Source organism: Mercurialis annua, linkage group LG7 (genome assembly GCF_937616625.2).
Source record: "Mercurialis annua linkage group LG7, ddMerAnnu1.2, whole genome shotgun sequence".
NCBI lineage: Eukaryota > Viridiplantae > Streptophyta > Magnoliopsida > Malpighiales > Euphorbiaceae > Mercurialis > Mercurialis annua.
In genome coordinates, this window is record NC_065576.1 from 39401363 (window position 1) to 39473451 (window position 72089).

The 72089-nt window shown below is 35.4% G+C and overlaps 4 protein-coding genes and 1 non-coding gene across 5 annotated transcripts; 1 reads left to right on the plus strand and 4 right to left on the minus strand.

The window, feature by feature from the left end:
- Window positions 1-7839: 7839 nt before the first annotated feature.
- On the minus strand, window positions 7840-10201 carry LOC126657373 (uncharacterized). Its single transcript, XM_050352046.2, has 3 exons — window positions 9630-10201; window positions 8444-9289; window positions 7840-8345 (listed from the first exon to the last, which is right to left on the minus strand). Exons 1-3 carry the CDS (start codon window positions 9882-9884, stop codon window positions 7998-8000), a joined length of 1449 nt encoding a protein of 482 aa, XP_050208003.1. The 5' UTR covers window positions 9885-10201; the 3' UTR covers window positions 7840-7997.
- A 5084-nt stretch (window positions 10202-15285) lies between these two features.
- On the minus strand, window positions 15286-15392 carry LOC126658901 (small nucleolar RNA R71). The gene has a single exon (XR_007634468.1). It is a non-coding gene; the product is annotated as a small nucleolar RNA R71 (small nucleolar RNA).
- A 6262-nt stretch (window positions 15393-21654) lies between these two features.
- LOC126657163 (uncharacterized) lies at window positions 21655-23212 on the minus strand. Its single transcript, XM_050351808.1, has 5 exons — window positions 23179-23212; window positions 22756-23086; window positions 22286-22632; window positions 21777-22213; window positions 21655-21699 (listed from the first exon to the last, which is right to left on the minus strand). The coding sequence occupies exons 1-5, from the start codon at window positions 23210-23212 to the stop codon at window positions 21655-21657; spliced, it is 1194 nt and encodes a 397-aa protein (XP_050207765.1).
- Window positions 23213-48758: 25546 nt separating this feature from the next.
- Window positions 48759-49388, plus strand: LOC126657164 (uncharacterized). Its single transcript, XM_050351810.1, has one exon. It carries the CDS (start codon window positions 48759-48761, stop codon window positions 49386-49388), a length of 630 nt encoding a protein of 209 aa, XP_050207767.1.
- An 839-nt stretch (window positions 49389-50227) lies between these two features.
- Window positions 50228-52035, minus strand: LOC126654669 (uncharacterized). The gene is made up of 4 exons (XM_050348605.1): window positions 51893-52035; window positions 51411-51456; window positions 50633-51327; window positions 50228-50497 (listed from the first exon to the last, which is right to left on the minus strand). The coding sequence occupies exons 2-4, from the start codon at window positions 51420-51422 to the stop codon at window positions 50446-50448; spliced, it is 759 nt and encodes a 252-aa protein (XP_050204562.1). The 5' UTR covers window positions 51423-51456; window positions 51893-52035; the 3' UTR covers window positions 50228-50445.
- Window positions 52036-72089: the final 20054 nt, after the last annotated feature.

Genomic DNA, 72089 nt, shown 5'->3' on the forward strand with positions numbered 1-72089 from the left:
TGATAGAAAAGTTTGAGATCACTGGACTTCTTCTTTCGTTGTATGCTCGGTGCGAAATGAGTTCGGAAAGCTCTTGCTAGCTCGTCGAAACTTCGGATAGAGCCTTCTTTTAGGCTTTGGTACGAGATTGCTAATGGTCCTTTCAGGGTTGTTGGGAATAGTTTGCAGACAGCGGCTTCGGACAAGCTTTGTACCATCATGACCACCTGGAAACAACTCAATTGTGTGATCGGATCTCCTATGCCATTGTAATTGTCCAGCTGTGGTGTCTTATTTTAATGGGAAAGGCTCATCCCGTATCTCGGCTGAAAGTGGGTTTCGATCTCAACTCGTTTCAGTGTCTTTTTCTGTCTCTCCGGTGTTTTGTGCCCGGTTTGTATCCCCTGCCCTTTCTTTGGGTTTTGTTCTTGTGGATTTTTCTCGTGGTTTGCTTCCTCGGGTGTTGTTCGGCCTTGTAGAATTCTTGTGGATGAGGTGGTGCGGCCAGCATGTATGGCGGGGTGGTAATATTGCCTTGAGATGTAGTGGCGGAGGTTGGCCGAGCATGGGCTTGTTGCACTTGTTGGAGGAAAGCTAATTGCCGAGCGTGGAACTCAATGTATTCTTGTATTTGTGCTGGTGTAGGGTTTTGAATTTTTGCTGTTGTGGCCGGCCTGGGAGTGGGGGTGGCGCTTGGAGTGAATGTGAGATCGATGGGGGCTACACCCGGTCTTAAGGAAAAGTTTTGGGTAGTTTGCTGCATAGGTGTGAAGTATGATGATGGGGGAATGTTCCCCGGCAGTGGCATTCCCTACGGGTATTGAGTGGGGACTCCAGATGTGGTGCCTAAGTGTGTGCATCCTCTTGACGTTGTGGCCGGGCAGAACGAGCTCTCTCTCGTGGCCCTTCTTGGTGGTGCATTGAGTCCCTCTCCTGTCATATTATCGTGTGTATCATATTCTCTGGTAGGGGGATCGTCTCCTTCTACTCTGTTCATCCTATCACGCTCTGGTGAGATAGAAAGGGGGAAACTTTCTTACTCTCTTTCCCACAGACGGCGCCAAATGATAACTTGCGAAATGGCGGTGGATCTTTGATCTGGCAGTAACTTCACGATTGCACCTGAAATGCACAATATAACCGTTAGAAGGGTGCCGGAAGGTGATTCCGGCAAACCGCTCCGACAGTCTAGTCAGTTGATATTTTAGTGAGAGAAAAAATAAGAAGTGAAATAGTTGTTGAGAGAGAAAGAGAATTAACCTTTTCCACCTACTTTTTCTTAGTCTTTTATACTATGTCTTTGTTCCTCTTTGTGTGGGCCGATATGTCTGATTTCATTCTCTTTGTCTGTGCAGATATTGTCTGGAATGTCAGGGTACGTTCTGACATATTTGTCGTTGTAATGATTGAGGGGTAAACTCGGATAAAGCCGAGATGGTGTTGTGACATATGGTGCGCGGTGTAACCGAGATGGTGTTTGCTATGTATTTTACTCGGTTGAGCCGAGGTGACGATGTAGTGTGCTCTACTCGGTTGAGCCGAGATGGTGCTGATATGCGTCTTACTCGGTTTGTGTTATGTTTTTGAGATTGTTCATCTGTGTTGTTATCAAGTTAGATTAAACTGAAGTCTGTAAAATCATATCAATTCAAAAAATCTTCACTGCATTCAGACTCTCCTAAGGTTAGATAAACTCGATTTCATTAGGACCCATAAACATGTATGCAAGCATAATAAACATGAGAGAAAACATATCAAAAGAAAGAGATAAAAAAAGGAGAAAATGGTGGAAGCTAGAACTTCAGTAACAAAAGAGAGCAAAAATATAACAGGCATACAGTAGTAACATAGCAGGAATTATTACCTCTTAGCTTTTTTTTGTTCGAGCGGGTTGTCTCCGATTTGATTAAACCTGATAGCTGCGTTGTTCGCTTTCTTGGCCTCAACCCATACCCGTGCTAACTGAGCGAAACATTTTGATTCAACCCAGTTGATACGTCATCAAGTGCCCATTTTATAGTTTTCATTTAATCACATACCTATGATATCAAAAACAGAAAATACAGTGAGCAACGCTACCATCGCTTCAATTCAACTAAAATTCATGACCCCGTCTCTTTGATTCTATTGACTAAGATAAACACACAAAAGTAAACAAATAAAACCAAAATAGGAAGAATAAATTTTTTATTTAAAAATGAAAACATCCACCAACTCGTTTCAGTTTTCGATTCAATCAAATCAAAACACAATATACTCACCTATGATTTCATAAAGGCAAGTCAGAATCAAAAATTCCCAAATATTCGAGAACCCTAATTTTTTTACAAAATTAAACCATGTAGCACTTTAATTGTACAAGTATAACATAAATCCAAAATCGATTAGCGACAATCAGAAAAATCGAAAAGATTGAAAAAGATTTTCTTGAAATATGGGTGGGTCGAAGAAGCAAAGTGGAGAAGAATATGAAAGGGTATCTCGGCACTAGTTGGGAAAAAATAAAGAGAACAGTTAAGTGAAAAGAAAATTATGTGTATAACAAATTATAATTCCTTCTTTAATTAGTATTATGGGCTTTGGATGGACACTTTCCACCAAAAAAGATGAGAAAATTACACCAAATCACTCAAAAATTCAAATCTTTGTGTTTATAACTCAACTTTTTATTTTTTGCAAAAATCTCTCTTTTTTTAAATTATCTTTCCACGCATACCTTTTTATTTTCAGTTTCCTATTCTATCCTTATGCTATACAGCTTTACTCTGTGCCTATTACACCTTATTATTTCCTTTACTTCCTCCTTCTTCTTCGTTTTTCATTTTTCTTAACTGCTTCCCATTACTTCCATTACTCTTTCAAATTTACTCCATGATCTCTCTAAATAATTTATCCCACTTTCTTCCTCACTTCCCACGACATAACAGTAAAAGAATCACCTCCTTTATCAAACTCTCCTCCTTCATCTTCACAGCTGCCGCCATCATAGTCCGATCCTACTGTTGCGCTTGCTTGGTTGGTTGATTGGGTTGTTGTAGAGATGACCAAGTTTAACTTTTGTTTTTAATTTGCTTAATGTTGATTTTGAATTTCTATTTAAACATTGTTATCTAAGAACTGAATTGGTACAATTGATGGGTAGAGCTCTATTTAATTTTTGAGTTTTGACTATATTGAAGCAAATATTGCAATGATTGAGCATAACAAGGCTGATGCTTCGTTAAATTGAAATTTCCAAAGGATAACTATGTGAAGGTGAAGTGGGTGCTGATAAGAGTCAAGAATTGTTGTTTCACTGTTTTAGCATCTCCAAAAGCTTTAACAGAGATTTAATCTGTTGTTGGTTAACTTTTAAATTCATAATAAGAATCATATTCATATTTTATGCTGGAAATAAATAGTGTACCTGCTTTCTACATTATTAGAGACTTGAAGTGGTAAATTTGAGTGACTAATGTACCTCCTTTATAAAGAAATGATTAATGTCTATTGTTCTGCATTAATAATTATTCAAATGCTAAATTGGAGGTATTAGACTTTCACTTTATGATTACATCTATACGGTTGCATTATTTCTATTGTAATACAATATTTGAAAAAGGAGAGAGTGGCTTGAGGTTATTGGATGACAAAAATATATGTTGAAAGTGAAAAATACAATTACACGAACATTGGAAGAGGTCAAAAAATGGTTTCAGTGTATATTAAAATAAATCATTAAATTAATTACAAATTGAATATCTCTTTTAAGTGAAATATATTTGACAGTCTATAAAACCGAAAATATACCTGATGTGAACCGGTTTATGTGAACCGGATGTAAACCTATATCAATTGAACTAAATTAATTCAATTTTTAATAAAATTTATGTTGCTGCTCTTTACAATATTAAATATATTATATAGAGAGAATTCTAATATTTAGTGTAATGAATATCTTTTTTAAGTGAAATATATTTGACAGTCTATAAAACCAAAAATAAACCTAATGTGAATCAGATGTGAACCTATATCAACTGAACTATCTTAATTCAATTTTTAATAAATTTTGTCTTATTGTTCCTTACAATCTTATCTGATATTTTATATAGAGAGTATTTGAGATATAGTCTATTATAAATATTGAATAACAGTTTTTAAGTGAAATGTAATTGACAGTCTATAAACTGAAAAGCAACCTAATATGAACCGGATGTAAACTTATGTCAACCGAACTAGTTTAATTCAATTTTTAATTAAAATTTATCTTGCTACTCTTTACAATCTTAAATGAGATTTTACATAGAGAGAATTTTGAAATTTAAAGCAATAAACAGAATGAATATCTCTTTTAAGTGAAATGTATTTGATAGTTTATAAAACCAAAAATCAACCTGATGTGAACCTAATATGAATCTATGTCAACTGAACTATCTTAATTTATTTATTTTTATAAAATTAGTCTTTGTGCTCTTTACAATCTTATCTGATATTTTATATAAACAGAATATTGAAATATAGTCTATTATAAGAATTGAATAACTATTTTTAAGTGAAATGTAATTGACAATCTATTAAATTAAAAATTAACTTCATGTGAACCGGATGTAAACTTATAAGAACTGAACTAGTTTCACTCAATTTTTAATAAAATTTATCTTAATGCTCTTTACAATCTTAAATTTTATTTTATATAAAGAAAATTTTAAAATTTAGTGTAATATACAAATTGAATTAAGTGTACTGTATTTAAAAGTTCAAAAAACCAAAAATCAACCTGATATTAACCTGATATAAACCTTTATCAATTGAACCAAAAATAAATTTAATTTAATCGTGGAATAATAGAAAATAAAAATAAATGGGAAGTTATAGAAATTAGAAAGGAAAATAAAACTGAAACAAATTTAATGACACGAAAAATCTTTACTGCTTGCAATTAGAACATTTTCACAAGTATGAACATACTAAATAAGAGGATAAAGAACATATATGATTATAATTAAGCAGTAAAAAGATTAAAACTTTCATAATTATAAAATAAGTATTTTTGTCTCTTTAGAAAAAAGCTTTTATTTCTCTAATGCATCATTAACTTCACTTATAGCAGCTCTGCCTTCTTCATTAGCAGATGGACCTCCAAACACAAGACATGGCAATGGAGGTAAAACAAAATTCCCTCCGATTCAAATTCCAGCAAATTTTCAATTATCAATTTCAAAAGCTGGCCTTTGAAACCACTCAATTTCAGCACTACAAGTAATTTTATTCTGTTGCGAATAAATTGTTCAAACGAAATTGACGATGAGAATCCACCCAGCATTCCACTGTTCATCACTCCCACTCCGGCGACCACCTCTGATTCCACTATTCTTCCCAATCCAATGGCTTTTGTCGCCGATCTCGTGGCTGTTCCTCCTCCCATTCTGATTGTTTAAAATTCAAATCCCTTCTTTTATTCTTAAGATTATTTTGATTTATTGACTTGAATTACAGGACCTTGCGTCGATCGTACACCATAATATCAACACCACCATATTTTTTTCTTATCTTTTTTTCTGGATCACGTGTTTTAACAGGGAAGGGTATTATAGTCTAACTTCTTATATTAAGTAGTACATTTTGGGTTATGGGAGATTTTTGAAATTTTTTCTTTTCTTTTGAGAGATTTTTGCCAAAATCAAAATGTTGAGGGAAAAATACAACACTATAGCATTTTTAGGGGATTTGTGCAAAAAACCCAAAAAAGATTGGGTTTTTTACACAAATAACTCAAAAGAGGGTTTCATTAATGTTTTTACCTCAGGAAAATTTAATGTGCAACAATCTCCCAAAATAAAAAATTTCTTTTCACAAATCTCCCATAAACTGATTTTAATATGAAACTGGACATTTATGCCCCTTATGCTTAAAGTAACATAGACGAAGCAATTTGGCAGCCGTTGGCGGAGAAGCAGTCTGACAACGGTCGGACGGAGAAGCAGATCAACGGAGAAGTAGTTTGACAGCGGTCCGACGGAGAAGCAGATCGGCAGCGGTTGGCGGAGGTCTAGCAGCGGTTCGGCGGAGAAGAAATTTGGCGGAGGTCTGACAGTGGTCGCGCCGAATTTAGCGTAAGAAGAGAGTTTAACGTCGAGATCTCTTTCAAAGAAATTTGCCCACATTTTTCAGTATTATATTCTATAGAAATGGCTGCAGCTGCTACACCGGCTATGTTGACGGCGGGTTCAGTTTTTCAGAGAATGAATATTGTTCTATTTTAATTGTTTTTGTTTTAATTGATATGTTCTTAAGTCTTTCAAATTGTTTTATATTTTGTGTTTTTATTTATGCTCTTTATATGTTTGATAAAAGTCCTGAATGAAAAAGTGTTAAAACATACAAAATTCCATCTCAGGTTTGCAATTTTTTGAAGTTTGTGTCTGTAAAGAGTTTTCTGGTACATATATCCCATTTGAAGCTCTACTAAATTAATTATTGATCCAATTATATGCAAACAAATCACATTATTCATTCAATCAATTGATTATTGTTATGCAATAGAATGATGACCAAAATGCTTCTGCATATTTGCTTATTTGTGTTGCTGGTTTATATAGTTTCCATTATTGGTCTTGTAGTAATGGCTACATTTGCATGAACTCACTTGTTATATCTCTACTCATACATTTCATTAGGTCAGATTAATTTCATTTACATTTCACGTCACTACCAATTCATTTTTGCTCTTTGTTGCGTAGATGTATGTAGACTTGAAATGTGGAAAAACTCTTCCAAAGGCAAATTATGTAATCAGAAGTCAGAATCAAACTAAATATGTTCATAAGAACTGTACCAAAAAATTCAGTATGTGGTATTATTTCAGGTTCACATACAGTTCACATCAGGTTGCTTTTCAGTTTTATAGACTATCAATTACATTTCACTTAAAAACATATGTTCAATTTTTATAATAGAATATATCTCAAAATTCTTTTTATATAAAATATCAGATAAGATTGTAAAGAGCAGTAAAACAAATTTAATAAAAAAAATGAATTAAAATAGTTCAGTTGATATAGGTTCATATCAGGTTCACATAAGGTTGATTTTTGGTTTTATAAATTATCAAATACATTTTACTTAAAGAGATATTCAATTTGTATATAACATTAAATTTTAAAATGTTATCTATATAAAATGTCAGTTAAGATTGTAAAGAGCACTAAAATAAATTTTATAAAAAAAATGAATTAAGATAATTTAGTTGATATAGATTCATATCAGGTTCACCTCAGATTGATTTTCGGTTTTATAGACTATCAAATACAATACACTTAAAAGAGATATTTAATTTATATATTATACTAAACTTTAAATTTTCTTTATATATAATGTCATTTAAAATTGTAAAGAAAAGTAGATAAATCTTATCAAAAATTGAATTAAACTAATTAGTTGACATAAGTTCACATCGGATTGATTTTCAGTTTTATAGAATGTTAATTACATTTCACTTAAAAATAGTTATTTATTTTTTATAATAGACTATATCTCAAGATCTCTCTATATAATATATCAAATAAAATCGTAAAGAGTAGTAAAATAAATTTTATAAAAAAATGAATTAAGATGGTTCAGTTGATATAGGTTCATATGAGGTTCATATGAAGTTGATTTTTGGTTATAGACAATCAAATACTTTTTTTACTTAAAAGAGATATTTAATTTGTATATTACACTAAATTTCAAAATTTTATCTATATAAAATGTTAGTTACGATTGTAAAGAGTAATAAGACAAATTTTATAAAAAAAAATGAATTAAAATAGTTTAGTTAATATAGGTCCACATCAGGTTAATATTAGGTCAATTTTTGATTTTATAGACTATTCACCGACGACCAACATTTTTCACAAATCTGAACTATAAGCACCACTACTAAAACTAAAAACAGAAGACCAACATATACATGAGTATCCAGATGCATTTCATCAGATAAAAATGAAATCATCAATCTCTTATTACCTTCATCATTTTTAATTTTTCATAACTTTTAATTAAAAGTTGGTGATCATTAAACACAACCGTTTCACAACGCTTAACACTTCGGAAACTTGACTACTAATAAGGCGTTTAAATTCAGAAATTTCAGACTGGATTTTCTTCTGACCAGTAAAAATGAGTTGGAACTTCTCTTCTATAGCGCCTAAATCATTAGATTTATTCCTTTCATCCAAATCATCCGTAACAAGTAATGCCGGACAATAGCCATCTTTAGCACCAACCTCTTTGCTAGATCCAGAACCATCACTAGACTTCCCCTTCCCTTTGAAACTTTTGAAAAAGTCACCTAAAGGAAGGGTTTCCCATTCAGCAAATGTTGGAACAATGGACCGCAGATTCACCTGAAGCATTAAAACCAAATATGAACCTAATATTAACCATTTATGACCACAGATTAATAAAAAAGTTAAACAGAAAATTAATGAAAATAGAGACAAACCTGCTCAGAATAAACTTCATCAAAAAGATCTCTATCAACTGGGATGTAAAAAGGAAAAAAGAAAGCTTGCCACTTCAAAATGCGAGGAATGGCAGCTTCATTGACCAACTGAACAAAGGAATTTTGCACCTTCGGACAACATTCATAAAACCAACAAAGAAACACAAGAGGACAACCTTGAAGACAGTATTTGTAGATGTGTTTAGATTCCCTAAGACTACCCGGACCAAAAACAGCTTTAGTGGACAAAGAATCAAAAGTATATTTAAAAACATCAACACCCCACGGGTAGTCATTCAAGTCATCGGAATCAACAACATCAAAATCTTTTTGAGGAATACTAGCAGTTTTAGGGGAAGCTAACAAAAAGCTATGCAAAAAATGCATAAAAGCAAGTTTGAAACCATCTTCCGGACAATCCCAACGCTTAGACCTAAAAATATCTCGAAGAGTTTGCTTAGAAATAGACTGCGAACCGCCAAAATACTTGTCCAAAATTCCATTAGACACCGTCGGGTAACCATATTTACTGACATTCCCATGACATTTTAAACCCGACACTAAGGCAAACTCCTCAATACCGAATTTCAGCCTATGACCCTCGACCTCAAACCACATCTCAGACTTGTTATATTGCTCGATTTCCCTCAACAACAAACAATGAATAATCTGGTTTTGAACCATAATCTTAGGAATATCGAGAAAATAACCGAAACAAGACTTCCTAAACAACTCTAACTCAAAAGGACTCAAAGTTGATTGTATTTCAGAAATAGTATCGTAGGACATACAAGTATCAATTTTCGAATGAAGTCGATCTTCACGTAAGAGCTTTAACTGCCACAGCTATAAAAATAAATAATAAAACTGTCAGACACCATAAAAACCAAAAATGAACAAAATATGACCTAAAAGTGGACTACATATTGAAATCTAAAATACAACACAAACAATCCTAATGACAATAACAAAGAATTAAAACATAGAATGAAGCAATTTAACAAAACAAACTAAGTATTAGAACCTAAATTGAACCAGATCAGGGGAAAATCAATGAATGACAAAATGAAACAAATAATGATCAAACAGAATCACACATACAAACATATAATCAGTAAATAAACAAACATCATAAAATTAACAAAATCGAAAACCTAAAAATTGAAAATAAAATCAAGAACAGTACCTTAGGACTTCGCCGTTTTGGTTCAGAGATTGAAATCACTTTTTGCTTCTTCTTTGGCTTAGTAATTTCGGTTGCATGTCTCTTTTTGAGAGAAGGAGGAGATTGTCGGATTACTCCTTCACCAGAGACAGATTCTTGTTGAACTTTAGCCTTGACATTGCTTGATTCACCCTTCTTCTTCTTAGAAACCGCTTTCTTCGGTTTCATATTCAGAGCTTTTTTAGGAATCGGTTTTGAAGGACGTGTATGAGCCATTGATAATGATTTAATAACAAAAACAGAGGTTTGTGCTGAGTGATTTTCGCAGATAATGGGAAAGAGAAGATAGTGAGAAAATGGAGTAATGGAGGAAGTGAGGGAAAAAACGTAGAGGAGAAGAGAAAGTGGGGGGGGAAAATTGAGTGTATGAAGTACACTATAGCAATTGTAAAGCAGCTACTATAGACAGGGTTATTTAAGTAACTTGCCTAAGAAAGGGGTAGAGCTGAAAATGGAAAATTAAAAAAGAGGGATTTTTGCTAAAAATATTATGTTGGGTCACTAACATAAACTTTTCAGATTTTGGGGTATATGGTGACATTTTCTCAAAAAGATTTCATGCCCGTTATGCATAATAATAGGTCTAATGGCCATCTTGGATAAAAAAACATAATGGGTCTATACATTTATTAAAAGAGAAACTGTCACTATATACCCCAAAAATTTAAAAAGTTTATGTTAGTGACCCAACATAATATTTTTAGCAAAAATCCCTCTTTTTTAATTTTGCATTTTCAGCTCTACCCCTTTTATTAGCAAGTTACTTAAATAACTCGGCTCTATAGTTGCTGCTCTACGGTTGCTATAGTGTAGTTCATATCCCCCCCCCCCCCCCCCCACTTTCTCTTCTCCTCTATGATTTTTCCTTCACTTCCTCCATTTCTCCACTTTTCTTACTCACACACTCTATTCTCTTCCCTGTAATCTCCGAAAATCACTCACCACAAAATCTCTGTTTTTGTTATTAAATCATTATCAATGGCTCATACACGTAGTTCTTTTGCAAAACCGGTTCCTAAAAGAGCTCTTAATATGAAAACGAAGAAAGCGGTTTCTAAGAAGAAGAAGGGTGAATCAAGCAATATCAACACTGCGTACTGATCCCAACACCACCTACGGCTGCACCACCAACCTGTGGTACCTGCTGCTTCACAATCTATCCCAACACTGCGTACTGATCTTGCATAGCGTCCTGCCCCGCTTTCAATTGAACCTGATTATTCTGCAAAGTAGCAATCCCTGTTAGAAACATCGTGAAGTCAATAGCGTCCAGTTGTGGTTGTGCCGCACATGGTGCCTGAACAGCCACTGCACCACCACACCTTCTGCCTCTACCTCTACCAACTTGGCGTCTTCCAACCAGTCCTCTGCCCGCCCGTCCTCTGCTAGCTTGAACCTCTTGTTCTTGCTGATCAACATAGCGTCATCAACCTCAGCATTCGGCTAAGCTGCAGCACGCGCACAAGTATTCATTTCTAAGAATGTAACAACAAACCTTAATATAGCCACACGGAACACCTAAAGTACAAACATTTAAGGCAACAAAAGCCAACATAACACCCAAAGTAATTCTTAAATAAGGCACAACAGCCAACAATTCACCAAAGTATTAACAGTTTATATTCCAAGGTAAAGCATCAATAAACACATAAGACCAACACTTACACTCCTATAGGTGAAGGTAGAAAGTTTTGAAAACAAAAGATGGCGTTTCAAAAGACAAAACTGAAATCCTAATTCCACAGTAGACCCTATGATAAAACAAAAAACTTACATGCTTAAAGTATTAAACACATAACATGCAAAATTGGCCTTAGTTCGAAACTAAAGCTCTAATACCAACTTTGTCACGACCCGATTTCACAGATCGCGAACGGCGCTAGGGTATGGGTATGGTTGTACCAAAACCTGTAGCTAGCCTCGTGGATAACCTTATATAAAATAAAACTGCAAGAAAAACACTGCTCGGGGGCAACCGAGACTCCAACTTAAGTCTAGCAGTTTATACAACAGTTATGATATCATACATTGATATTGACACGAAACTATGAATCATGCCTCAAATATCATAATCTAAAATAACATGCCAAAGTAATAATAAAACAATCGGACCACTTCGACAAATTCCAAGTATTATAATATAAAGACAACTAGTTCTACTGTGGTCTAAGAGTTTAAAACAATATACTAGTTTTATTAACATAAAAACCTCCGAGGAAATCAAAGAATCGGAGTCGACCAGCTTTCAAATCATGAACCTGGAAAATTGGGAAAACAACAGGGTCAGTTATACTGAGATGTTTTCATAATGCTATTTACAGATTTTTAGATCAATACAAAAAAGAAAAATATAATCAGACCACCCAACGTATCGAATCAAACAAATTGCTAACAATATCTACAAACCAAAACAAGGAAATAGAGCCACTAACCTTGAGATAGATTAAACACTATCCAAAAGGATAACCCCAAAATAAAACAGATCCAAATCAGCCTATGAATCAAGGAAACGATAGCAAATGAATACACAATCCAAACGAAGGCTAAACCAATGATTAAACCTTAATAGAATGATAAAAATACTTACTAATGATCACCAAAGGCTTAGGAATCAATAGGAGATGATAATCTGAGTGTAGTGGCCGATTTAGGGTTTTAGAGAAGTGTAAAATCAGTTTAGGTCAAATAAGGGGTCCATTTATAGAAAATCAGTAAATTGAAAAGTGCACGCATCGTGCCCGGTACACGCTTATCGCGCCCGCGATACATGAATCGCGCCCCCGATCTAGGTATGTCGCGCCCGCATAACTTTTCCGCCTCCGATGATAAATTTGAATTTTGAAAATGAAATCGAGGTCGCTCCAAACTCCGAGACTAAACCCAAGACATCTTCAAACACATATAAAAAGGTTTGGAACCTTCAAACCAGAAATCTAAGTGATCGAATCACTCGAACGAACCCCAAGGTATATGATAGGTTAAACGAAACTAGTCGAAAAAAATACGGGGTGTTACAGCCTTAGTGTCGGGTTCAAATTGTCACGGGAATGTCAATAAATATGGTTACCCGACAGTGTCTAATGGAATTTTGGACAAGTATTTTCGCGGTTTGCAGTCTATTTCTAAGCAAACTCTTCGAGATATTTTTAGGTCTAAGCGTTGGGATTGTCCGGAAGATGGTTTCAAGCTTGCTTTTATGCGTTTTTTGCATAATGATAGGAGTAAAATACTCCTATGTTTCTAGGTGTTTTCCGTATTGCTTCCACTTGTTTTGCCACGCTTTTCGGTTATTTCGGTACCTTATTGCGTGTGTGTGTGTGTGTGTGTATTGTAGGTGAAATGAAGAAAACGGAGTCTTTTGGGCCTAAATGAAGTTAGACTCAACAAATCCGAGAAGGCTAAGTAGTGGATCAAAAAGATGGCAAGAACGCATGTGAAAATCTGACCTGCACTAATTGATGAATTTGAACCAGCTAGAAGCTTTAAATGAATTTGTGTAGACATCCGGAGCTTTCCAACGGTTCAAGAATCAGCCCATTTGGAGGTGTCTACGAGGAGTTATGAAGATTTAAAGTCAGCGATTCTGCGGAGATTTTTCCATCGAGCTCCTAGAGCTCGATCGAGCTGCCTTGCTCGAATCAAGCCTAAACCCTTCGCACCTTGAGCTCGATCGAGCTCTGAGATGGTTAATGAAGGAGCCCGATCGAGCTCCACCTGAAGACACATGGGATTTGGATCTTTTTCATGCTAAAAGACAAGGTGGACCCATTCCGGATTTGGCCCAACACACCTAGGTACTAGGAACTTTATTTCCTCTTTTGTGAGCCATATATAAGGCCTTTTATCTCTATTTTAGGTTATGAATCATTCTAGACAAATTATTCTATTTGGCACTTTTGAATATTCTTCTAGTTTTAGAAATCCTAGGGCTTTTGAGCCATCTTCTACATTTTTTCAATTACTCCATTGTTGAATGCTTGAGTTTTTCTATTATTCTCATTTATTATTGAAGTATTATCTTATTGAATGTTATTGGCTTGGGTTTCTACAAAGGTAATTAGATATATCTCTCAATGACTTATTGTTCTTATTGCTTGATGTTTGTTGATTTAGCCATGGTTGGCTAAATCCCCTTGTTTGGGGGTTGAAATGAAGTTCAGAGATGTATGATTTGGGTTAGGGTTTGGGCTTTTTGTTGTTGTTCTAATTGATTTCCCTAATGCTTGTTTTAGATTAGCTACCTAAAGCATGATTCTAGGTTGTTTAACACTTTGAGAGAAGGTTAATTAATTGGATAGATCAATTAGGATCCTAATTAATGACACCATGAGAGTGGGTTAGAAATTAGGAAACCTTAGAGTGGATTGTTAATCGCCAATTGGCTTGTTAATCGTGCTTAGTGCCACGAGAGTGGATTAGGCTTGGTTAGTTGGCTTGTTTGTGATTTTATAACTCCTTGAGGCTCGAGAGAGCGGGAGTTATGTTTTAGGAACGCTCGGTTCACTTGTTGAAGCCCTAGACCTGAACAATTGATTGCATGACCTAAGCGTAGTTTCGACCTCCAAACCCCTTTATTAATTGAGTTATCCGTAATTGTTTAAGCGCTTTAGTCTTCTAGAATTGTTGATTAATTGTTAATTGAAAGTTTTGTTTTAGTTAATTGTTATTGTTAAATTGATACTTGAATTCAAATACGATTGTTTATTGTGCTAAACGAATTGAATCGCAACTAAATTTCATTCTCATCAATCGCTATAGATTCACTCCTCGTGGGATCGATTCCGACTTCCGGATTATTACAAGTTGCGCTTTTAGCCAAAAAGTTTTTGGCGCCGTTGCCGGGGTGTGACGAGTGTTTATTGATTGATTGAAATTAGTTATTATTCGGTCGAGTTAGCTCTATTTTCTGTTTTTATCACTTTTGTTATTTTTGCTTCTTTCCGGATTTACGCGTGGTTTGTTTGTTGTTGTTTGTGTAGGAAATCGACTATAGTGTATGCACAATACACGAAGGGCCAATCTTCCGCTAGAACCGTTTCAAGACAACCTCGGGAGATTTGAAAGAAGTGTGAGAAGGGAGAATCGTATACCCGTTATCATGGAACATGGTGATGATAACTATGAGGAAGAGCATTATCACCCTCAAGACGATGGAGTGAGGCAACATCCGCCTCCTCCACTCGATGAGAGAAATCGGCAAGAGAAACAAGGGGACAATCACCCTCAAGTTCAAGGCCATCAAGCACAAAGACAAACTTTGGGGGATTTCTTCCTCCCGGATGTGGATAATGCTACCTATGGGTGCTTTGCAAGACCGGTCACCGCGGCTACTTTTGAAATCAAGCCTAGCACGATTCAACTCCTAGAGAATCGGTGCCAATTCTTTGGGTTACCAAGTGAGGATCCGAATGAACACATAGCCAAGTTCTTGGGAGTGTTGGACACGTTCAAGCTCCATAATGTCACCGCCGATCAAATCAAGCTTCGGATGTTTCCATTCTCACTAAGAGATAAGGCTAGCTTGTGGCTTTGATCATTACCTAATGCATCAATCCACAATTGGCGGGATCTTGCTCAAGCTTTCCTTCACAGGTACTTTCCGATGGGGAGAACCGCAAAGTTGACAAAGGACATCATTGATTATTACCAATATGAGGGGGAATCTCTCTATGAAACTTGGGAGAGGTTCAAGGATCTCCAAAGGCACATACCTCATCATCAACTTGTAAGGGAGCATGTGTTTCAAATTTTCTATAATGGTTTTGGTGAGATTACAAGATCTACCATTGATTCGGCCGCGGGAGGTTCTTTGATGCAAAAGACGCTTGATGAGGCTAATGAGTTGATTGAAAAATTGGCTATGGTGAGTAGCACTTGGTCCTCGGAAAGGAGAAGACCACCGGCTCAAAAGGCATTAATGACGCTTGATCAATCCAAGGAGTTTGAAGCAATGAAAGCTATGAATGCCTCTTTGCAAAGTCAAGTTGATGCCTTGAAGAAGCAAGTGGCTCCACGGAATGCTCCGGTTGCGTATGTCCAAGTAGGTTGTGAGCATTGTGGTGTGAACTGTCGGAAACAAAAAAAAATCAGAGTTGTTTAGGTGAATTAGAGAAAAAGATGTGAACTTTGGAACAGAAAGATTCGATATTTTTGTTGTAAGAAAATTAAATGAGTTTGGTGTGGGAGAAACTTACAATTATTTTGTGCGGTGGAGAGAGGCTTTGAATGATGTAGTTTGTCAGTGTGAGAAAAATCAGTTTTGTACTAATTTAGTGGACACATGCAAAAGGGCACATGGTTCAGGTTAGGTGGGTGGAACAATTATTTCTGAATAAAGGATACATAAATAGGAATAAAGTAACAAAAGATCAATTCATAAGTAATTTTAAATGTTATTAGGTCAAATTAACCACAATTTGCGTTTTTACAGAAACATCCGTAATTTGGATTTTTTTTATTATCAAAAAGGCCCATCTGATATAGAAAATATTAATTAAATATAAATTTTAAACCTAATTAATTTTAATTTAATAATTAAACATAATTTAAATTCTATTTAACACTAATCAAATGCAATTAAAATTAATTAAACCTAGACTTAATTTCCATCGGAAACCAATGCTGCCGCTCTATGATCGAAATCTGCCACACGAGCTATGCTCCTCGTCTCAAACTTCGAACAATAGTGGGGCTGGAGGTGTACGACGGTAGGCGGATGGTGGATGAAAGGACGAACGGTGGACGGCGAAAGAAGAAGAAGAAGAAGAAGAAGAAGAAACAAGAAACAAGATCATTAAGTTTTTATTAAAAACTAAAATGATTGATAAATTTTAAAAATTATGAAGATGTTTAAAAATAATCAAGGATAAATTTAAGAGATAAATAAAATATTAATGATGCTTTTGAATTAGTTTCATTTTTATATGGAGAGTGTAACTCACTCGCGGTGTTGAGATTACTGGGGTGATTTGATGCAATTTAACATAATTGGAGATCTGTTTGACCCAAAAGCTTCAAAAAATATATATTAATATTTTGTGCCAAATTCAAGGGGTGAATTAATCTTTTATTCAAAAATACAGATCCTATTCTATTAGAGTTTTCTTCTCCCAAACAAAACCGTTTGTATTTTTTTCCAAGTGATGTTAATGATTTATTTTTATCATTGATCTTTTTTTTATCATAGAATTACTATAAATTATGTGTTAGCGGGGATTAATTAAAATCAATTTTTTATTCATTTAAATCAGCCAAACATCAGGTTGCAGAGAGTCCGGGTCAAACCCCCAACCTCACGCACATAGAGTCTTACCAACTAGACTAAGTGCTCAAGTGCTATATTGGCGGTAATTCATAAATATATAATAAACTGTCAAATTTATCCTCAACTTATTTGTTTTTAATTGATTAAAATTCACCGATGAACAATGTATTTAATTCAATTTTATATATTTCTTTTACTGCAAATGACGTGTCTTATTGATATAAAATCGACTAGTAAGAGTCTCAAATCTAATCACGATCAGATTAGATAATTATAGTAAAAAAGGACATTCTAGCTACATAAAGTGTCATAAAAAATGACCTACTACATCAAATAGTGGCGGATCCAGAAATGTTTTATAAAATGAGTTAGATTATTTCGAAAATTTGTAAGATGAATAACATGGAAAAAATATAAATCTTAAGGTGGACAGTGATATAAATTTCAAGACGGAAAAATTATAATATTAATTTATAAATTTATATTTTTTTCAAAGATTCAAAATAATAAGGTAATCAACTGCCCACCATAAACTCTTTGTAGGTCCGCTCCTGACATCAACCGAAAAGAACTAGATTCATACACATATCAAGTTAAATGGATATACAACAAAAAATCATAGATCTATTACAAATCAAGCTGTATAAATTCTAAATTAATAAATTAATTCTATAAGAAAATGCAAAAGTATATCCGGCTTGAACGATCTATTTATTGTGGGCACTATCAAGCGATATACAACTCGACATATCTTATAAAATTTATTTATTTAGAGAAGAACAAAATTCATGTAGGGTACATAGATTAAACATTAGAAAGAAAGAAAAAAACACTAAAACTACTGATATAAGGTAAAAACCATTTATTTGTTGTTGGAATAGAAAAATGTAGAGGTGAGAAGGTGATTTTTAGTAAAAAAGAAAGAAGGAAAAAAAAACCTACCTCCCACCATAAAAGAGTTAATAATATGGTTATGGTTTGTTGAGAGAAAGAAGGTGAGAAAGAGAAGTGATGAGAGAAGCAATTTTTTTAAAAATTTTATGTATGAGCCAATAATTAAAAATAGACTAAATTTTTTAAAAATTAAAGATGAAATCAGCTAAAAGATATGTCAATTTTATTTTATAGTCAGTTGGGTTAATATATTTTATGTCTTTTATTAAAAGTTTGGTTTGTCTTTGTATATGAGGAGTTTATGGGTTAATGACAATTGTATGTCTCTTTTACTAATTATTTCTCAAATTGCCCTTTAAAATAAAAAAATTATTATTTAGTGTCTTTCAGACCGCGGAACTGTTTAGCGGTTTGTGTAAACCGCGGAACATTTCCGCGGTCTAGCTTACGTGGCTCCTCGCTGACCAGTTAGGGAGGAGCCATATGGGCAAAGCAAACCGCGGAACACTTCCGCGGTTTGCTTTGTCCAACGTGGCAATCCGCTCCCTGGCTGCACTGATTGGGAGAAAATTCTCCCAATTATTTGATTTATTTTTAATGATTGGGAGAAAAACCGCCCAATCATTTAAAAAAAATTAAATTAATATTTTTATTTATTTAAAAATAAAAAAAATTCATTGGTTGAAAAATTTTACGTTTTAATTGTTGAATTTTTTAAATTTAAAACGTTTGAATTAGTTAATTTTTTTAATATTCTACAAAAATAAATTTATAAAATACTACAAGATAATTATATTAACAAGTATTCAAATGTAATTTATACTTCATAACAATAACATATTTAATAAACAAAAAACTACAAATAAAAAAAATATTACTACATTAGATAATAATGTTCAAAGTATAAAAAAATCACTGAGGAGTCCTATCGTCATATCTGCTAGTGACTGGGAGGTTCGAGCGCAAGTTGTTTCTGTTACGGTTCGCCCGACGGCCTGTACTGATGGTGAGGTAATGTCGACCTGGGCGACCATCACCATCTCCCCCTCCTGCATCGGCGTCCTCGTCGTCGTCTCCGTCGTCACCCTGCTGGTCCTCGGGAATGGCCGTACTCGTCGTGGCTGGTGGCGGGGTAACAAATTCTTCTTGTTGGCGGAACATCATAGCCTCCATGCTGTCTAGACCTAACCAACTGCTACCATGTGACAGAAAGTCTATAGTCCCAGGTGTCTTTGGAAGTCCCTGTGAAGCTGGAAAGTCCTGTGTACCCTGTGTAGGCTGATCCCACTGCACCTGAAAAGGAGGCACCGTAGGTGGTACATAAGCAGGCGGCGGTGGAACAAAAGGTGAAGAAGGTCCTGGTGGCACTGGATATGAACATGATCCCTGAAAATAGTGATGTGCCGAATCCCCGTAAAACTGGCCAGATGAAGAAGGAGGACCCGATGAAAAGGGTGGCGGTGCAGAGCTGGACCCCGCGTAATAGTAATGTCCTCTGAAAGGATGTAAAACCATTGGGGGAGGCATAGGATCGGTCGGACGCTGAGGTGCTGCAGGGGGATGACGCCGCTCTCGCCGTCGATGTCGTAGTGTAGTCGGATCTATCGGCGCGTCAGGTATGACTGGTAGTCGATGCGGTGGTTTAGAAGGCTCGATAGGGGGCGATGTAACATCACGTCGGTCCTCTCTAGTGCCTCTCTGTGTGCTGGCTGCGAACCGCCGAAGCTCAGTGTCAACAGGAGCATCCCTACGTACACGCTCCAGAAAATAGGCCTGTAAATAAAGATATAATACGTTAAAAAAAGTAGGACATTAACCCATAATTTGACATTGATAAATTAATTGAAAAACATATAATTTAAGAAAATACCTGTGCTCCGACCTCAGCGCCCTGTCGTGTGATCCAGCGACGCGTGACATACCGAAACCAATCCATATACTCAGAATGGTAATGAGGTGGGTCCTGGAGGGGCTGTTCTGAAATTACAAACCGGAGCCTGTCGTCCCACACACGAATGTAGTAAGAGTGTGTCTGGATCCAAGATGAGCTGCTGTTCAGGATAAGGGTGTGTAGTGAGTGGTCCTGAAGTGGGGCGTCTGGAATACCCAGTTGCAATCCGAACTGCTGCAGAACTCTGTCTATCTGGTGCCACTCCACAATATAAAAATAGATAAGTGGGATTGTGGCCCGCCAAAAAGCGCGCCCATCCAAACAATACGCTGGGAGAGTGTCCAGCATATCATTAGTGTACGGCTGCCAGATAAACTGCATGTATAAAATATATTTAGTATTAAAATATTCCCACAATAAGCTATTTAACATACGAGAAAATAAAACCGAAACATAATTTCTTTCATCTTTGTAGCGAGACGTGTCAAGCCGAACACGGATGTCAGGCAGCGAGTGTCGGGCCGCACGGCTGGCGTTTCTCCGGCCTCCGCATCTGTTATTAAAGAACAACAACACATTAACAGTCAAATTTTATGAAATAGAATAAAATTAAAAAATATTAAACAACAGTAAAACACACATGTCGCCCAGTGGTAGATGTGGTGAAATAGTGGGATCGGCAAGAGCGGGAGCAATAACTCTAAGTCGGTCCAACGCCTACAACTGCAGTATCCACAACGCCCCGCCCATGTTGCGGTGATTCTGAGACCGCAACGAACATAGGCAAAGCTCGCGATATAAGTAAGCCAGTGTCAGTGAAGCACAATCCTGTGATAGCGAGCAAGAGATACGGTCGTGTGTACCGATGGACAAGCTCGTCAGTCGCCTGGTCTGGTAACGCACTGAAGTGGGGGAAACTCTATAGGATCCAAGAAGTCCGGACTGTGGAATTTGCAGGCTTAACAGGACATCTGCTCGCAGGAATCCCCAAAACCCTCTCTGCCACTGCAGCCCAATCATGTACAATACCCCCTGTAACAGCATGACCGTCAACTGGTAGTCCGGTCTGAATGGCCACGTCCTCTATGGTAACCATGCACTCTCCGCCGGGTAAGTGAAAAGTGTGGGTCTCCGGCCTCCACCTCTCCACAAGGGCTGTGATCAGCTGCATGTCAGCGTAGTAGTGAAGCATAGCAAAACAGCCTGCAAATCCAGTAGGCTCGATCATCGGCCGAATACGGTGGTCCAACTTAGCGAACGGCAGAACAGCGCTCCTTCTAGTCGTACAGCTAGTGCGAGACAGAAATCCCTCATCAGATCCCTGAAAAAAATAAACATTAAGTTAGTTCGAAAATTAAATTATGTTGCAAATGTAACTGTTGAAAAAAAAATTAAGATGAAAACGTAAGTTACCGTGCCATCCCAGACATCCTGAGAGATATGATCATGCTGTAAAAAAAGTAGCGCCGGTCTTTCAGGACCCGGCTGCATGTGATCGTGAGCAGCTGCCATGGCTGCAATTTTTTCAATACAAATTATTAAACAATTAAATCATAATAAATCTTACAGTGTCGCACTGGGTCAAGATATTGAATACCTTCTGTGCCACGTTGAACTGTGAAGCTGTATGAGTCTTTGACTTATTTTCCCAAATCTCAATTCTGTGTACACAGATTGGAGACCACATGAAACCGGATGCCAACCACATTTTGTAGTCGTTCACATGCTTAATGAATACAAAGTTGACCTTGTTAAATATTGCTTCCAACATGGCTGTGATAGGGAGCCCCCGAATGTTCTTTAACATCGCGTTGACCGACTCAGCGTAATTTGTTGTCATCACACCATGCCGCATTCCAGATGTGTCGCCGCTCATGCTCCATTTTGTAACATCAAGGCGGTTAAGATACGCTAACCCTCAGATGAATCTGCCTCTATCAATGACATGTACCGATCTCTTTTATGCTCTTGGTATGCGCGTCCTACACGTCGATTAAATCGTTAATATTTTCCCATCAACCAAAAATTTATTTATTATATTAAATGTCAAGAAAATTACCAGTTTTTTCAGCAAGCTTCTTGAGATATTTTTTCTTGAAGGCGTTGTGGAAAAGTTGCTCACTAGGCGTCTAATACACCACTTGTGGGTATCACCCGCCCACTCAGGCCCCTCCATGGCACTCATAATACCGGAGCCTCGATCAGATATGATACACACCTTTCGCTCACCCAAAACATACCTCTTCAACATCCTCATGAAATACCTCCAGGATGCGGCAGTTTCCGACTTCACAATGGCAAAAGCTATCGGCATGATGTGATTGTTCCCTTCAATTGCAGAAGCAATCAGCAAAGTCATTTCGTATTTTCCATATGTGTGGGTACCGTCGATGTACACCACAGGCTTGCAATACTGAAAACCCTTCATCACTGGCTCGTAAGTCCAAAACATATGCTTGAAAGTTCTGAATTGTGAATTGTTTTCAATTGGTGTACCTGTGCATACACCGTTATTAGTAATTATTAAATCAGAAATATTTTTAATAGTCGAAATTTTTAAAAAATTACCGGTAGCATGCCAGACTGTCCTGGGATTAGCAACGGTGACATTCGTCATAAAATTGCAAATCTCCTTGAAAGAGTCGTCCCATTCTCTGAACATGTTTGCAATGGCCTTTTTCTTGGCATACCAAGTTTTTTTATATCCAGGCCTAACTCGCAGTTTTTGAAAAATCCCCTCTCGAAGCGTTTTAATCCTAATGTCACGTTGCAATTGCGTGTCGATGTGTTCAGCTATCCGTCGCGCTCTTAAATTGCGATGGTCTTGGTTCATTGATTGGCCGCTACATTGGTGGGGGCCGTTATATCTTGTTATCATCCAATCTGTCTCGCCTTTTAAAAGCGACGCACGCAACCTGCAATTGCAAGTGTCAATGTTCACACACACAAGAACTATTATTTTACCAGTTGTTCGACTGCTCTTGTATTCTTTATTAGTTGCAATGTGATAACTCGTTGCACATGTCGGGACAATATACCTCGAACTAAAAACCATCCCCAATTCAAACTCTTTGCCAGCTTCCCATATTGCATTTTCTTTAGGCCACAGATTCATATTGACACGCATGTCGTCAACATTCTGATGCGTGTACTCATGAGGAAGGCGCGACTCAAAATGATCTGTATTTTGTTCCGACTCACCACCGACATTCTTACCATGGGTGCCATCTCCATTCTCACCACCAATGTCATCATCATCATCATCATCCTCGTTGTCATCAGCAACGGCCTCGTAGAAGTGCTCTTCTTCCTCATCTTCATCACTAAAATCATCACCATCGTCTACATCCGCATAGTCGTCACAGTCGTCTACATCCTCAAACTCACACGTACTTGAGATAACGGATTGTACACAATATAAAACTCAAGTACCCTCATTTATGGCGTCCGCGAAACATTACGCCACATTGCGTCCATGTGAACATCTGTCTCCATAGGAAAACTGTAATACCCCGTAGAACTATTAGTGTTTATTTTCGCTAGTGTCCAATTTTAATTGATTAGGACCTCGAAAATAGTGAATAAATTCACGTGACGAATTTATACGTGCGAAAATGTGATTTGCTATGTGTTTGCCTTAAATGTGATTTTTGGCAATTTTACGTGTTAAAAGTGAATTTTGCGATTTTTCACTAAAAACCGTAAAAATAATTATTTTAAATATTTTTAAAGGCCCAAAAATATTTTAACTCAGCCCGTATGATATGATTTAATGTTTTTGAGTGTTTGAGAAAGTTAAATTATTTTGCCCCTAGAGTTCGAATTATTTACAAGAATGCCATAATGGCAAACTTGTAAATAATTGAAACATGATTTAATATCTAGATATTTTCCTACATAAGCTTGGTGCCCAAGCAATGCATTGTCTTCTTCATTTTCTTGTGGGTGCCGAATACACCATAACCACAAACACCAAGTTTTATTCTTTGATTTTCTCTCAAAAAGTTCTTCACGAAAATTGTCGGGAATATTGCGTAGATCGTGTATGTGTATTTGCATGTTGAATCAAGGTATAATTTCAAGCTCAAATCTTAGTTTTTAGTTGCTGATGTTGGTTAAGTGTTAGAAACATGCATAGGATGGTTTATATGTGATGTTTGATGGATAATTAGTTGGTTTTAATTGCTAGTTTAATGGGTTTCGGTTTTAAATAATTTTTCCGTGAAAATTAAATTATTTATTTTAAATTTCTGGGCTGATCTATATGTTGAGTTTTAAATATGCTCTAAAGTGAAATTTTTATGGATTAAAAATATTAATTAATTCGGGTGTTAATTTAATTAGTTGGGTTTCGATTTTTAATTGTTTTAAAGCTCAAAAATAGCTTAAAAATGGTAAATAAAGGGATTTTTAATTTCTGGAAATAATTTTATTTATGGATGAGTTATATTTGTGGTTGATGTTAATTAAATGTATAATGGTGAATTTTTAGCGGTTTAATAATCGGGTTTTGATTTTAATAACTCTATTCGGCTAAAATTGTTTAAAAAGGGTATTTATGTCATTTTTAATTTCTGGGCAGAAATTATTTATGAAAAATTTATGAAATATGTTTGATAATTAATTGTGGAGTTTAAATGATTTTTGTGAAGTGTTTTGACGGATTAATAGTCGGTTTTGATTATTAATTGTTATTTTCGGTTTTAATGGTTAAAATAATGGAAAATATTATTTTAATATTTATGGGCTGTTGTTTTTACGAGATAAAAATTAAAAATGTATTTGAAAATGATTTTGATGAATTTCGGTGTTAAAATGGCTTAAAATGGATTTTTAAGCGTTTTTAGCGTTTTTGAGTTTTCCGGCCAAAACCACCGGAATACGGTAACCGGAGTATGAGCAGAGGGGATAGACCATGTTGGCTCAGTCCTAAACTCAATTGGCAGCAGTTAGTGCCGAAATGTTTTTGGCAGAAAATAAGGGGGGCCGAGCCCCGGGTCAAAAATATTTTACGGAAAAAATATTTTTGGATATTTTTGAATTGTGATATGTTTGTTGATATTTTCTAAAAGTATATTTTTAGAAAATTATGTGAATTGAATGTGTGCTAGAATTATATGGAATTATAATTCTATGTCTATTTATTGAAATAAATAAACTATATGGTGTATCGTATAGAAATATGATGACGCGGAAATAGATAGTCGGAATCAATTTGGTTTGTGATTATGTGGTTTATATGGTTGAGTCGGTCTAGAGTATATCCTAGAATTTAGAGTTATTACATTTATTAATGTTTAATCTCTAAATTAGATCCAGCGAGTTTTGTCGCGGAAACCGGCGAGCAAAGGTTTTGAATATTCGACGGGTGATATTTTATTATGCATTTCACTATGCAGGCCATTTCATTGTGGACTTAACTGCATTTCACTATGCAGACCATTTCATTATGGATTTAACTTCATTTTATTATGCAGGCCATTTCATTATGGACTTAACTGCATTTCATTATGCAGATGCGTTCATCGCATTTTATACTCGTGCAATCGCTCGGACTTTCGCACAACATTCCCATATTATATATTATCAGAGTTTAAGCGTTATAATAAAATATAAAGCATAAATAAGTCCAACGACTACTAAGGTATCATCGTTCATTATTCTAGCTACTGCAACTCTAGACACATAAAGGAAAGGTCATTCTAACTTTATTCAAGTCAGGGATTTCCGGAACAAGAAATTGGAAATCCACACCTCAAACTACTCGCCTGTAAAAATTATAAATTCAACGGGGTCAGTTATAAAAACTGAGTGAATGCGTACAACATGTACTAATAAACATTAATATGAAACCAATGCATTCCAGATTACCGATTCATATGAAACCCTAAACTATGATTCATGTTTCTATATGCTTTCAAAACAGGAAACATAAATATTCCACATCATTTCACCACATTACGGGTTAACCTTTATTTGTCATGGCCGTATTTATTCATTTCTTTTTGTACTCTAGCCTGTCAAATCTGATCAATTATCTTTTACGTATGTGAAGGTCTTTAGACTCTTCCACCATACAACTGATTTCGGCAGTACATATATACCGTCGCCATTTCACTTTTTTAATAAAAGGTTCAACCTCTCAGATCTCGGCAGTTTCTCTTTACTGCCTTTGATCGTCTATATTCCGTTACCTCTGAAGATCTGTTCATACAGAGTCTAGGCCGTCGCCTGACTTCCAGGGCGTCGCCAGGATTCACACAGCACATTCACATGCAACCCATTCTAATATGCAATATCGGTGATCACACAGCACTATAGCCGCCCAATAGTAAGCATGTTTCAATGAATATTAATCGATTTCAAAACTATGTATAATAGTTCATGCGATTTAAATTCAAAATAAAATAAAGCATTTGCAAATCATGTAAAGCAGTTCGCAATATTTTTAATACTAATATTTAGCAATATAAGTTGTAAATACACTCACAGTACTCGCTTATTCCAAATTTAAAAATATCACCCGTCGAATATCAAAACCTTCGCTCGCCGGTTTCCGCGACAAAACTCGCTGGATCTAATTTAGAGATTAAACAATAATAAATGTATTGACTCTAAATTACAGGATAAACTCTAGACTGACTCGATCAAATAAACCACATAATCACATAACCAAATTTGATTCCGACTATCTCTTTCCGCGTCATCGTATTTCCACACGATACACTCTATCCACAATAGTTTATTTAATCCATAAATAAACATAGAATTATAACTCCATATAATTCTAACACATATTCAATTCACACCATTTTCTAAAACACACTTTACAAAAATATCAACAATATACCACAATTTAAAAATAATCAAAAATATTTTTCCGTAAAATATATTTATACCCGGAACTCGGCCGCCCTTATTTTCTGCCAAAATCATTTCGGCACTAACTGCTGCCAACTGAGCTTAGGACTGAGCCACCATGCTCTATCCCCTCTGCTCATTTTCTGGTCACCGTATTCCGGTGGTTTTGGCCGGAAAACTCAAAAACGCTAAAAACGCTTAAAAATCCATTTTAAGCCATTTTAACACCGAAATTCACCAAAATCAATTTAAAATACATCTTTAATTATTATCTTGTAAAAACAGCAGCGCATAATTTTTAAAATAATATTTTCCATTGTTTTAACAATTACTACCAAAATAACCATTAATAATCAAAACCGATTATTAATCCGTCAAAACGCCTCAATTAAATCACTTTAATTCCATAAATAATCATCATATATATTTCATAAATATTTCATGAATAATTTCTGCCCAGACATTAAAATGATGAAAATACCCTTTTCAAACAATTTTTACTGAATAAACAATTATCAAAATTAAACCTGATTAACAAACCATTAAAAATTTACCATTAAACATTTATTCATCATCAACCCAACATCTAAATAAAACATAAACCAATTTATTTCCAGAAATTTAAAATCAATTGATTTACCCATATTTAACGATTTTTAAGCTTTTAAAACCATTAAAAATCGGAACCAAACAATTAAATTAATACCCGAAATGTTTAACATTTTTAATCCATAAAAATCACACTTTAAAGCATATATTAACCTCATCATTTAGATCAGCCTAGAAAATTAAAATAAATAATTTAATTTCACGGGAAAATCTATTTAAAACCGAAACCCATCAAACTAGCAACTAAAACCAACATCAAACAACAATTTTAAACCATCCTAAGCATGTTTCTAAAACTCAACTGACATTAGCAAATAAAAGTAAGGTTTTGAGCTTTGAAATTCACCTTGATTCCACATGTAAATATAGATTAACAATCTACACAAGTTTCTCGACAACTTTCGTTAAGAAAATTTTGTAAGAAAATGGAAGAATAAAGTTTAGTGTTTTGATCTATAGAGTATTCGGTACCCACACCAAATGGAGATGAAGATTGAATTACTTGGGCACCAAGATGTCTAGAGAAAATATCTAGATATTATAGTTCATGATTCATTTATTTACAAGTTTGCCATTATGGCATTCTTGTGATTAAATCGAACTCTAGGGGCAAAATAAATTCAAGTTTCTAAAATATTCAAAAATATTAAATCATATCATATGGGCTGAATTAAAATATTTTTGGGTCTTTAAAAATATTTAAAATAATTATTTTGACGGTTTTTAGTGAAAAATCGCAAAATTCACTTTTGACACGTAAAATTGCCAAAAGTCAAACTTAAGGCAAAACACACTCCAAACCACATTTTCACCCTTATAAATTCATCTCGTGAATTTATCAACTATTTTCGAGGTCCTAATTAATCAAAATTGGACACACACGAAAATAAACACTAATAATTCTACGGGGTATTACATTCACCCCTCCTTAAACAAAATTTGTCCTCGAATTTTCAAAACACACTATTACCTTGAGCAAACAAGTGGGGATATCGTTTCCGTATATCCGCCTCTGTTTCCCACGTACATTCCTCAATTGTACGACTCTTCCAGAGCACTTTTACCATAGGTATCTCCTTACTACGGAGTTTCCTAATCTGGGTATCCACAATTTCTACGGGTTCTTCCTCATAAGATAACTCCTTGTTTATCTCAACCTCCTGAGGTTGAATAATTTTATGAGGGTCATGAATATACTTCCTAAGCATCGACACGTGAAATACTGGATGTACTTGCGACATCTCAGACGGTAATGCTAACTTATAAGCTACCGTTCCTATTCGCTCAATAATCTCATAAGGTACTGCATACCTCGGCGCTAGCTTTCCTTTCTTTCCAAATCGGATTACACCTTTGATAGGTGATATTTTAAGAAACACAAAATCTCCGATTTGAAATTCTACATCTTTTCTTTTCACATCAGCATAGCTCTTTTGCCGACTAAATGCAGTTTCTAAACGTTGCTTAATCAACGACACTTTCTCAGACGTAATCTGTACTATTTCAGCTCCTGTCAATTTCCTTTCTCCAACTTCTTCTCAACAAATTGGAGATCTACACTTACGTCCATATAACGCCTCATACGGTGCCATCTCAATACTGGAATGATAACTATTGTTATATGAGAACTCTACTAACTGTAGATACTCATCCCAATGGCCTCCAAAATCTAAAACGCACATCCTTAACATATCCTCCAAAGTCTGGATGGTCCTTTCAGACTGTCCATCCGTTTGGGGATGAAACGCCGTACTGAAATCTAAACGCGTTCCTAAAGCCTCTTGCAGACTTTGCCAAAATCTGGATGTAAAAACTGATCCTCGATCTGACACAACTGACACAGGAACTCCATGTAAACTGACTACTTTGTCAATATAGATTTGTGCCAATTTCGCTGCCGTATAGGTAACTTTGATCGGAATGAAATGAGCCGACTTTGTCATTCGATCAACGATAACCCATATCGAATCAAAACATCGTTGCAACGTAGGCAACCCAATGACAAAATCCATGGTTATTCTTTCCCATTTCCATTCTGGTATTGGTAATTGTTGCAAAAATCCAAATGGTCTCTGATGTTCCAACTTCGCTTGTTGGCATATCGGACACTTAGCAACAAATTCTGCTATATCCCGTTTCATACCATTCCACCAATACATCTCCTTAACATCGTGATACATCTTGGTAGAACTAGGATGAACACTATACTTAGATCCATGTGCCTCCATCATAATTCTCTATTTTAATTCCTCTACATTTGGTACGCACACCCTTGTACCAAATTTCAGAATACCACCTTTGATATTGTATTCAGAGTTCATTCCATTTTGAACTTCTGCAATAACATACTTTAGTTGAGGATCCGTTGTCTGCAGTTCCTTAATCTGATCATTCAATGTAGATTTAATCGTCATTTGAGCTAACAAACTCCCCAAATACGAAACCTCTAATTGAAATCCTTGATCAAACAACGAATGCACTTCTCTAATCATTGGTCGCTTCTCAACTAAAGTAATATGAGCTAAACTTCCTGCTGATTTTCTGCTCAACGCATCAGCTACTACGTTAGCTTTGCCAGGATGATACTGTATCGTACAATCATAATCCTTAAGCAACTCCATCCACCTTCTCTGTCTGAGATTTAACTCTCGCTGATCAAATATGTATTTCAGACTCTTGTGATCAGTAAATATTTCGCATTTTGCTCCATATAGACAATGTCTCCAAATGTTTAATGCAAAAATCACCGCTGCTAATTCTAGATCATGGGTATAATTAACATCATGCTTTTTCAACTGGCGAGAAGTGTAAGCTATAACTCGTCCATGTTGCATTAGTACACATCCTAACCCGATCCTAGAAGCATCACAATAGACTGTAAGTCCATCATTACCAGAGGGTAATACCAGAACTGGAGCTATTGTCAAACACTCCTTCAGCTTATGGAAACTCACTTCACTTTGATCATTCCAAATGAACTTCGCATTCTTCTGAGTTAGCTTAGTTAATGGTGCAGACAACTTAGAAAAGTCTTGCACAAACCGTCTATAATAACCAGCTAAACCCAAGAAACTACGAATTTCTGTCACTGAACTTGGCCTATTCCAATTCATCACAACTTCAATCTTTTTAGGATCAACCTTAATCCCACTTTGAGATACAACATGTCCTAAAAATGCTACTTCTTTCAACCAAAATTCACACTTTGAGAATTTGGCATAAAGCTGATGATCTCTCAAAGTTTGTAACACAATCCTTAAGTGTTGCGCATGTTCCTCCTCCGTGCGCGAATAAATCAAGATATCATCTATGAATACTATCACGAATTGATCTAGAAACGGTTTAAAAATCCAATTCATTAAATCCATGAAAGCCGCTGGTGCATTTGTCAATCCAAATGACATCACCAAAAATTCATAATGACTGTATCTCGTTCTGAAAGCAGTCTTCGGAATATCATCATTTCTAATCTTCAACTGATGATAACCAGACCTCAGATAAATCTTCAAAAAGTACCTCGCTCCTTGCAATTGATCGAATAAATTGTCAATTCTGGGTAAAGGATACTAATTCTTGATTGTGACCTTATTGAGTTGTCTGTAATCTATACAGAGTCTCATAGATCCATCCTTCTTCTTCACAAACAACACAGGTGCTCCCCAAGGTGAGACACTTGGTCGTATAAATCCACGATCAATCAATTCTTCTAATTGATCTTTCAACTCCTTCAGTTCTGCTGGTGCCATACGATACGGAGGTATCGATATTGGACTTGTACCAGGAACTAGATCAATACAGAATTCAATCTCTCGATCTGGTGGTAATCCAGGTAATTCTTCTGAAAATACATCAGAATACTCCAACACTACTGGTACTTCATTCACACTTCCAACTTCCTTCTGAATATCTCGTACCAGAGCTAAAAATCCTTGACATCCTTTACTCAACATCTTTCTCGCTTTCAAAGCCGAGACTAAACTCTTTGGGGTTTCCAACTTCTCTCCCCGAATAGAGATAAGTTCAGTTCCAGGTGCATGGAACGTCACTATCTTTTCTCTACAATCCACATTCGCATAATGTTGCGACAGCCAATCCATTCTTAGGATTACATCGAATTCCAAAACATCAAGCAACAACAAATTCGCAAGCAATTCTCGCTCTCCGATTAACCCAAGACACGACGGATAAACTACAGTAACGTTTATGCTTTCGCCTACAGGTGTAGCTACTAACAATGGGTTTTGCAAAAACACAGGTTGAAGTCCTAATTTTAATGCAAAACTCGACGATACAAATGAATGCGTAGCACCGGGATCAAATAAAATTGATGCATCATGTGAAGATATTGAAAATATACCTTGCACTACCGCATTCAACGCATTCGCCTCTTGAGGATTGATCACAAAAACTCTAGCCTGCCCTCAGCTAGTAGTCGCTCCTGATCCTCGTCCGTTTGTGGTCCTTTCTCCACCACGATTACCAAATTCATATCCTCTTCCACGTAATCCATTAAACACATTCTGGTTCTGTGCCTGCCCAGACACTGCAGGATATATAGGTCTAGGTTGTTGAAACACTGGTTGAACAACACTAGCACTTGAACCTTGTGGTCCAGACATATGACATTCTCTTGAGAAATGACCTTGCTGTCCACACGTGTAACATCCTCTAGTCGCCATATAGCATGCTCCAAAATGCTTCTTTCCACAAGTTGGACATAGTGGCATCGTTCCTCCTGAACTTCGTCCACTAGAACTTGATCCAGAGGTACCGAACCTCCTATCTTTCCTATATTTCTTTAATCCTTTATGATATGGTCCAATGAACCTATTCGTATTCGAACTTGCAGTTCCTTCTCTAACTTTCACTTGCTCACCAGAAACAGTGATCTTTCCAAATTGGATCAAAGTACTTTCCATCTGGCGTGCACTATCGATGGCATGCACTATCGATGATTTGCACCAAATCCTTCTTAACATCAGATATTAATCCAATATATTCGGGTCCTAGCCCCTTAATGAACCTTGAATTCACCCTATCTCTATCCAACATCAGATCAGGTGTGAAACGACTCAACCTTGTGAACTCCGTCACATACTCTTGCACCGTCTTTCCTATCTTATTCAAATTCAACAAATTCTCTCGATAATTCTCCGTTACTGAAAACGGTAGAAAGAAATCCTTAAATCGAGTGACAAATTCATTCCAAGTCATCTCTCCCATACTTGGTTGAATATGCCTTTAAAACCAATCTTTCGCAGATCCTTTCACTGACATTTCTACCATCAAAATCGACTGCCTATCGTCTAATAAGAACCTAACTAAGCATTCTAATCGTATATTATTGCAACTAATCACCACAATCACGCAATCTAAGCAAACATACAGACTCACTCCTAGAGCGAAGCAGAGAATATTTAAAAACAAATGATGACTTAACAAATGACATGATCGGAAGCCTATATGTTGCAGTAGACTCTATATGAATTTCCTAGGTACACATTCCATACGGTGTTCTAGCAATGATACCACCTTTATCACTAACCACCTTTCGACTATCACTTTCTTAGTCAGTGGATTCACTTTTAGATCATTGCTCTGATACCACCTTTGTCACGACCCGATTCTCGGCGTCGAGACCGGCGCTAGGGAATGGGAGTGGTTGCTCCGAAACCCGTAGCAAGCCTTAAAAATACATTAAAAACCACTTAACATTTTTTGCGGAATTCAAATCATTTTCGAACATTTTAAAATCACAGTTTAAAACGTTCTGATAAAAATTACCATTTAAAAAACATGCACATAATTTTCTCTTTAATTATTGCATTGTAGTTTCAAAACCATTTCATTATGGCTTATCATGCATCTCATTATGCATACCACCTTACTATGGTAATAACTGCATTTCACTATGCAGGCCATTTCATTGTGGACTTAACTGCATTTCACTATGCAGACCATTTCATTATGGATTTAACTGCATTTCATTATGCAGGCCATTTCATTATGGACTTAACTGCATTTCATTATGGACTTAACTGCATTTCATTAAGCAGATGCGTTCATCGCATTTTATACTCGTGCAGTCGCTCGGACTTTCGCACAGCATTCCCATATTACATATTATCAGAGTTTAAGCGTTATAATAAAATATAAAGCATAAATAAGTCCAACGACTACTAAGGTATCATCGTTCATTATTCTAGCTAATGCAACTCTAGACACATAAAGAAAAGGTCAGTCTCACTTTATTCAAGCCAGGGATTTTCGGAACAAGAAATTGGAAATCCACACCTTAAACTACTCGCCTGTAAAAATTATAAATTCAACGGGGTAAGTTATAAAAACTGAGTGAATGCGTACAACATGTACTAATAAACATTAATATGAAAGCAATGCATTCCAGATTACCGATTCATATGAAACCCTAAACCATGATTCATGTTCCTATATGCTTTCAAAACAGGAAACATAAATATTCCACATCATTTCACCACATTACGGGTTAACCTTTATTTTTCATGGCCGTATTTATTCATTTCTTTTTGTACTCTAGCCTGTCAAATCTGATCAATTATCTTTTACGTATGTGAAAGTCTTTAGACTGTTCCACCATACAACAGATTTCGGCAGTACATATATACCGTCGCCATTTCACTTTTTTAATAAAAGGTTCAACCTCTCAGATCTCGGCAGTTTCTCTTTACTGCCTTTGGTCGCCAGGATTCACACAACACATTCACATGCAACCCATTCTAATATGCAATACTGGTGATCACACAGCACTATTACCGCCCAATAGTAAGCATGTTTCAATGAATTTAAATCGATTTCAAAACTATGTATAATAGTTCATGCGATTTAAATTCAAAATAAAATAAAGCAGTTCGCAATATTTTTAATACTAATATTTAGCAGTATAAGTTGTAAACACACTCACAGTACTCACTTATTACAAATTTAAAATTATCACCCGTCGAATATCAAAACCTTCGCTCGCCGGTTTCCGCGACAAAACTCGCTGGATTTAATTTAGAGATTAAACATTAATAAATGTATTAACTCTAAATTATAGGATAAACTCTAGACCGACTTGATCAAATAAACCACATAATCACATAACCAAATTTGATTCCGACTATCTCTTTCCGCGTCATCATATTTCCATACGATACACTCTATCCACAATAGTTTATTTAATCCATAAATAAACATAGAATTATAACTCCATATATTTCTAACACAAATTCAATTCACACCATTTTCTAAAACACACTTTTAGAAAATATCAACAATATACCACAATTTAAAAATAACCAAAAATATTTTTCCGTAAAATATTTTTGTACCCGGAGCTCGGCCCCCCTTATTTTCTGCCAAAATCATTTCGGCACTAACTGCTGCCAACTGAGCTTAGGACTGAGCCACCATGCTCTATCCCCTCTGCTCATTTTCTGGTCACCGTATTCCGGTGGTTTTGGCCGGAAAACTCAAAAACGCTAAAAACGCTTAAAATCCATTTTAAGCTATTTTAACACCGAAATTCACCAAAATCAATTTAAAATACATCTTTAATTATTATCTTGTAAAAACAGCAGCGCATAATTTTTAAAATAATATTTTCCATTGTTTTAACAATTACTACCAAAATAACCATTAATAATCAAAACCGATTATTAATCCGTCAAAACGCCTCAATTAAATCACTTTAATTCCATAAATAATCATCATATATATTTCATAAATATTTCATGAATAATTTCTGCCCAGACATTAAAATGATGAAAATACCCTTTTTAAACAAGTTTAGTGTTTTGATCTATAGAGTATTCGGCACCCACACCAAATGGAGATGAAGATTGAATTACTTGGGCACCAAGATGTCTAGAGAAAATATCTAGATATTATAGTTCATGATTCATTTATTTACAAGTTTGCCATTATGGCATTCTTGTGATTAAATCGAACTCTAGGGGCAAAATAAATTCAAGTTTCTAAAATATTCAAAAACATTAAATCATATCATATGGGCTGAATTAAAATATTTTTGGGCCTTTAAAAATATTTGAAATAATTATTTTGACGGTTTTTAGTGAAAAATCGCAAAATTCACTTTTAACACGTAAAATTGCCAAAAGTCAAACTTAAGGCAAAACACACTCCAAACCACATTTTCACCCTTATAAATTCATCTCGTGAATTTATTAACTATTTTTGAGGTCCTAATTAATCAAAGTTGGACACACACGAAAATAAACACTAATAATTCTACGAGGTATTACAGCAAGCAACAACACTCTCTTAATGTTGCCAGAACTTTAAAGTATCAAGCAGGTTTGCCTTTATTTCTCTGGCATCATTGTATTGATCATGCTGTTCATTTAATAAACAGAATCCCTTTCCCTGATATTAATAATGCAAGTCCTTATAAACTCCTATTTGGTTTTGAACCAAATTATCAGAACTTAAGGACTTTTGGTTGCCTTTGTTTTGCTGTTACTATACCTGATTTAAGAAGGAAGTTTGACCCCAGGGCAGTCAAGTGTATTTTCATTAGAGTTCCAGTAAATGTCAAAGGTTACAAACTTTACAATCCCATTTCAAAAGACATTTTTGTATCTAGAAATGTCATTTTTCATGAAAACCTCTTTCCCCTACAAACATCAGTTCATGAGAAAACTTCTTTGCCTCAAAATTTACCATCTTTTTCTCAAAACATAGATCCAATTTTTGATGATCCACCTATTCCAATCCAAAGATATACTTCTCAACCATCTATCAGTCCTATACCAAGCCCATGGAATTCACCTCCTCTCTCATCTCAACCAACAACATCAATTCTAAATAATGCAGATTTTCCTGCTCTAAGGAGAAGCACCATAATTTCTCATTTGCCATCTAATCTTAAGGATTATGATTGCAATCTTGTTACTTCTCCTCATTCTTTATCCCAAGTTCACTTTTTAGAGAAACTTTCTCCTACTCATAAAGTGTTCTCTACTAGTTTGACTGCATTAAGAGAACCAACTTGTTATAATGAAGCTGCTCAGTCTGCAGAATGGCAAACTGCAATGACTGCTAAAATGAAGGCTTTAACAGATAATGGGACTTGGTCTTTGTCCAAATTACCTGATGGAAAACAACCCATTGGCTGCAAATGGGTATATAAAATTAAATATAGAGCAGATGGCTCTATTGAAAGACACAAGGCTAGGCTTGTAGCAAAAGGATTCACACAGCAGCCAGGAGAGGACTATACATATACCTTTAGTCCAGTTGCTAAGATGACCACCATAAGAACTCTTCATGCTTTTGCAGCAATTAAAGGGTGGCATCTCAGTCAGTTAGATATCAACAATGCATTTCTGCATGGTGATTTAGAAGAAGAGGTCTACATGAAAGTTCCACCTGGATTTCAAGCCAATAATGATCAAGTTTGCAGGCTTCATAAGTCTCTCTATGGTCTCAAACAAGCAAGTAGACAATGGCATAACAAACTGACTGATGCTCTTCTTCTCAAAGGTTTTATAAGTTCAGCTTCAGATCCATCTTTATTCATTAAAAGTACATCTGATCATTACATAGCTCTTTTAGTTTATGTGGCTGATGTTATATTAGCAAGCTCTTCTATTGCTGCTATAACAGACATCAAGGAACATTTACATGACCTTTTTAAGATCAAAGATCTTGGATCTTTAAAATACTTTTTAGGTTTGGAGGTGGCTAGATCCAAGTCTGGGATCAATTTGTGTCAACGCAAATATGTTCTGGATTTGCTAAGAGATACAGGTTTTTTTAGAATCCAAACCTGTACCAACTCCAATGTTGAATTCTCAGAAACTGTCTAAATCAGAAGGTGTCCCTCTTCCTGATGCTCTTGTTTACAGGAAGTTGGTAGGAAAATTGCTTTACTTATGTACAACAAGGCCTGATATTCAATTTGTTGTTCAACAATTGTCCTAATTCATGGAATTTAATACAGATATACATCTCAAGGAAGTTCACAGAGTTTTGAGGTATGTCAAGTTTTCTCCTGGCAAAGGCGTTTTTATGTCATCTAATTCAAATTGTCAGATTCAAGGATACACTGATTCTGACTGGGCCTCCTGCATGGATACTAGAAAGTCAGTTTCTGGCCATTGTGTTTTCTTAGGTCAATCCTTGATCTCATGGAAGTCAAAGAAGCAGGCAATTGTTTCCAGATCATCATCAGAAGCTGAGTATAGGGCTTTGGCTATGCTGACTTGTGAATTACAGTGGTTATTATACTTACTTAAGGACCTTTCTGTCATTCACTCTCAACCAACCCTGATATTTTGTGATAGTCAATCAGCTTTACAATTGGCTCACAATCATGTGTTCCATGAAAGAACAAAACACATAGAGATTGACTGCCATATAATTAGAGAGAAGATTCAGAAGAAGGTAGTTCATCTGTTGCCAGTTGCTTCTACTGCTCAGCTTGCAGACTGCTTTACTAAGCCCCTTGCACCTACTGTATTTTCTCAGGCCTGGCTTACAAGACCAGTATGCTCCAGCTTGGGGGGGGGGGGGGGGGGGGGGGGGATGGTAACAAAGAATCTCAATTCTTTGGTTTCTTCTTCTTTAATTGCTTCCACTGCAAGTCAAGATAAATTAGCTGATGAACACACAAGGAACTCGTGTGCTGATGTGTCAAGAGTGTGAGTTGTGTATGAGCTGTCATCCAGCTGTACTTTCATATGATGTAATATGTGTATTTGGATTATGTTATGATAAAAACAGAATTCAACTGCTATGAGCATTATAAATACCATCTTGTATTTTCATTCTTCAAATTAATGAAAATAATTTTTCAAGCTTTCTAATATAATCTGTTTTTTATTCAATTTTAAAGTGATTTTTTTAAAAATGATCATATTGGGTTTTAAAGAAATTTATCAAACTGAATTAGAGTTTGCCTCTATTTGATTATCTGAATTACCGAGTTAAATTAGTTTTCTTTTGGCATAATACCACAAAAAACCCGACCTTTTAACCCCTTTTCAATTCTACCCTGACTTTGAAAACTTGTCAATTTTACCATATTTTGCATTTTCTCGTTTCAATTGTACCCTAATTTTTTATTTTTTTACAATTTTTTTAGTTAAATGACGAATCATTTAATTAACTAAGTTTAATGATAAAATCAAATTTATTTTCATTCAAAAAAGTACAAATAAGTCTTTTATTTTTAAAAACTAACTAAAAACCATACTCAAATTAAAACTAATGTAAATTCTTAATTAATTTAACTAAATCTAAATAAATTTTCAACATATACAATTAATATATGCTAGATATAGAGAACGTTTTTTAATTTTTTTTCCAAACGAAAAAAACTTCAATTTAATATTTCAGGGTACAATTGAAACACAAAAATGCATAATAGGGTAAAATTGACCAATTTTCAACGTCATGGTAGAATTGACAAAATGGCTAAAAGGTCGGGGGGTTTTGAGACATTAGGACTTTTCTTTTACACTCGCCCAATAATAAATTTCTTTTACTATTTCGCGCATTCGTCTGATGCCAAAAGATTTACATTATGGAAAGTTCCATACATTTTAATTCAACTTTCTGGAATCAAAATTTGTTTCAAGTTCTTTCTTAAGATTAATAGGTCTGTTATACACTGTTTACTAAAATAAGAGGATTGTTTGAAGACGAATACTTTGAATACTTGGACTATGTTGCGAACGCCAATTGGAACTAGTTATTTTAGTACATCAAAACTTACATTAGAAGGCATGTTGGAAATAATCACAGTAAACTCTAATCTAAATGACTTAGTCTTTTTTAAGGCTTATCCCTTTAAAAATACCCCGAACTTTTAGCACATTTTTAATAGTACCCTGACGTTGAAAACTCGTTAATTGTATCTTATTTTGTATTTTTTCGATTCAATTGTACCCTTGAGCATTAAATTTATCTTTTTTTATTCAAAAACGTTCAAAAAAAAAAATTAAAATGAACTTTTTGACTAAATTAACATTTTTGCATTAAATTAACCTTATTTGAATAATTTTTTTGAAATTTTGTCCAATAAAAAAAGTCAATTTTAATGCTCAAGGGTACAATTGAAATGAAAAAAATACAAAATATGATATAATCGATAAGTTTTCAACGTCAGGATAGAAAAAAAAAGTTAAAAGGTCGGGATTTTTTTAAGGGGTTGGGCCTTTTTTTAATTGCTCACTTGCTTGTTCATTTTCCTTTGTGATTGCTCTGATTCCCATCAACATTGTTCTTGTTCTGAATTTGGCTTTGCATGTATTTTAATTAATGGCTATGAATTTTCATTTTTGATTTAGCTTGTGCGATGGGCTCAATTATATACAAAGATTGGCTCGGTTTGGATACAATCATAAGACAAAAGTTTCTACTACTTTTTTAATTATGAGCTAATTTCATATAGTAGTGGTTGATATTTTTTTTTATTGTTGACGTGTATCTTCTCGACATATGATGGATTAGACGACAAAGAAAACGAGTTATTACTAGATGTTGATGATGATTTCGAACCAGGGAAAGAAGAGGAGCTTTTGTTTGGTAGACGAGATGTAAGTTACTGATTTTGAACTTGTATTTAGTTGTCAAGTGCAAGTGGAACTTGTTGCAATATCTGATTTTGGAAATTGAAATTTACTTTCTTCTCCCTGTAGGGGCATAATTATCCTTCTCTTTCTTGGTGTGACTCTTGTTTATTTTATTTGTCTTGGCATAGGCTTGCTGTACATTTCAGCCGAGGATGAACCATTTATTGCTTTCAATAAACAGATTGATACTCGTTCTCTTCTAAATGAAAGGAGAACTATAACACTAGTTTTTCTGCATCGACTTCACTCATGTCAATTTTATTTCCTTGTAGTTGTATCCCCTATTAGCAACTCTTCGTTTAGACATCGTTTAGTTGTCATTATTTTAGTGGGGTAATTGGATATGTAGAAATGATGATTACATGTAAACTGACGTATTAATGTGTTTAGATAAGCTGAAGTAGCTATTCTTTTTGCTCAATAGTTATTTTGTGTGCATGAATCATTATGTGAGTGTTTGGATTATAAGATAATACAGCAGTTAGTTACACTTGAACTAGAATGAGTAAGTAAATGGTTCAGGTGGATTTCATAAACAAGATTATTCTTGTGTCCTTTGTTGGCTAAAGTCCTTTATCCATAATCCTTAGTTTTGATGATAACTAAAGCCCACTAACTTTGTTTGCCCAAGTGTTGTAAAGCCCATATTCTAGAAGCATGTTGAAAGGTTTCTTATTACTCAAGAAATATGAATGGAGGGCATTTTGGTCATCAAGCTAAAAGAGCCAGCTCAGTTTTTGCACACAGGCTGGATCCATACTTCCGTCAGGCTGAGGCACTAACAAACAAAAGCTGCAATGTACTATTGTCTCACAAGCCAACGGAATATTCAAGCTGATTGTACCAGCTCAGCTCAAGGAGGCTCCTCCATTTGTCATCTTATACACTTTGCAAATTGGATAAGGATGACTCAGCCCTTCTCTAGAAGATTCTTGAAGACTATATAAAGGGCTCCTCTTCCATTTTCAAGAGTGTGGAATCTCAGAAAGAAATCATCAACCACCATCTTGTGCTTATTATTTTGGTTATTCCTCTCAAAAGAACTAGGGCTAGTTTTGAGTGAGAGTTTCATACCACAACAAATCTGTAATCACTTGTGAGGATTAGACTAGCTTCTGGGTAGAACTAGATCTTCATTCTCAAAGAGAAATAGTTTGCTGAAGCTAAAGAAATCAGCTTGCAAGTTACAGACTAGCTTCTGGGTAGAACTAGATTTGTAATCCTAAGGCTTTGACTCTAGCCCGTAATAGAGATTGAAGAGTGGAAACCTTAAGGATGGGTATCTTTAAGGAGTGGATGTAGGCAGGGTTGCCGAACCATTATAAAAATCTGGCTTGATCTTTTATGTTTTTCGCTTTAGCTTTTTACTCTGCTTAGCTTACTGATTGATTAGTTTTTAAAAAGAGTTTTTCCAAACTAAACCTATTTTCAAATCTTTGTGTTTTAACTCTTGCAAAATTTAGTTTATCTTCTGATCTTGTTCCAAAGCTAACAAGTTCTTCTATACTTGTCTAGCTCAAACAAGAAGCTGTAGAGAATAGCTTGAGTTAACTTCATAGCTTATCACACTTAAACGAAAAACTTTTTAAACTCTCAATTCACCCCCCCCCCCTTTGAGCTATTGCTGGACCCAACATCCTTAAATACATGACTGCACTAGCATCTTATTTTTGATATAGATCAAATTGAACTTGGCTGCTATTACTTTGGCTACCAGCAGTTGCCACCTAACTTCATCTTTCTTGATTTGCTGTTGCATTTTGAGTGATAACTCCTCTAGTTAAGTACTTGTTCTTTTGCACATTTATCTTATATGTTTTATGTTTGCATATTATGAGTATAATTGTTTGTGGTTTTGCAGGATTTCAGGAAGATATATGTGGAAAATGATTCCGTAGCAGAAAAAGGCGCTCAATGTTTAGCAGTGGAATCGTGATTTTTGATAAATATTTTGGTGAACATTTTCTGTTTTTGATGTAATGGATGGATGAAATATTTTTCAATTTTGAATTTTATGAATATTTCCCATTTTCTGATTTTGGTGAATTTTTTCTGTTATTGATATTAGTAAATGTTTTCCTTTTCTAAATTTAGCGAATAGTTTTACTTTTTGCTTTTAATTTATGTTCCTTATAATAAACTGTTGCGTTTTTCTATATAAACTGTTTAAAGTTTTAGCCAAACCGTTAAATCATAGTATATATAAGTGTTGCTAAAGTACTATCCAAATCGTTACCTTAAAAAATAAATGTTGCCTAAAGTACTATCCAAATCGTTACCTTACAAAAATAAATGTTGCCTAAAGTACTATCCAAATTGTTCTCTTATAAAAATAAACATTGTCAAAAGTATTATACAAATCGTTGTCTTATAAAAATAAATGTTGCCTAAAATGCATTACGAAATTGTTACAATAGATGTTTGAAACTGTTGCTTTTGTTACTAATTGCAGCATTTCATTTCTCACACAATAGTATAAAAAAACTACTGCAATAGCTATTAAAACCTATTGTAGTGCTGTAAATGTTGTTGATTTAAAAGCGTTGCAATAGACGTGAGGTAATGGTTTTTGTACATACGCAACACTTAGCCGGTGTTGCTGAAAGTGATTTATGTGGTAATGAAAGGAAGCATACTCTGAGTTGGTTGCTTCGATAAGCAGTTTCATTACTGCTTTTATCACCAATTATTTCTTCCGGAAGACGCATTGCTGATTATACTGATTGTAATGCATTTATATAGCTCAAAGAGGTATCCGGCGAGGCACTTATCCAAGATACATCTGATCCAACGCTGCCCTTTTGTTTACGTGCAAAATTCCCAATCAGATATAGCAGAAGAACTAACTATTAGGAATAATTTTTTTCTCCCAGTATTTTGTTTTTAATAAAGATGCCAGTGACTCCTTAAAGATCGAATTTTTTCATGCGGCCGGAGGAATGACTACTTGCTAGTTATGTTGCACGGAAGCGGAAATGTGCGCTGAAACAGAAAATAGCAGAACCAAATTTTTCATAAAAATAAATTATAAATATGAAATTTGGGATTTTCAAAAGCGTTACGAAAAGGAAATGCGAAAAATAAGACTAGACAAGTCTATGCAACATAGCTTGCTAGTGTATTTCAAATGATTTAGTTTGTAAGTGCTTAATCAGAAACCGGGTTGCATGCGCATATTTGTATCAAGCAGTTCTTCAAGACTTTAACCCTTCAATTGGGAAGAAAATGATGGATTATCTCCACTAAGTATCTGTTAAGACCAGCTGTAATAACATAGTTTCCTAATTTGTTAGCTAAAATCTAGACTTTTAATTAGAAAATATTTTGTTTTCTATTATTTAGGAAGTAATATATATGGTTATTATGAATCCTTTTTAGGTAGGCATTTTTTTCCTTTTGTAGTTTAAATTCTTCTCTATTTAAAGGAGAGGATTATATTCAATAAACTAATCAATAATTTAGTCAAAAAATAAAGAAAAGGAGAGTTGGTGATCTCTGGAACAAATCATCATTATCATCTCAAAAATAGGTTTATCGAAGAAAGGAAAAAATAAGGAAAATCGACGAGATTTTCCGAGTAGTAGACCTGTGATGAGATCCTATTCGCAGGATATCAGTATCACATTCCTCCAGAAGGCTATCTAATTATCAATGTAAGTTTATAGTTTACGTCAGGAGTTCCATGTTTAGAAGGAAGATGTTGATAGGGGAAAAAACATATCGTTTAGCTAGGATTTTTTATTTATTTTATTTTCTTAGGGTTAGTTTGTGTTTGTTTTTTATTATTATTTTATTTTTCTTGTGTTTTTATGCTTTAATAGATTGTTTTAGGGTGTTGTTAGGGTGTTAGTAGTTTATTTTCAATGCCTTGTATTGCTTTAAAACTGTCTTTCAATTATGAAAAGTGTTAGTTGATTTGGTGTGTATCTTAATAAATTTATCAATTTTAGCTTTCCCCGAATCGATGAATGTATGAACACGACTTCTTAATTCGACAATTGATAAATGATGCTTGCTTAATGACTTAATAATTCGTTGACATAATCCGATGAAACGAGGGTGAATTCAAAATTTAGACTTGTTCAAATCGTTGAAACATAATTGAATAACTTGATGCGGATTCATGAGATGTCGATTGTTTATTTGTATAGTCGTTTTCAAACTTTTGGCATAAGTAGCATAATTTTTGTAGGAATTAAGTTTATGGCATAACACTACACACTTTTGAGAGTTTTGAGCTTAATTTCCTTGTTGTGAGTGTTGATTTCATGTTTTATTACTAGAACTTGCTCGGTGTCCGTTTAAAGTTACACGGTTGAGTTTTCAATAATTAGATGATTATGGCAATTAGGTATAACCTTTCTTTTAGACCTCTTAAATAGACTACCCTTATCCCCTAGATTACACCAATTTGAGCCTTAAACCTTTTTATTGTTTTTACCGTATTTCACCCTTTACCGTTCTATATTTTACCTCTTTTGTTTACCTTATCGACTTAATATATTATCTTTTATGACTATGATGAATATAGGTGATTAATAACTCAAGATTAGTGAAAAGAGAAAGTGAACTACATTGTGCTTAAAAGATAAAGTTACGCCTTGAAAAAGATTGAAAAAGAAGAAAAAAAAGGAGATAGAAATTTGCAAGAAAAAAAAAGAGCTCAAAAAGAAGAAAAAATGCTGAGATTGCAAAAGGCAATGAGTAAAGCGTAATTCAAAAAGGAAAAGAAAGTTATGAGTTCACATATACGCAAAAGCGGAGTTAGATCAACCTAGAAGTTAATAGTAGTAATAAATAGTTTATTAATTTGATATTTAGCCTTTGTTTTATCCCTTTTACCTACCCTTTACCTTAGCCACGTTACAACCTCATTAAAGACCATATGATTTTTGTTGATTACCGAATCAAGTAGCGGAGTACGGGACTATGAGCAAGCTTATGGTGAGTATTCATGTTTTCACTTGTGAGATTTTCTTCTTTACATACCCTACTTGTTCATATATTGATGCCATTAGCTCGGTTTTTACTAATTTGTGCTATGATTCGCCTAAAGTGAGAAATTGATTATTTTCTATGTCCCGCAAGTGATAGTGAAACTTAAGTGTGATTCAATTTGACCTTGTTCTAAGGAGTTAGTAACCATTGTTGTGTTGAGTTACGTTATTGAGTTATATTTGTTATTTGATTGCATCGTTATTTAGTTGTCGGTTTTAGAAGTTTTGTTTTTATATTGTTCATAGGTTCCGGGGATTTCTATTATTGATTTATTTTGTTAAGATTGTGCCAAGTTTTCTAACATGTTTTGTAGAGTAAGATTTATTTCTTGCTTGAGGACAAGAAAAGGGTAAGTGTGAGGATGTTTGATAGGAGTAAAATTACTCCTATATTTCGAGTCATTTCTACGCATCTTTAATCGCTTTTATCGTATTATTCATACATTATTTAGTATTTTTATGCTTTATGGTGTGTGTTAGTGTTTCAAGGCTTATTTAGTGATTATGGAGCGTTTTGAGAAATAAGAGTATAAATCGTGGATTAGATCGAAGTCGTGAAGCTTGGGAATGAAGAAAGCACATTTGCACACATAAAAATCTGACCCCAACGCATTCATTGGCAATTTTGGAGCAGTTAATGACTTCAAATGACTTTATGTTCTTCATAAGAAATAAAGTAGACATGTTAAGCTTTCCAACGGTTCAAAAACCGACTCATTTGGAGTTTTCTACATCGAGTTATGAAGTTTTAAAGTTAGTAGTTCTGCAGCTGAAATTGTGTCTCGAACGAGAATTGCAGGTACGAACGTACCAAGACAAATTTGCCAATTTCTCGAACGAGAAACCATTATTTCGAACGGGAATTGACATATTTCGAACGTTCCATGAATTATTTCGAACGAGACATGCAAAAAAGGGCTGAATCAGTGTCTGAATTGGATTCTTCTCATATTTCAACTTCAACGCAACTCCTAATCCAATTCCGACTTGTATTTGGAGTTATTTTATTATTCATGGACTACCTCTACTATATAAAGGCATTGTAATAGCATTAGTTAAAAATCAATCATAAAATTAGACATTAGATTACATTAGTTATAATTTAGTTTTCTTTAAATAGCTTTTAGTTTAGTTTTTTCCAGCAGTTTATAATTAGTTTCTGCAAGACGATTGTTGAAGATTTCAAGTTTAATCAAGACGATTCTTTCCGAAATTGACAACTCCGGTATTTATTGTTTAATTATGCTTTCTTCTTCATCATCCTTCTTGTTTTGTTTCAGTTTTAATATGAGTAACTAAAACCCTTGTTTGAGGGTTGATATGAACTTATAAATTAGTAAATACTTGGATTGGATGAATTAGTGTTAATTCGTGTCTTAATTATTAATCTTATTGCTTGGATTAACTTAGCTACTTAGTTCATGATTTTGTGTTTAATTAACTAATTGAGAGATTGCTAATTAAATAGACATAGATAATCAAGAACTTAGAGAAAAACGCCGTGAGAGCGGGTTGGAATTTAGGTAGTCATTGAGTTTGCTTCATAATTATAATTTGATTATTTAATTCAGTTTTAATATCGTGAGAGCGAGTTAATAATTGGTTAGTTAATTAGGTTGTGATTTTATTCGGATCTTTGAAGTTTGAGAGAGCGGGATTCGGTGCTTTGAAATAGCTCGATTCGCGATAAAATCGCTAAGAAATCCGATTCCATAATTTTACTTATTTATTTGGGATTATCAATCCTTGAGATTTTTAATCTTATTATTTTAAACCCTATTTTATTATTTGTTTTCAGTTTATATTAATTTAATTAAATTACAAAATCCTATTGATTTTTCTAACTAGCCGATTAAAGAATATTTGAAATTAGTGATTAAGTCCATTGTCTCTGTGGGATCGATACTTGGTCTTCCAAGTTATATTACTTGCGCGATATCGTACACTTGCAATTAATTGCCAACATATGTTAGCGTAACGAGATTGGTGCTGTGCAGAATAAAGGCAATGTATGCTTGGGTATTCTTGACGGTAGCAATGTGCGTGACGATTATACGTAGAGGTATGTTTGGTTTGCAAATACGAACTTTTGCTAATGCATAGTGTCAGTTTTGACACTGTTGGATTATTTAACAAAGCTTTTTAACTATGTTAAATGCATACATATGCTTGGTGATCCTACATACAGCCTGGTGTGCGGGTAGGGGTGTGCAGAACCGAACCAAAACCAGTTGAGTTTGGTTCAGTTTTGGTGGTAACAAAATTTCAATTTAAATCAAACTGAAAAACCCAACAGAAGTGAGTGGTTTGGTTCAGTGAAATATTTAAGATCGGTACAAAATTGGCTTTGCTGGATTTTGATTTTTGACAAAAATAGATAAAACAATTTGGCGTAGCTGGGTTCGGTTAAACTGAATGTTAATGAAGTTGGACAGTTGAGTCATCCTAATTCCTCATCCCAAACAGATGATTGATATTTAAGTTTTACTAAAATTGACTATTTTCATGTTTTTAATTCCTAATTAATTTCAGATTACAACTCCACTTTATTTGAAAAAGAATTCGTGTGTTTGGTTTTCCGCATTTTAAATAGAATGAAATAAAATGAATCTTGTATTTATTTGAACCAGTTGTAGCATTAAATTTCTTTTATCTCATGGTGCATCCCTTAATTAAGCCTCTAAACCTCCTATGAATAAAATGAATCTTGTATTTATTTGAACCAGTTGTAGCAAATGTTTGGTATGCAAGTGGTTAGCCATTTCAAGAAGTACTTGGGGATGCCTACTATGGTCGGTCGATCCAAAAAACCAATTTTTTCCTTTCTCAGAGATCGCCTGCATAAAAGAGTTCTTGGGTGGAAGGAGCGTTTTCTGTCGAAAGCGGGTCGAGAGGTGCTCATCAAATCGATAGCCCAATCTATCCCGACTTACATTATGAGCTGTTTCGCGTTGCCGGTTTCTTTTTGTACTGATATGCAGAGTATTATTTCAAAAATTTGGTGGAGCGGTACGGATGATAAAAGAAAGATAGCTTGGATGAGTTGGAAAACTATTTGTCAAGCGAAGAAGTTGGGAGGTCTTGGTTTTCGTAATTTGAGAGCATTTAATTTAGCTATGTTAGCTAAACAGGCATGGCGGCTAATCCATTACCCTAACTCCCTTTGTGCTCGGGTTTTTAAGGCCAAGTACTACCCCAATGGTGATTTCCTACATGCTTCTCGTCGGCGAGGCTCTAGTTATGCGTGGAGTAGCATTATGGAAGGTAAGAAGGTGATTGATGCGGGTATTGCTTGGAGAATTGGAAATGGCGAGTCGGTTGATGTGAGAAGCGATAATTGGATTACTTCGTCCTCGTATATGAAGCCATTAGGTCAGCTAAGTATTCCATCGGAGTGCAAAGTGAGCTATCTGATTAATCATATTTCTAGGTGTTGGGATCGCGATAAGCTGGAGTTGATTTTATCCCCTCAGGAAGTTATCAATATTATTAAAATCCCGTTAAGTAGGAGACTTCCTCCGGATAAGCTTTGTTGGCCATCGAACAGAAATGGCTTTTATTCGGTGAAATCCGGTTATTACAAAGCTTGTGAGATTATTAACAGACACGTGGCCAGCTCCTCTATTGTCTCAGATCAGAATTTGTTGTGGAAGAAGGTGTGGTCTAGCGCCATTCAGCCAAAAATTCGTCATTTTGCATGGCGCATCTGTCACGGCTCTCTCCCATGCAATGATAATTTGGTTAAACGTGATGTCCCAGTTTTGAACTGCTGTCCTAGATGCGGAGTGGCACCTGAAACAGATCTTCATGCCCTTAAGGAATGGGAGGAAGTTCGTGGGATGTGGTTATTGTCTCCGCTCAGCTTACGTGTGGATGGGTTCCAAGTTCCGTCGATGACTGAATGGCTGAAAAGGATGTTTTCTGCGCTTAAGTCTGACTGAGGTCCATGATTTTCTTATGTGTTTATGGGTAATTTGGACTGATCACAATAACATTGTTTTCGAAAATCAACGGGTGAGCCCGCAAAATCTGTTTCGTTGTGTGTATGAGCGTAGGAACAGTAACCCATCTAGACAGGAGCGTGTTAGTCAAGTCATGCCAACTACTATCTGGCAAGCTCCGCCGGTTAACTCCATTAAGGTAAATACTGATGCTGCAGTTGCTATTCATAAGAACTTGTCTGTTGCGGCTGCTGTGTGCAGAAATAGTAGGGGAATAGTGGTTAAGTATGGGGTGAAAATCTTACACGATGTTGTTACTGCGGAGCTGGCAGAATCCTATGCCGTTCTGATGGGGTTGCAAATGGCTGTGGATATTCCGGTGGTGAAGCCAATAGTTGAAGCTGACGCGCTAACTGTTATTAACAGGCTGCAACAACCGGATAATGCTATAGATCATACACAGCTCATAGTGGATGATTGTATAGACATCGCTAGGGGTAGAGATGTTGTCTTCCAACATATCCGTAGAGATGGTAACGTTGTTACTCACGCGCTTGCCAAATGGGGCATTTTCTTTGGTAAAGATAGATCTTTTGACGGTGAAGTTCCGTTCCCAGTCAATGAGCTTGTAACTTTGTCTTCTTAGTTAATAAAGCTCCTCTTTTCTTCTCAAAAAAAAAAAGTAAAGAAATTTGCAAAATACATGAATAATAAATCAGAATACATGGCTAATAAAATCAAAATCATATAAGCTAAATTTGCATATATCATCCACGCAAATTTAGTGATCTCGGTTAATATAGTTCTAATGTCTAAACATTCTCTTTAAAGAAATATGCGAATAGTCACTATTTTTCACCCATGCAAAATCAAATTTTAGCTTATGCTTTGACGGGAATCCATCTACTTCAATCCAAGAGCCATACATAAGAAATTAAGAATGTTTTTAAATAGATTTTAGTAAATTAACAGTCCCATGTTCCCTGTACCTACCTGTTAATATAGCCACGAAAAATTCAAGAAAGAAATGCAACTTTATAGTGTTCCAACAAATAATATATTTACTATCAAGAAACATATAGGAAGAGCTAAAACTAATACGGAGAGCAACCAGAATACTGTTTGGATCCAAGTTAGAAAAATGTGCAGCTGCATTCATAATGATGTCCCTCAACGAACCAGTGTAAGAATTTGGACAAACCTGATTGACTTGACAAGCTTGTTAATAATATTCAGGCGGACATCTGGAAATGCATGTTTTAAAAAATGGGTAGTATTATTGCATCCTACAACAGGAGGGAATACAAGAACATTCTTTTAAAGGAAAGAGCAGCTTAAATTGCATCATGGTGGTAACAAAGGTAATGGAAGTTAATCAAATGATGCAGAAAAACGAGTTCTGTCCCAACTAGGATAAATGCATATTTATGAGAAAACGACCTGGAGCAAATCTGCTTCATGGCTAAAACAATATGGAACACATACTTATCCATAAGATGAGCTACTGACACAAACAATGTGCAATACATACTTGTCCATAAGATGAGCTACTGACTAAAACAATATGCAACACAATTACTGTTCCGTATTTCACTTCAAACCAAACAAAAAAAGAGCTAAAATCCATGACAGGCTTCAGAATTATCTTGTCCTCTACGACAGGACTCGCCATTCACTCTCTTTTGCCATACAGCCATCCCACTTCAATCTCTTGCTCCTCTCATACTCGGTCCACTCCCATCATCCACAATCGCTCTACAAAGAAGGGGGGAAAAGCACTATAGTGCATTGACAATAAAATATCGACAAAGGAAAAAATCACACGTAGCTTCTTTACATAGAGAAATTATCACAAGTAACTATAACAACTTGACAATGATAGAAACAAACCTGAGATCCTGTTGCACTTGTTTCAAAACGCTGACATGTATGCCAATAAGATATGGTCCATAGTCAGCAAAACTCATTCCTATAATTTTTCCTCTTATATCAAATATGGGACCACCTCGAGATTCTACAGAAGGATAAATACCTTCAATTTGTATCAAGGGGACTGAAGGGTGAAAATGTGGTTGATTTTTTGTCATACCACTAAAAAGATCTCCCATAACTCGATATTCAGGTGTGATATTCATATCACATACATAATCAGCACAGGTTTTCCTGTCGGTTGGAATACGCACATCCCGACATGGAAATGAGACCTTACCTTTCCAAAATGACCCAATAACACTTCTAGACTGCGTTCCAATGTTAACCACCTCTTTATTTGCATCTAATATACCATCATCACAAAATTTCCCAAACTTACAATCACTTGCGCCTTCAACCTTCAAGACAAAAATATTACATTCACGATTCCAATGTATCACAATAGCCTTGAGATCAAAATTGTTACTATTCAATCTGCGTGCATGAATCTCATGTGAGCTCGTCAATCTAAGTGTAGAGGCACCTGTCATAAGTGTCCCACTACTATCTATGGCAAAACTCTGATGGAATTTCGTGGAGGAATCTTCCAAATTAGTAATTCGGAGTACCCATATGATCTCTTTACAATTAGAATACAATAATTGTTCACAGTCCTGCAGTGAAATACAGCGGTGTAAGAGATTCGGTACGAAAATTACAAAAAATAATTGGAATGGCAGAATATAGAAAAACTTACCTCCTTTTCCATTGTAAAAATGAACTAGCTTTAAGCTTAAACAGACCTGTTTTACAACATTACAAAAATGATATGAGTCATTTTAATACAAATAACCTTTTACGGAAATTAATCTCATATACAGTGCCAATGCTTGAGGATGATGGTTATTGGTCCAAAGACCATTTATGGACTGTTATCAGATTTCTTAGACAGTCCTCCAGATGTGAGGAAATTTTTCAGATTTCTTAGACAGCCTAACTACAACTAGCAATTATTCTAATACATTCATGCTAAGCATAATAAATTTCTAATTAACTCAAAAAGCTATATTCAGTAATCTAAGGTTTAAAACAGTAAAAGAGTATTTGAAAATCACAATCAACCTAGATCGATCATTTCACAACTACTTAATTTTTAACAAGAGATTTCACATTAATCTTATAAAATAACTAAAAAAGGAGAAAACAATTGAATCGCTAAACCCTTATATTGAAACTCACTTGAAGAGAGATAGCTGTAGAGAGCAGAGCATTGAGAGGAAGGCCAATCGTCGTCGAAATCGTTTGTGGGAATAACTACCGGTGAATCTCCGTCATTATTAGATTTTTTATTATATGAATATATAAATTTCATTTATTTGTGATGTATTTTGAACTTGTTCGTTCCATCTAAATTTTTATAACCAATAATTACCTATTAAAATACTAAGTAATGAAAATTAAATTATAATTAATCGTTAAATAAAATTAAATGTATTATTATAATTAACTAATAATAATTATTATAAGTTATTAATCAGGGATTTATTCTCCCAATCATTGTATTTTATAATAGGCTTAATTACTTAAAAAACCTCCACCTTATAATATTTTTTCGTTTATACCATGATTTAGGAAAAAGTTCATTTGTACCCTGTTTTTGATTTTTTGTTTTCAACTCTACCCTAAAGTACTAAATTGAACTTTTTTTATCTAGAAAAAGTTTAAAATAATCCTTCATTTTTTTAACTTATTTGTATTTTTTCAAATAGAAAAAAAGATGATATAACCCTTCTATTTAATTATTTTTAATATTTTCATCCTATAATTAATTAAATTGTCAAAAAATAAAATTTTGGGGTACAATTGAAAACGAAAAATCAAAAAAAGGGTACAAATGAACTTTTTCCTAGGTCAGGGTATAAACGAAAAATTGTTTCAAGTTGGGTTTTTTTTTAAGTAATTAGGCCTTTATAAAACTAATAGTTACCTATTAAATTATCAGGCAAAAATTGAATTTACGGGTAAAGCATTAGAAACTCAATAAATTTACGGTTTAACTTGTTCGGATTTTGACAAAAACACTTGTTCGGATTAATAATATTATTTACTAGTTATAATAAAAATAAGGCCTAATTACTTAAAAACCACTCACCTTGTAACTTTTTTTTCATTTATACCATTACTTAGGAAAAAACTCATTTATACCATAACCTATGTGTTTAGGTTTCACCTCTACCCTCGAAGTATTAAATTGACCTTTTTTTCATTTGAAAAAAAAAGTTTAAAATAGTCCTTCATTTTTAGCATATATTCTAATTTCACGTCAATGTTAATAATTATAAAAAATACTTTCTTTTTTAAAAAAATCAGATAATAATTATTATTTAATTTATATTAATTATCAGTAATTTTTAAAAAATTAAAAACCGTAAAACAAATTTACATAATAATATTAGCGATTTCTTAAATTGGAATACGGTTGTAGGTTGAAATTAATAAGAAATATTTTATTTATTTTATTTTATTTAAATTAAAAAAATAAATTAGTTTTAGGACTAATTTGAACGTTTTTAAAGATGAAGTATTTGTTTGAATTTTTTTTAATAAAAAAACTATGAATTAACCCTTATAGTTAGTTGTTTTCAATAAATCATCTTTTTTTTTGAAATTTGGGGTAAAGGTGAAACCTAAACACATAGGTCAGGGTATAAATGAATTTTTTCCTAGGTCATGGTATAAATGGAAAACGGTTACAAGGTGAGTGGTTTTTAAGTAATTAGGCCTAAAATAATGTATTTTATTTATTTAAATTATAATTAATTATTAAAAATTTAATAAATAATGATTATGATAATTGATGGAGTCTGCCTTCTGATCCGTTGGATTAAACCTGTAAAACAAGGTAGAAGCTAACCGGACAGTGGTTGTCCGATTAACTCTCAAATACTAAAGTCAGTTTAGAGTTTTGAGCAGCGTTTTGAGTATATGAATTTAATTATTTGCTTAGGCATACCTCAACCTCCTTTTATAGTAGTCGAATATACCTTGTAGATATGGAATAGGAAAGTGATTCCTATTTAGCAGGGTTTGATCCTGATTAGGAGTGTGATTCCTTATTCAGAGATGAGTCCTATTTAGGAACGTCTTCTTAAATAGTCTCGTCTTCCTAAGTTAAAAGTTATTTTTCTAAATTGAAGTTTGTGTCCAAATAGGAGAGATACTCGAGAATCTTCATAAACCTGGTGATCTGTCCGAATCCCAGGGTCGACGCGCTTTGTCTGGGTCCTCGGGGATTCGGTGTTATCTTTGCGGATAGAGATTGTATTGCAGTCGAGGCGGATCTCATGGATTCGGCCACCGATTTCGTCTGGTTTAGCCCTTTGAGCGGGAATCCGATATCGTCTGAGAATGGATCTCCTGCAACTTGACTCCATAGTATTTATAGTAGGATTCAGTATCCATCATTAGCCCCCCCGCAAGTGAGCTGAAGTCATGGTATTTATGCCTTGGTAAATTTTAGCTCTATTTGAGGTGAGTCGATTCATATTTTGGCGTTCCATTTTGCTTCTCCAACAAGATTTCTATTTTTTATTTTTCTGCCACGTGTCGTTCGTCTATTCCTCGTTGTTTTTGAACTTAGAAAAAGTGTATGTTCGTATTTCCTTTGTATTTAAACTGTTTGTCTGACTTGATTCATTTTTCATCTTCTGACTATATTTTGCTCTTGGTTTTTGAAAGTTGCTTTGCCTCTATTTTCATCTTCAATCTTCAGTTTTAGTGTTTGATTTATCAGATAATCTTTAAAGTTGCTTTGAGTGTTTCTATTTTCCTTTTGTCGCTGTTTTGGGTGACTGTTTTGCTCCTTTTCTTTTCTTTATCGTTTTCTCGTTATCTTCTATTTTCTGGGCAATTTGTCCTTTGTATGCTTCATTTTCTGGGTAATTTCCTTTTTTTGATCTTCTTCTATCGTTGATCTTCTGTAGTTTTAGTTTGTGTCATATCGTCTTGACATGGCGGCTAGAAGGGCAAAGACTGAATTTGCCTCTATGGCTATTTCCGATTTGTGCCTTAGTTAGGACGAAGTTTGAGATATTTACTCAAGTATAATTTCCCATCTGATTATAGAGTCAAGTTGCGTGGTTCCTATAGACATGCTTTTGGGTCTCCTGGCTCGTCTTGTAGGGCGATTGTTTTTTAAGAACAATTTGCCCCTGGTCTCTGATTCCCGTTAGATCCTTTCTTGGTAGAGTTATGTAGGGATTTGAGAATCGCCCTAGGAGAACTCTATCCTAGGACTATTAAAGTTATTCTTGCTTTTGTAGAAGCATGTAGGCTTTCGCTTAACGTCTTTAATCATTTTGTAGAGTTGAAGAAATGTGATGGCTGTTTTGTTTTTTCCATTGCTAGGAAGAGTCGCTCTTCTATTTATTTATCGTGTTTAGATAACAATTGGCAGAGGCGCTTTTTCATAGTCTATCATAATTTTGCCTTTCTTCATTTTTCATATGGTTTTTCCATTTATCGCATTCAAAATTATCTGTCTCCTTTAAACTTGTCTGAGTCGATTCTTGCTTTTGACTTGTCTTTTCATAGTATATTCCATCTTCCTATTTTAGATGTCTTGTTGAGTAGTCACGTTCGCTGTCGATGGCTTCCTTTGGAGGATGCTTCATGAGGTTTGGCGGATTTTCATTATGAATTTATTGAAGGTATTTATTTATGACTCGATTTTTGTTTCTTGTTCCTTTTGTAGGATGTCTTCTTCTTCTGACGATCTCCTTCCCGGTTTCTAAATAGATATGGATCTTCTTATGGATGGAGCAACAATAGATGTTGATGTTCTAAATCCTGAAGCCGAAGCTCAGGTAGCTGTGGTTCCTGTTAATGGCGAGGTTGTTATCCATGTTCCCCCTCTAGCTCCAGTAGTGTTACTAGGAGCGGCGGAGGTAATAGATCTTGATTTATTACAAAAGGAGCAGGATTCGGAGGAGGTTCCTACTTTTGATGCCTTACCATATCGAAAGAGGCGTCGTGTTGATGATGGGTCTTCTTCCGGAGGAGGTCCTAGTGGTAGTTCATCGTCTGCTCCAAAATTGGCAGAGTGGGCCGAAGGACGTGATCCGACAAGTTTATTAAATCCTCGAGTTTTGGCCGAGTACATCAGAAGTTTGGCGATTCCTGAAGATATTATTTGGTTCGCCTCCAAACCTGGGCATGAACTGGCATATATTGCCTGCTTTCATGGCTTCTCGGTAAGTGTTTTCCATGTTTATTCTATTTATCTGATTTTCTGTCAATTTATTTATTTTGTTTTTTCTTCGGTAGGCTCTTCAGGCCGTGTTGGTGTTGGATGATCGCCGAAAATGCGTTGAGGACGAGGTCGAGCGTTTATCTACTCTTTTGGCTGCGTCTGAGTCTGAGAAAGCAAGTTTAAGAGCTTCTTTTGAGGAGCATGATTCGCTTCTTTTGAAATTGAAGGCTCAAGACGCCATCACGGATCGCCAGATCAAAATTATTGAGGAGAAGACTGTTGGTTAGACTCGAGAGATCGAGGAGCTGATGACTGTTAATACTTATGTCGGGGAAGAGAGGAATAAGTTGAAAGCCGAACTCGAGAAGCTTCATATTCGTCTTCTTAACACAAAGACCTTTTCCGCTTTGATCAGCGAGTATCGTCTCGCCATTGGGAGAAAGCTTCTGGAGCAGAATCCGAACATTGATCTCTCTAGTGTAAATGATTTGGACCCTCGGGTCATAGCCTAGACTTTACTGGAGAAGATAGCGGCGGAGCACGCCTTAGGGAAATAGTTTATTTATGTTATTATGTAATTGTATCGCCGTTTCTCGTGCTTTTCTAATTTCCGCAATTTTGAATATATGATTCTTCCTCTCTCCTTTTTTATTAATTCCTGAATGTTTGCTATATTTATCTTTGTTTGTGTTATGCTTGATTCTAATTTTGTCACTTCGCCTTTATTTCATTTTGTTCTTCTTTTTAGACTTCATTTGGCATTTGTGAGTTGTTCTAAACTCTTTTCGGTGTGTTGTTTTTTTCTTGAGAGTTAATCTATACTCTGTTTGTTTTTAGCGTTTCGCACTGTTTTAGAGTTAATCTAAACTGTTTGATTTTTGGAATTTCTCCTTAAAGTTAATTTAAACTCTTACTCGTTGTTTCGGCCTTTCGCCTTATTTTAGAGTTAATCTAAGCTCTCATTTTCGGCATTTCGCCTTTATTTATTCCAAATCCTTTTTTGCTTTGATACATCGTATGTTGTTTGGGGAAACTGAAATTTTATTAGTATAACTGATTTTGCTTACATAAATTAAAGATAGTTATAACACCATCGGGTATGACAAAAGTCTCTACGGGTGATGGGTCATTTGATTCCTACTATTCTCCCTTCTTTTCCTGCTTATCTTCCTATAGATCGATGATGGATTCGTCATAACAAGTTTTGGCGATATTCTGGTCTCCTCTAAATGTCACTACTCCCTTCTCAGTTGGTATTTTCATAGCTAGCGCCCTTATAATAGTCACTGCTACCGAATCGTGGAGGAAAGGCCTTCTAAGGATTGCGTTATATGTCGGCTCCATGTCTACTATATTGAACAGTGACATGATCTTTTTGTTGATTCCTTTTTCTGGTCCAATTATAATCTCCAGGCTTATAGCTCCAAGTGGATTGATTAAGGGTCCTCCGAGTCCGGATAATGGAATGGGGACTCGGCGCAGTTTGTCCACGATCCCTCCTAAGCTTTTGTATACAACATTCGTCATAAGGTTTACGGCGCTCCCTTCGTCAATAAGGATTCGCTCCATATTCCAGTTCTCAATGATGGTAGTCACCACTAATGCGCTGTTGTGGGGTGCTTTCACATGTTCGTAGTCTTCCACGCCGAAAATTACAGGCGGCATATAGGTCTCTTTGATGTTCATCACTTCTCTTCTCTGCTTCCTTCAGATGGTTGAGCTATTATGCCCTCCCCCGTTGATCATATGTATCGTTCCTAGGATTTTGGATGGTCTTTCCTCTTCCTTCTCTTTTGCCTTGTCGTCCCTGCTCCTTTTTTCTCCCTTATCGCTACTTTTAGATTTGTGGCCAATGAACTTTCTCAGTTCGCCGGCGTCTATCATCCTTTCTATCTCAACTTTTAGATCTCCACATTCGTCTGTTTCGTGTCCGTGTTCATCATGAAATTTGCAGAATTTCCTAGTATTTCTTTTCTCAGCTTTCATCTTTAGTGGCCATACTACATTTTTTACATTTTCTTTAATCCACATAAGGACATTCGTCCTGCTTGTGTTTAGCGGTGTGTAGTTGCGTTTGTCGTCTCGGGGGTCATGCCTTGGTTCATATTTGCCTTGAGGGGCAAAGCGCCTATTTTCTTCAGGCCTTTATCGTCTCTCATCCGATCTTGGTTTGGATTTCTCCTTCGGCTTCTCTTTCGAGTCTTTTCCTTTCGCTTCCTTTCCTCTGATGGCTCTGCGTCCTTCGTCTAGTTTGAAGTACTTTTGAGCTATGCCCATTAGGTTTGAGAATGTGGTTGACTTGTTGATTAGTAGTTTGTCCACCAATTTCCCGAATCTAGTTCCTTCGCTCAGCGCTTCGGTAGCCATGTCAACGTTCAAGTTGTCTATTTTCATAGATTGCTTGTTGAATCGTTCTATGTAGCTCCTCAGTGTTTCTCCCTCTTCCTGGATGCATGATCTCAAAATGTTGGTGGTCATTTTCGCGGGTATATTAGTGAGATACCTGTTAAGGAATTCTGTCGACAGAGAGGCGAAGCTCCTGATCGATCGTGAATTGAGTTTATTATTCCATCTTTGTGCAGTTCCTGTTAAGGTGATCAGAAATACTCGACACAAGATCGCGTCCAAGACGCTTAGGAGCCCCATAGTTGCGGTAAATCTGGATGTGTGGTCCCTCAGATCTCCTTCTCCATTGAAAGTTGGTAAATTTGGAAACTTCGTGTTGTAGGGGATCGTTTCTTCCATGATTTGGGCTGATAGGGGCGAACCCTTCAGCCTTAAGTCATTTATATCCAGATCTTTAGATTTGAGCTTTTTCAGTGCTTTGGCAATCTTATCCTCTAAATCTTCTTCAACTAAATAAGTGGCTTTGCTTTTTTGGGGTGATTAGGAGGATTCGCCTATGTCTTTCTGGTTCTTTTTCTTAGATTGTGCTTTTCCAACGTCTTTTTCTTGTCTCTTGCTTCTTGGTGGGGGCCCCCTCTTTTTCTTTTTCTCTTCATTCATTAGAGTCATGTCTTCTTCGGGCATCGTCTTGATTTTCTCCATCCTTTGATGCGTTCCTCGGGTCTTCTTCAGAATCATTGTTTCTGCGCTCTTAGTTCTCTGGGTTTTCTTTTTCTTTCCTCCTTTCATTCTTTCCTTCGTTTTTTCCTTGATTTCTTCTGGTTGATTCTTGGTGAGTTGGGTTTCTTGCGTTTTTTGTCCTGTTTCTTTGCCGGGTAGGAGATGGGACGAAGTTCTCCATTAGTATTTTCATGGTTTTACCATGGTTATCGTTTGTTCGTTTGGCTTTGTTTGCCAATCTGTCCAGATTTGTTTGGACAACCTCTAGTACTTTTTTCAATATTCTGTTGTATATCTCTAGGGCTGCCATGCCTGGCATCTCATCATTGTTGCCTCAGAGATCAAGGAACGCAATGGGATTGCTTCCTCTAATTGGGTTGGTTTAGTATTATGGGGTGGAGAAAGAGGTTCCTCCGGTGTTATTCCCCCCGTCCGTGCTGCGAGTACCATCTCCGGTGATAGTTATCACCTCAGGTGTCTGCTGGTGAGTCTTTGGATCTAAGATTTGGGGATCCATTAGTTGTTTGTCCTTGAGGTTTGATCTATCAGAAGTCATCTTCTTCAATTAATTTGTTTTGAGTTAATAAAAAGCAACTTCGAGTTTGAAGTTCTTGAGCTTTTTCCTACAGACGGCGCTAATTGATGGAGTATATCATCCCAAATCTTAGAAGTTAACCGAACGGTGGTTGTCCGATTAACTCTCTGGTGCCAAAGTCAGATTAGAGCTTTGAGCAGCGTTTTGAGTATAAGAATGTAATTGTGTGTTTAGGCATACCTCAAGCTCCTTTTATAGTAGTCGACTATACCTTGTAGATATAGAATAGGAAAATGATTCCTATTTAGTAGGGTTTTGTAATACCCCGAATATTTAAAATAAATTATATCGTTTCATGTGTCGTAAGTTCCGACAAATTAAATTAAGGTGAATTTAGTTTAATAATATTGAGGGTTTAGAATAATTTTTATTAAGTGATAGTAGCGGGATTCAAGGAAAAGCTTAGAAAATTATTATAAAATAAAATATAAATCCCGTGATGGAAATTATTTCGCCTAAATTCGTGAAATATTTTATAATAATAACGCTAAAAGTCTCGAGTCAATCGGAGACTGTTTAAAATTTGGACGCTAATAAGTTTTGGGCTAAAATTGTAATTTTTGAAATTTTCAAGGACCAAAGTGTAAATTAGCCAATTAAGCCTCGTGAGTAGAAATGAAAAGATTTTTGATGGAAAATAATAATTTTGGGTTAGTATTATTTATTTGGATATAAATAATACGTATACAATTGATTTTAAGCGGATAATTAACCGTTTGGTTAAAATTGAAAGTTTAAAAGAGAAATGGATCAGAGAAGGAAAGAAAGATCCAGAAGAGGAAAGTGAAGGAGAGTTGACGATCAACTCGATCCATCGTCGTTTCGCCCTTTCTCGTCCAAATCAAGTGATTTTTGTTCCGTTGCTTCAAAAAAATCGATATCTATCATCTTTAAGCTTCGTATCGAGGTAATCTTGACGTTTTGGCTTGATGTTTTGATAGCTATGACTGTTTTAAGTTTAAAACGTTACGATCAAATCGAAACAATGTCGTTTTTGACGATTTCAATTATATTCGAGTTGGGTTTTGTGTTAAAATAAAGTAGAAGCGTGGCGGAATTGATTGGAGCATGTCGGAACGGCCCGGGAATCGATTTTCCCGGGATAGAGTGGGCGGAAAGCCTGCAATGCAGGCGTGCGCCCATAAAAGGCGACGGCACGCCCGCGCGCCCGCAGCCCGCATAGTCGGGCGATGTGCCCGCAGCCTGCATAGGCGGGCGATGCGCCCGCACAGGCAGGCGGTTCGCCTGCAGAATTGGCACGAAGAAGCTATTGGGCATATTTGCCTCGTTACGACCCAATTTTTCCGACTTCAAGTGTGTAGGACATTAAAAGTGAATCACGGACCCCGAAAACATGAATTTTGGATATCGAATATAACGTGTTTGATTGGGGTTTCGAGGTATAAGGAACCTATGATTGAAAATTGATTAACAAGAGATATAACAAGCATCTCGACTAGGAATTAGAACACGATCAAAGTTAAAAGACGTATTTAGAATAAGACAGTGTTAACCTAAGTCGATAACCTAGGGTTTTAGCACTAAGTTTACGTTTATGAATTAAACGTACAGGTAATTAGGATAAGTAACTGACGTATCGACAAGCTACCAAGCCGACTAGATGGAATAGCTACGTGACTGGACAACACATGGAGCTTATGTTTACGGGATTATATATTGCATATTTGGATAGCGGTTTCAGTGACTTGCATCTTACTTTCGCGTATTATTTATAAAATTTATTTTCATATATTATAAATATTATCAAATGCATCTCATTTATATGATTTGATTGTATGAATGTTGTTTATTGATTGTTTTGAGCTGAGACTCTAGTATGCAATCCGAAGAAACTAGCTACCTATTAGGTGTCAATAGGCTGTGTGATCCCCAGTATTGAGTTAGTCTAGTATGTTTCACTATGAGAAATGATTTGATATATATGCATGATATGATTATGAATACGAATTTCGAAGTTGGATATACGAATGCGATACGAGCGAGAACTCGGTTAAAGTAACCTGAGCCCCGTATCCAGCGGGTTGGAACCACACTTTGGGATTAAGAGACCGGTCGCGGCTGACGTGGTTGAGTGTGAACACTCCCGGGTCTGTAAGTTATGATGAGTCTTAAGATTTTAGTTTCGGACGGATCAAATGCTGGATTATATATATACGTATTTATACATATATTTATGTATTAAAGCTTTATTTGATATGTGATGTTATTTTTTATAATACCGTTAGTAATATGCAAACTCACTCAGTATTTCCCCAAATACTGACCCCTCACCATTGATGTTTTCAGGTGATCGGAGTCGGATCAGACAAACCATCTCTTTTTTGTCGGAAGTCGGTTGGCTTGCACAAAGTACGAGTCCTTATAGAGCTGCAGTAGTGTGTATGTGTCAGTTTATGATTTGAGTTTTAAACCCATACAATATTTTATATTGTAAACTCTGATAATATTTATAAATGATATTTGTTTATAAAAAATGATTTATGCGTTTGATTTTCTAGAAACATTTTAATTATAGTAATATATAAATATACTATTTGCGAAAAAAAAATTAGTGGTTTTAGGCTTGCTATGGGTTTTGAAGCTACCACTCCCATTCCCTAGCGCCGGTCGCGGCTCAATAATTTGGGTCGTGACAATTTTGGTATCAGAGCAGTTGGTCCAGTTACCTCTGCTAATATGTATTTTATCGGTTAAGTACTTAGGAACTACTGCAGCTATAGAGTGGAGTTCTGTCTGATCCGAGCGTTTGCATTGTTTGCTTTATGATAAGTATGATTGATTAGTTTATGGAATGTTTGTTTTCTTCGTGACACGCATATATGAGATGCATACGTGTATTGCGTTTTGATAGGATATGCATATGCATATGCGACATGCATATCCAGATGGAACTTCTAGGAGATGTAATGCCTCATATGTATAGAATATAGTTAATATTGCTATGATTCAATAGTAATACGTACGGAATTAGCATCGAATAGTGCGAAAGATGCTATTGAAATCGATCGATCGAGATGTTAAGATTTGTGTGAGAAAGATATGAAGTTACAGAAGTGGGAGGATTTGCCGGATACAGAGTTTAAAGGTCTAGAGAGCTTACAAAACAAAACTCAAAGTTTACAACTTTCTAAAGTATTTGTTTAAACGATTTTGAAAGCATAATTGTGCCTAGACCTGAACTAGAAATGTATGATTGCCACGACATTGATAGGAATGCATCACTACATACATAATTAATAAAAAGAATAATCAATGAACACATGCATTGATAGAACATGCATCATGTGCATTATGAACAGATAAAGAGGTAAGTTGTGGCAACTCTTTGGGGATGAGAGACGTCATCACCCTAGTGCACAATTTTGCTAAGTTTTAATGGAATTTTGATATAAATTTCAAAATTATTCGTTTTGTTTGAAAGAGTTTTGTTTTATGTAGTTGTACTTAGACCAGAACTCTGTAACGGCAATGAAGTGGTAGAGATCAAGCTGTGATCAAGGCCACGAGAAGAACGAACAAGTGTAGTCGCGAGAACATATGATTTATGCTTCTAGTATATAAACTTAGCCTTGATTGAACGGACTAGAGTACGACTAGAATAATGTATATTCAGATAGTAATGTACATCCGATTGGCGATAAGCGATAAAGTAAGTGCCCTTTTGTCGAGATATCGAGGGTATCAAACTACGAGATAAGAAGAGAAATATATAAGAAGAATGAAGTTTACGAGAAGCGAATGATAAGATGTACGTGAGTAGCGAAATGTAATTGATTGAACGATGAACTGGGATGTTCCTATCTTTAAACGAAGTGATTAGGACATCATGCTATAACACAATAGGAGTATGAAAGAGGATAGTCGAGCATAGAAATCGACTTATAGTTTACGCCTTGAAGATAGAGGATTTCCCTTATGAAAGGATGATGTGAACATTGTGTGATATTAGAAAGTCGCCAGGTTTAATAAGACCGTGACAACTCTTTATTGAGCCATTGGATCAGGTTGTAACTGGAACACGATATTCCTAAGACGGTTATCTAAGTATTAACCGCTGCGATCGTCATACCGAGTACTTGAATTAGTTTTAATAAGAGTATCAACGATAGATGTATGTGGATAAAAGCGATGAGCCGAGAGGGTGTGTGACGAGAATACAAAATACAGAGTATAGAATTGGATTAAATAATACAGTTAATGTCAGTTTCGCATGGGATTGAATAGTTTAAAGTGTAAGATTGAGCTTGCTAAGTACAACCAACACCAATCCCGCATGAGAATGGATAGTTGGAGATATACGATAAGAAAGATCAAGAGATAAACGATAAGTGCTACAATAAGTGAGTTAGAAGTTGGAACTTCCACCACAAGGTTGCGAGTATAAAGTGGATGCAAAGATTAGGGCAAGTATAAGTGTGATAGATGTACGCAAAGCATGGGATCTTAAGTTTCAAGTTTGACTAATAAGGAATAAAGTGCATAGGGCGATTGATGTAGAAGATTAATATTAATCTTTGAAAAGTTATATGCATTATGTAGCATCAAACTTATCGAACATATGGATGAAGCTTAATGTATCGAGATACGTGAAAGGATGTGAAGAAGAGACTCAATATCAGAACTGAGTCATACTAAAGAAAGTGATATCAGATAAACCAAGTAGAAGATAAGAGATGAGAGTAAGGTACACCAAAGGTATAAGACATATGATAAAGTATAAGAATTCAAGGTGGATTAAGGATAGCAAGAGATTTGTTAAAATATAAATATCAAGGAAGTATGAATAACATGTCTATATCACATTGAACTCAATGAGAGTGATCAAGGGGAGAAAAAGAGTAGCTCACATGGAAGGATGATGAGAAGATCATATGAGTCAAACTCTATGTAGTCGTGGACACGTAGAGACAAGAAAGGATAAAGATGATACAAATGTACAACCGGCCTTACTGATAGCCAAGGTGACAGTAAGGGTGCGATAAGGCGATATGCAAGAAATTGAGAACGCACTACACCAAGAAATTCCGACAAGGAAAGCTACCACCTGTTAGTGATATGCACTAGGTCAATCATGTTTGACCATGTTTTGACTTTATCATTTTGTTATTTATTGATTGGCAGTTTTATCATTTTATATTAATGATTAAAGACTTGAATGGTTAATTCTTTCTAAAGTCATCAAGTATGTGACTTGATAGTAGAACCCTTAGGTTTATTAAAAGAATTATATACCATATATCCCTAGTCTTAATAGAACATTGAGACTAGTATGATGTTGAATGATGATTATGTTTTACTAATCATGTATATGAGATATTAAGTCAAATCATAGGTGCTATTTGAGAAATAAGGCACTGGATGACCCACTGTGAGAATACTACATAGATCACTGTCATAAGTAATTCTCATTACAGTTCTATTAGTATAATCCTTTGACCTTGAAATCATCATGGATTTCTACATAGCAATTTCATATTTTGATACAGTCTTACATTATCTTTAACAGGATAATGGAATAGATTGTCATTGGATATGAAAGTAACTATGTGAGAAATGTCAGTGACTGAGAAGGAATTTGTCCCTCATTTATTTGAGTAAGATATCTATGGGCCCCTTGAAGAAGATAGACTGAAGGAAATGCATGGCCATGCTAATTGATAAGGAGTTATCATTTTCAGTCTACTTAGAGTCAAGAAACTAATGATTGAATATTATAAGAATGACAGAACTATGCCTTATATTCAATCTGGATATCGAGAGACAAAGGGATTAAAATATTATTGTAAATGGTTAAATCGGATTATCGATATTCGTATAACTTGGGTAGTCATAATGTCTTGCTAGAGGCCACTTATGACTTGTGGGCTGAAATAGGGATTTCGAGCCTACTGCCAACGTTATATGAACCTACAGGGTCGCACACTAAGAACAGGCCCAAAACAGTTATGGGTTGTACAAGCCCAATGTGATTAAGTGATTATATATATATATATATTTCGTAATATATATATATTAATTCGAAATTTAAGGATAAGTGTTTTCCTTAATTTATTATTTTTTGGAAGATAATAAATATAGTAATTAATATATATGGATGATTATCAAAAAGGAGTTTTTGATAAACATAAACTTGTAGAATTGCAATGAGATTGAAATTCGAATTTGTCTCAAACCCTAGTGTTGTTGTATCACTATAAATACACATTAAGCAATTGGTTTGAGAATCACGAAATTCATTATTCACTAAATCACTAAAATTCGAAATTGCTTGTGAAGCAATAGTGCTAGCACACAAGCACTAGTTTTGGCTAAGGTCTGTTCGTGTGGATACTCGTAGAGGACGCGTTCTTTTGGAGGCGTTTCTGATCTGAGGCCAGGTATCACCAAAGTGAACCACCTCCTTCCTTCCTACATTGCTGTTGAATTCGACATACAAGTAAGTACTTATTCTGTTAATTTGAATTACATGGATCTTGGTTTGGGTTTTTAGATAAAATTTTGAAATTCCGCTGCGTTATGAACCGAAAAAACCCAACACCACCCTTTATTAATGATTGATGTTGTGGATGCTAAAAGCACCTTTGAAGATCGAAAGACGATCAATATCAAGAAGACGATAACGGAAAGAAGAGCATAGTTAAGATAATATAAGAAGATGAATAAGGAGTTCAAGACAAGAATAACCTAAAGGGTTAATATTAAAATCAAACATTGAAGTTCCAAAAGATGGATCACGACGAGGCAAATAGTAAGGGACTCACTAAAAGGAGAAAGTGGTATCAAGAAGGAGGAAACTGTGGATGGATGGTAAGTGCCAAGTATGGCAACAAGGATTCGAATGGAGTATTGCATTCCAAAATCAGCATGTCGTTAAAATCATAAGGAATGCTTATGCTTGCAACAAGGATAGGTAAAGAGCTCACGAGAATACAGAAACGTATTTGTATAAATGAAGAATAGGTTAACGAACTGAAGGTCAATAAAAATATACGCGATGTGCGATACGCGATCAAGATGACAGTGACGACACTACCAAAAGCAACACGCGACGACAAAAGTTGAAAAGATCAAGAAACCTCATCGTGAATGAGTATATGGAGTGTATTGAACATATAGCAAGATAAGTTATGTATATAATAAGTAACGACGTCAACAGAGTACGTTAAGACACTCACATAAGAAGTAAGAGTATAAGGATTGGATAAACGTTCTCTCATTACGATAAGATCCAACATTAAGTGTACGATTCTATTTAGTTGTCAACTGATAGGTGCATTTTACACCTATGTTTAGGGGTCATTTTCGCATGCTTTCGTTAGACTTTGTTATGTTTTTCCCTATGTTTGTGCACTTATTGTATGTGTTAGCATTTCAGGGATAACGGAGCAATGCGAGGTATTTTGGGCATAAAGAAGGAAGGATGCAAGTATCGGAAAAGAAGCGAGTCAAAAGGCAAAGAAACGAGCGAAATTTGACTAGGAAAAGGAAGAGCTCGATTGAGCCCTTCACTTATCAAGAGGGGCTCGATGAACAAAAAGTTCCAGGAGTTTTTCCAAGGCATAGAGCTCGATCGAGCCCTAATCATAAGTGGATGGCTCGATCGAGCCCTATGAAAATACGCTCATAATTCAAGTTTCAAGACAAGACTCAAGGCTCACTTCCTTTTTAGGCCCAACACCCTTTTAGTGGGTGTTTTTGTTTCCTTTTTTATAACACCTATATATATCACTTTATGTTTCAAATTAGGGTATGGAACATTTTCCTTATCATATTATTCCTTTTGTGTTGCCTCTCTTAACAGTTAGTATCTTTTTAGGGATTAGTGCTCTATCTTTTCCACCATTGTTGGTGAAGTTGAAGGTTTTAAGTTTGATTGAACAAGATCTCTTTATCATTAATACAAGTTTAGTTAATGTTTAATCTTCATTATCTTGTATGATTTATAGTTCTTCAATTTTAATTAAGGTAACTTTTCTTTATCATTTAATGTTTAGTTATTTACCTATAGCTTTTGTTGAGAACTTAGCCATGTGTGGCTAAGCCCCTTGTTAGGGGATTGGTATGATAGCCTATGGTTTGTATGATTGGTTGGATTAATTTTTAGTGAAGCATGTTTTAATCTTATTGCTTATTGTTTGTTTAGGATTAGCTACCCTAATCATGTTTAGAGTGTGATTAACGTACCGAGAGGTGGTTGATTAGATTGACTAGTATGATTGAAAACCTAGGTTTTAGAGCACCACGAGAGTTGGTTTGAACCTAAGTGGCCTTAGAGTTGATTGATTAATTGCTAGTTGATTGCTTAGTTGTATCTTGTAACACGAGAGTGAGCTTGGTATTGATTAGGTGATTAGGTAGCGGTTTTGTTGTTCTTTGAGGCTCGAGAGAGCGGGAATGGAGCATTAGAAACAACTCGGCCCTTGAAATACTTCCAATTTGACCAACCATGAATGCATACCCTAGGAGAGATTGCCAATCCCTTGACGTTTCCTTTTATTGTTTTTAAACCGTTATTAATTAGTCGTTTTAGTTGAATTTGCGTAATTGATTAGTTATTTTACCTTAGTCCTTTTAGCTCTTACATATCTAACTATTGCTTTTGTTGCTTTCCGAATTGAAATTCAAAGTCAATTTCATTCACTTCAAACCTTTAGTCCTCGTTGGATCGACATCCGACTTCCGGATTTACTACGAGTTGGCGAGTAAAATTGCCAACATCAACTGTGAGACTAAACTAGATGAATTGGAAGTAAAAGGAGACAACGAGTTCAAAGAATAATACATAGCACTAAGAAGTAGGAAGTAAGTTAACGGTTATGCAACCAATGAAGGAGTATATGACGCACAAAAACGCGAGAGACAAGCCAAGTAAGCCTATAAGGAAAGCAAAAATCTTATAAGGATACGCCATGAGTATTCACCTCATGAATAACTATAATAAGCAACGATAACAAAAGAATCTTCATACGAGAAGTGAAGTAACGAGACAAAAGAGGATAGCGGATAGTGGAATAAATTCCTAGCACTATGACGAATAAGAATCAGAAGCCGACAACAAGAATAAGAAAGAAACTACGTAGGTAGTGAAGCATGAGTTAATTGAGTGTCTACATCACTCAACAAGGAATGATAATAGGGTTAGACGTATTGGAGAAAAAGGGAAAGAATCAAGAACATAGAATCGAAAGTACATATGAATACGAATAATATCATTATAAAAGAAGATGTTGGAGATTAAACCAACTCGTAACAACGACCAAATAAGGAAGATTAAGAGGTACGAGCGAATGGATTATCTACATCATCCGACAAAGAATGAGGAAGTCTAGTGACGAGGAATATAGTCCCCAGTGATTAAATATCACTTGAACAAACCACCATTGATTATCGATAATTAAACTAAAAGTTTAATTACATGGACGAGAGTTCATAGTATTGAGTATCGGACAAAGAACAGACAAAGGAACTGTGTATATAAGATAGAAAGAAGAGATAAAGAAAAGAGATCAACGATAAAGAGTCATGTACATAAGAGTACAACTAATATCACTATAGGAGAAGGTAAGGACATGAAGGTCGTCAATGACAGTTTACATCATCACACAAGAAGTACAGAAGCTGGAATAATGATTCTACGCACCGACAAGCGTCGTAAAATGAATACGATGTACTGGTTATGAGTTAAAGTTAAAGATATAAATGGATTAAAGTAAATAAGAAGATTGTATGAAAATTCGAGGAAAATTTTTTATAAAGGGGGGAGAATGTAATACCCCAAATATTTAAAATAAATTATATCGTGCCACGTGTCGTAAGTTCCGACAAATTAAATTAAGGTGGATTTAGTTTAATAATATTGAGGGTTTAAAATAATTTTTATTAAGCGATAGTAGCTGGATTCAAGGGAAGCTTAGAAAATTATTATAAAATAATATATAAATCCTGTGATGGAAATTATTTCGCCTAAGTTCGCAAAATATTTTATAGTAATAGTGGTAAAAATATCGAGTCAATCGGAGACTGTTTAAAATTTGGACGCGGATAAATTTTGGGCTAGAATTGCAATTTTTGAAAAGTTCAAGGATCAAAGTGTAAATTAGCCAATTAAGCCTCGAGAGTAGCAATTAGAAGATTATTGATGGAAAATAATAATTTTGGGTTAGTATTATTTATTTTGATATAAATAATACGTATGCAATTGAGTTTACGTGGATAATTAACCGTTTGGTTAAAATGGAAAGTTTAAAAGAGAAATGGTTTAAGTTAAAAAAGTAAAAGATTTAAGTGGCTAATTAGCCAATATATATATATATATATATATATATATATATATATATATATATATATATATATATATATATATATCAATCATATGAATGGATCAGAGAAGGAAAGAAAGATCCAGAAGAGGAAAGTGAAGGAGAATTGACAATTAACTCGATCCGTCGCCGTTTCGCCGTTTCTCGTCTGAATCAAGTGATTTTCGTTCCGTTGCTTCAATAAAATTGATATCTATCATCTTTAAGCTTCGTATCGAGGTAATCTTGACGTTTATGCTTGAGGTTTTGATAACTATGATTGTTATAAGTTTTAAACGTTATGATCAAATCAAAACCATGTCGTTTTTTACGTTTTCAATGATATTCGAGTTGGGTTTTGTGTTAAAATAAAGTGGAAGCATGGCGGAATTGATTGGAGGATGTCGGAACGGCCCGGGAAACGATTTTTTCGGGACAGAGTGTGCGGCACGCCCGCAATGCAGGCGTGCGCCCGCACAAGTCGGTGGCACGCCCGCACAGCGGGGCGTGCACCCGCATGGGCAGGCAAAGCTCCCGCAAGGGCGGGCGATTCATCTGCATGGGCGAGGTGTGTGCCCGCACAGGCAGGCGGTGCGCCTGCACAGGCAGGCTGTTCGCCCGCACAACTGGCACGAAACACCTATTGGGCATTTTTGCCCCGTTACGACCCAATTTTTCCGACGTCAGGTATGTCGGACATTAAAAGTGAATTACGGACTCCGAAAACATGAAATTTGGATATCGAATATAACATGTTCGATTAGGGTTTTGAGGTATAAGGAACCTATGATTGAAAATCGATCAATAAGAGATATAGCAAGCATCTCGACTAGGAATTAGAACACGATCAAAATTAAAAGACGTATTTAGAATAAGATCGTGTTAACCTAAGTTGATAACCTAGGGTTTTAGCACTAAGTTTACGTTTATAAATTAAACGTACATGTAATTTGAATAAGCAACTGACGTATCGACAAGCTACCAAGCCGACTAGCTGGAATAGCTACGTGACTGGACAACGCATGGAGCTTACATTTACGGGATTATATATTGCTATTTGGATAGCGGTTTCAGTGAGTTGCATCTTACTTTCGCGTATTAATTTCATATATTATATATATTATTATGAAATGCATCGCATTTATATGATTTGATTGTATGAATGTTGTTTATTGATTGTTTTAAGCTGAGACTCTAGTATGCGATCTGAAGAAACTAGCTACCTATTGGGTGTCAATAGGTTGTGTGATCACCAATATTGAGTCAGTCTAGTATGTTTGACTATGAGAAATGATTTGATATATACATGCATGATATGATTATGAGTACGAATTTCGAAGTTGGATATACGAATGCGATACGAGCGAGAACTCAGTTAAAGTAACCTGAGCCCTGTATCTAGTGGGTTGGACCCACACTTTGGGATTAAGAGACAGGTCTCCGCTGACGTGGTTGAGTGTGAATACTCCCGGGTCGGACCATTTTGATCAGTTTTATTTGAATATTCGTAAGTTGTGATGAGTTTTAGGATTTTAGTTTCGGACGAATCATATGTTGGATTATATATATACATATTTATATATATATTTTTATATTAAAGCTTTATTTGATATGTGATGTTATGTTTTATAATACCGTTAGTAATATGCAAACTCACTCAATATTTTCCCAAATACTGACCCCTTACCATTGATGTTTTCAGGTGATCGGAGTCGGATCAGACAAACCATGTCCTTTGTGTCAAAAGTCGATTGGCTTGCACAAAGTACGATTCCTTATAGAGCTGCAGTAGTCTGTAGGTGTCAGTTTATGATTTGAGTTTTAAACCCATACAGTATTTTATATTGTAAACTCAGATAATATTTATAAATTATATTTTTTTATAAAGAAATGATATATGTGTTTGAGTTTCTACAAACGTTTTAATTATAGTAATATATATATACTATTTGCGGAAAAAATTATGTGGTTTTAGGCTTTCTACGGGTTTTGAAGCTACCACTCCCATTCCCTAGCGTCGGTCGCGGTTCAATAATTTAGGTTGTGACAGGTTTGACCATGATTAGGAGTGTGATTTCTTATTCAGACATGAGCCCTATTTAGGAACGTCTTCCTAAATAGTCTCGTCTTCCTAAGTTAGAAGTTATCTTTCTAAATTGGAGTTTGTGTCCAAATAGGAGAGATACTCGAGAATCTTCATAGGCC

Bases quoted from the DNA above. Each gene is read 5' to 3' on its own strand.
- LOC126657373 (XM_050352046.2), bottom strand. From the start codon at position 9,884: ATGGCTCATACACGTCCTTCAAAACCGATTCCTAAAAAAGCTCTGAAT. The intron at 9,290-9,629 runs GTACTGTTCTTG...TTATTTTTATAG, and splicing joins CAAAACGGCGAAGTCCTAAG to CTGTGGCAGTTAAAGCTCTT. The intron at 8,346-8,443 runs GTTTGTCTCTAT...TTAATGCTTCAG, and splicing joins ATGAAGTTTATTCTGAGCAG to GTGAATCTGCGGTCCATTGT.
- LOC126657163 (XM_050351808.1), bottom strand. From the start codon at position 23,212: ATGGAGACAGATGTTCACATGGACGCAATGTGGC. The intron at 22,633-22,755 runs GTATATTGTCCC...TTGCAATTGCAG, and splicing joins GGGATGGTTTTTAGTTCGAG to GTTGCGTGCGTCGCTTTTAA. The intron at 22,214-22,285 runs GTAATTTTTTAA...GTGTATGCACAG, and splicing joins GACAGTCTGGCATGCTACCG to GTACACCAATTGAAAACAAT.
- LOC126657164 (XM_050351810.1), top strand. From the start codon at position 48,759: ATGTGTTTATGGGTAATTTGGACTGATCACAATAACATTGTTTTCGAA.
- LOC126654669 (XM_050348605.1), bottom strand. The intron at 50,498-50,632 runs GTTTGTTTCTAT...CCTTCTTTGTAG, and splicing joins CAAGTGCAACAGGATCTCAG to AGCGATTGTGGATGATGGGA.